Source organism: Sesamum indicum, linkage group LG13, assembly GCF_026168435.1.
Source record: "Sesamum indicum cultivar Baizhima isolate 11 linkage group LG13, ASM2616843v1, whole genome shotgun sequence".
Classification (NCBI taxonomy): domain Eukaryota; kingdom Viridiplantae; phylum Streptophyta; class Magnoliopsida; order Lamiales; family Pedaliaceae; genus Sesamum; species Sesamum indicum.
Genome location: NC_142669.1, coordinates 498,195 through 558,210, shown reverse-complemented (window position 1 = coordinate 558,210; position 60,016 = coordinate 498,195). Strand labels below are relative to the sequence as shown.

The 60,016-nt window shown below is 38.5% G+C and overlaps 6 protein-coding genes across 10 annotated transcripts; 4 read left to right on the top strand and 2 right to left on the bottom strand.

Moving 5' to 3' along the window:
* The first annotated feature begins 2,902 nt into the window (after window positions 1–2,902).
* Window positions 2,903–5,677, top strand: LOC105162624 (uncharacterized). The gene is made up of 3 exons (XM_011080702.3): window positions 2,903–3,209; window positions 4,372–4,395; window positions 5,052–5,677. The coding sequence occupies exons 1-3, from the start codon at window positions 3,029–3,031 to the stop codon at window positions 5,399–5,401; spliced, it is 555 nt and encodes a 184-aa protein (XP_011079004.1). The 5' UTR covers window positions 2,903–3,028; the 3' UTR covers window positions 5,402–5,677.
* Window positions 5,678–8,931: 3,254 nt separating this feature from the next.
* On the top strand, window positions 8,932–11,887 carry LOC105162623 (Ubiquitin fusion degradation UFD1 family protein). Its single transcript, XM_011080701.3, has 3 exons — window positions 8,932–9,337; window positions 9,583–10,878; window positions 11,458–11,887. The coding sequence occupies exons 1-3, from the start codon at window positions 9,155–9,157 to the stop codon at window positions 11,683–11,685; spliced, it is 1,707 nt and encodes a 568-aa protein (XP_011079003.1). The 5' UTR covers window positions 8,932–9,154; the 3' UTR covers window positions 11,686–11,887.
* A 1,342-nt stretch (window positions 11,888–13,229) lies between these two features.
* LOC105162743 (ribonuclease 3-like protein 3) lies at window positions 13,230–34,426 on the bottom strand. Its single transcript, XM_020693762.2, is given in 5 exon segments — window positions 13,230–13,505; window positions 13,507–13,659; window positions 32,965–33,097; window positions 33,408–33,421; window positions 34,036–34,426. Coding segments are annotated over 5 exon segments (744 nt in total). The 5' UTR covers window positions 34,378–34,426; the 3' UTR covers window positions 13,230–13,403.
* Window positions 22,684–24,081, top strand: LOC148784347 (uncharacterized). The gene has a single exon (XM_088877308.1). The coding sequence runs from the start codon at window positions 22,684–22,686 to the stop codon at window positions 24,061–24,063; it is 1,380 nt and encodes a 459-aa protein (XP_088733434.1). The 3' UTR covers window positions 24,064–24,081.
* A 3,145-nt stretch (window positions 34,427–37,571) lies between the features above and the next one.
* LOC105162622 (olee1-like protein) lies at window positions 37,572–38,484 on the bottom strand. Its single transcript, XM_011080700.3, has one exon. The coding sequence runs from the start codon at window positions 38,241–38,243 to the stop codon at window positions 37,746–37,748; it is 498 nt and encodes a 165-aa protein (XP_011079002.1). The 5' UTR covers window positions 38,244–38,484; the 3' UTR covers window positions 37,572–37,745.
* A 2,834-nt stretch (window positions 38,485–41,318) lies between these two features.
* LOC105162621 (phosphoribosylaminoimidazole carboxylase, putative / AIR carboxylase) lies at window positions 41,319–51,342 on the top strand. 5 transcript variants are annotated; one of them, XM_020693996.2, is made up of 18 exons: window positions 41,321–41,473; window positions 41,710–41,806; window positions 41,988–42,280; window positions 43,161–43,385; window positions 43,464–43,575; window positions 44,599–44,661; window positions 44,780–44,918; window positions 45,609–45,661; window positions 46,537–46,610; window positions 46,782–46,929; window positions 47,052–47,222; window positions 47,759–47,846; window positions 47,935–48,051; window positions 48,626–48,723; window positions 48,821–48,938; window positions 49,021–49,115; window positions 50,700–50,806; window positions 50,901–51,342. In XM_020693996.2, the coding sequence occupies exons 3-18, from the start codon at window positions 42,072–42,074 to the stop codon at window positions 50,992–50,994; spliced, it is 1,911 nt and encodes a 636-aa protein (XP_020549655.1). In that variant the 5' UTR covers window positions 41,321–41,473; window positions 41,710–41,806; window positions 41,988–42,071; the 3' UTR covers window positions 50,995–51,342. The 5 variants fall into 5 exon arrangements, with proteins under 5 accessions (XP_011078999.1, XP_088733273.1, XP_011079000.1 ...); XM_011080695.3 differs by having other exon boundaries at window positions 41,957–42,280; XM_011080697.3 differs by lacking the exon at window positions 41,710–41,806 and having other exon boundaries at window positions 41,319–41,473; window positions 41,957–42,280.
* The last annotated feature ends 8,674 nt before the right edge of the window (window positions 51,343–60,016 follow it).

Here is a 60,016-nt window from a genome sequence, read left to right as displayed (position 1 = left end):
CCAGGTCGTTATCCACCTTCCGTTCCTGATCACCGATAATCTGACAATGAAAAACAAACGTTATCTAGCCGGGGAAAGTCCCGGCGAAGATACTCCGACGCTCAAGTCAGTGTCAATAATAATGATGAAGATATCTCTCCTCTCCTCTCTGTAAAAAATCAATCTCCTAACCATAAGTACCTCTCTTTTTTATTCCAAGAAAAATTAACCCCCTCTTTGCAATTTTCTTCCACTTATACTGATCACATCCACAAGCTGACGTGTCTCCCCCATGATCTTCATACCTGCTCCCACGATTGCTCATAATGCCCTCATGGTCCGTTCTTTAAGGCATTAACCCTGCCCATAACTATCTAATAATTTAGACAAAGTTAATACTTGGTCAAACCCCTCTCTTTGCCTTAGGTTATTTCTGCCCCTCCTCCGGAGGGTATATCGGTCTTTTTCTGACTTCCCCTCATCACCGTCTCTACTTTTTTCGGCTGCTCCCATCTCCGCCGACCACTCGTCGGCCAGATCTGCGCTGCAACATCATGGGAGAGGATGCCTATTGCCAACCCAAGTCTAGGTAGTGAAGGGCATAGTTATGTAGACAGTAATGGCAGGTGGAAGTGGAGCGGGACCCTCCACTAGCACATATATATAGATTGAATAGGAATTTAGCCTGATATTGAAAATGAGCATGTTCTCCTCATATGAAAAAAATACAGCAATTTATCCCTTTATATTTTTAAAAATGAAGCAATTTACCTCCTTATACAGGAAGGTATATTGCTTCATTTTAAAAAATATAGGGAGGTAAATTGTTATATTATAAAAAATACAGAGAGATAAATCGCAATTTTTTCTCATAAGGTGGTAATTTGCTCATTTATGATATCACAAGGGGGTTGCTTGTATTTTTTTCTATATATATATATATATACGACATATATACAATATATATACTATGTATGTAAATATTATATTTCTTATGATAAATTTATATATATATATATAATATATTCTTAAATAAATAAAATTTGGATCATTCATTTTTAACTATTGAAGATCAATAGGTATTAAAATTTGATTAGATCTTACGGTTTTGATGCAATCATAGAAGATACGATGGTCATTATAATAATAATAATTTATATATATAAGGATATAACAAAAAATCACAAAAACGATTAACACAGTTAAGTCAAACAAACGACAAGAGAAGAGTGGGCAAAATTTCAAAAACTATAGGAATTTTTTTGTTTATATTTTTAACACAACAGATTTTAGTTAAATTTTCATAATACTGGGGTTTTTATGCAATTTTCCATAAACAAAAAATTACTGAATTATTAAATATAGTTCATTATAACACATTCAAATAAAAATTATTAGGGCTAAAATACATTTTGCTCCTCCAAATTATGTATATACTCGCATTTACACCTCCAAAATATGAAAAGTAACAAAAACACTCTTGACAAAATAGTTTGACATTATTAAAATAAAAATACCCTTCTCACTTACCCTATACTTTTTATTTTATTCTCTAAAATATATTTTATTAAAAAAATTTCCCAGAACTACTTATAGTGATTTAAAATTTTACTTTAAAAATAATATTTAAAGTTTATAACTTTTTATAAATTATGTGTTATAAAGAAACAAAAAAATATAACCTCAGTTTATGCAAATACATTATACAAAGTATATAATTTATGTTAAAAAGTACATGCAAATATGTATAAATACATAATGCACATAATATTTTAGAAAAAATATGTGATATAAATTATAAATTTTTATTCAGTTACATGTCCACATAATAAAAATATATCATATCATTACTCAAAAAAATAAAGAATATTATATAGTGATTATATTATAGATTTGCATTTTTTTTTTCAGTTTCTACATATATATTCGGTGTAATATTTTAAAATTATATTAATAACTTATTCTTTAAAAAATTCAATATATATAACAACATAAGCAAAAATTATATAAATATTTTACCAATTACGTAAAAAATATAAAGATTATAAATTTATAGAGTTTATACAGATCTATACTCTGTATAAAAATCATAAATTGTAGATAGTATTTATTTAAAAAAATTATAATAATTCAAATTATATTTAGAGAAATGATTGTAACAAACATATTTCAGGGACGTAAATAGTAATGGCATTTTTATCATAAAAAAAATTAGTACATATCATGAAGTGCCATTCTGTTATATTTTATAATTTAGGGGTGTAAATATACTTTATGTATAGTTAAAGATTGCAAAATATAATTAACCCAAATTAATCACATTATGTCAATCAATGAAGTAATGGGCCCTAAATGCAATATATTCACATTTGGAAGAAGTAGAGATATGTAAGTTTCTTATTTAATTTGTGTATTGTTTATAAAGTTGAATAATAATAAATCAAACTGCCTGATACTCGATGAAATCGATTAATGAAAGTTTCGTTTAAATTTAACAAATCAAATTTGAATAAAACTTTTTGTTCGATGAGCTATTAAACTCGGCTCGAACTCGATTCGATTAGTATAAAAATAATAAAATATACTTAAAAGTATCAAATTGCATGAGCTCGATTTATATTTGATGCAATTAAAGTTCGTCGGAGCGTAATTAGATTAATAATTCAAACGCAATTTTTCAAGTTAGATATAAATTCAAATAAATTTAAATAACAATGTGTTCTGTTGGACTTGAATAATTTACAGCCTAAATGTTGATGAGGCAAAGTGCAGTTTTTAAGGGCTGAAATGATGTTTATTTTATAAATTTGGGTGAATAGTAAAAATTTGAAATTTGAGGGGGTTGGAAGTGCAATTTATGAGAAAAGTGAATAGTGATTGTCTGATTGGTTCAATAAGCTGACGAAAATGCCGGCAGGATTTAGTTATGGAAGCTGAGAGAAAACAGAAAACTTTGATTCACACTTGTTTTTTTTCTGCCATCTAGCTCCAACCAACAAATCTCAGTCAGATTTCGACAAGCAGCCAGGAAGAGAGAGAGAGAGAGAGGATGACAGTGAGAACAGGGGTTTTGAATGCAGTGGTGGGGCTGATCGCAGTTTGCATTGCGGCGTACATAATTGGTCCACCGCTGTATTGGCATTTGATGGAAGGATTCGCCTCCGCCTCCGCCGCTTGTCCTCCATGTGACTGTGACTGTGATTCTCTGCCGCTTCTCTCCATTGCACAAGGTATCAACTTCATAATCAAAAAATGTTGTTGTTGTTAGATCTGTTATGATATTGCACTTTGGTGATTTCTATATCTGATTATCTGAGCTTGCATTTTTATTTTTTCACTTTTCCGTGTTAAAACTGAATTTTGGTTGGCGTTCGTGGTATTTGCTTCATGTAGGGGTGTTCACTGCGTAAAATCCAATTGAATCAAACAGAAAAAAAAATCGGTATGTTGAAATATTATACTTTTGTGTGCCAATATTGCGTCAATGCGTATAGGATTGATCAGTTTGATTTGGTTTTCCTCATTTGCTATGCAAACTTCTTCACAAAAATAGAAGTTGGTAAAAGGTATAAAAATTAGTAGTAAAACTGTACTTGTTCTTTTTATTATTATTATTTTTTATTGAAAGATAAAGCTCGAGGAGCAGTTATCGACTTGAATTGGTATTACTCAGAGTTGGTACAGAACTGTGCAATGCATAGTAGTTAGCAAGTGTTTTAATAATTTACTTTTTAATAAAAATGCCTTCCAAAGTCTCAGTTGCAGGGGAAGAAAATGATGGCTATAGTAAGGCAATAACGTTGACTCCATTGTTGAGGTTGCTTGATTTCTATAATGTCTGCATAGAGACTGATTCCCCCGATGGAAATATACAAATGCAGAAGCGAAGCCGTCTTGCTTTCCTCCAAAGACGAGATCCTTCCTAAATTTCGGGGACAATCGTGTACTCAGGGCCCTGTCACTACATGGAGACATTACATGCAGGAGACTAAGGGTTTGAGTAATTGGGGAGTAGGTTATGAAACTGAAGTTCAAAGGGTAGTCATAATAAGGCTTTATATTCTCACTGAGGATTATGCAATTGATGAGTATGCAAAAAATGCCATAACTACTATTCTGCCTGCTTGGATGGAGTAGCCATGAAACTGAAGCTTTCTGGTTGTCGAATGAGTTGGCTCATACTTGGCCTGCCACTTTCTTTAGATTTGTGTAGTTACAAGTAACTTTGATTCATCATTTTTTTTTTAAACTTTTTTGTATTATATGGAGCCATCTAGATCATCCTTTTTTTCTTTAATGATTTTCATTTTGTTAACTTCTTGATTTCCTTGTTTGATTTGGTTCTATGGCCAAAGCTTGTACATGCTAATTACTTGCTTGTATTTCTTACAGGACCGAATAATGCCTCCTTTACAGGTACGCAACATATGTTAATCAGTTTGCAGTTTTGCATGCTTTTACTTTAGTATCAGTGTAAATTTACAGTAAAAGCCAAATAGATTTGTTTATAAGCTTGTTCCTTCTAAATTTTTCCCCGGTTTCCTCTTCTCTATTCCTTTTCTTTTTCTTTTTCTGCTTCATATTCACTACCCCACGACCAATGCCTTCATATTCTTTTGGTGTCTTCATTGCCGAGGAGTCCAAGTTACATTGAAATTTGAATGATGTTAAATCATAAGCATCTTATGAAAATTATGGATAGTCAATATTTCATGATTTTTTTATGCATATCTACTCTGTAGTCCTATAGTACAAGACCGTTTGAGACTCCAGCCCCTCCGGTTACTCCTATCTTCTTTCTGGCCCTCAGACAGAGTTATGTACTTTCTGTTGATCACTGAGTTCATTATCAACAACTTAGCGAGTTGGAATTAATAATCTGTGCTGCTGCTGATGTGCATTAGACCGCTGCAACTTTTATTTTCCTTCCTTTTAATGATTAATTGAATAAGATGAAACTAGCCTAGATCTAATATGAATTAACTTGTCCTCAAGTTTCATTAGTTTTCAGTCATTTATATATCAAAGTCTTAGATCTTATGACTTACTGTCTTTCCATTTGTATCTCACAGATTGTGCAAAGCACAATCCAGATGTCAACGAGGACACACAGAAGAAATTTGCAGAGCTATTATCCGAGGAATTAAAGCAGCGATCAGCCAAAGCTTTGGAGAATCAGCACCGTGCTAACATGGCACTACTCGAGGCTAAAAAAATGACGTCCCAGTACCAGAAAGAGGCTGATAAATGCAATTCTGGAATGGAGACGTGTGAGGAGGCAAGGGAAAAGTCTGAAGCCAATTTATTAGCACAGAAACAGTTGACTGCAATGTGGGAGCTGAGGGCACGCCAAAGAGGTTGGAAAGATGAAAATGCTGGCCAAACCCAATCCCAATCTCAAGGTAATGTGCTGGCTATTTAAAAACATATTTATCATATATAAATTCATAGCGATTGGGTTCAACATGAGGATGCTACATTGAAGGCCGTCGCGAGTCTTGATTATCAAGTGTTACCCAGAAGGGATACTTGGTCTATGACTATCTACTATCAAAGTCTTGAGCAGATGATCCCATGTTAACTCAGAGTATCATATTTCTCTTTATACTTGCTCTTTTGGAAAGTCATTCACTCTGCTGATCAAAATTTTGTATTGGATTCATTCTTTAGTGGGAATATTTGGCAGAATTTGCACCTACTTTGCTTCCTGTTTGTAGCAACGCCTGCTCGGTTAACTTCTTGTTAGTTAGTCAACATGAAGGGACCTATATTTGCTGGTCATCTGCTCTATTTAAGACTTCATCAGAAAATCATTTATGTTTTGCAAATTCTTCAAACTTCTCAATATCCTCCATTACTGCACAAAGATCAATAATAGGAGTAGCGCGTAAACAATCTTGGGTGGATATAAGGGCCTCCACCATTTTTAAAGAAAGAGAACTCCTAAATGCATCAATAACACAACCACTTGTGCTAAAAGTAGACTGTGAAGCAATCGTAGAAACTGGATAGCTAACACATTTTTTACAGTACTTTGGAAAGAATGGGATATTTTTGGACTGCTTGATTTCCACCACTTTAACACATCAAAATCCTTACTTGATTTTTCACAACAAATGCAACGTATCTTCGTTGATGTCATGTGATAGTCTCCCTTATTTATAATAGTAGACAAATTCAGTTGTAAAGTTGCAAGTTCACCAAAAAATAGATTTGAAGTGATATAAGATGAACCATAGAACTTCAAAGTCACATTATAGAAGATTTTAAAAAAATTCACTTCTATATCATTTTCAACCTCGTCTGGTTTTGAATCCACTAGATCATTGTTTAAGAAACTATCATTATGTTTGGTTTTGTTTTTAACTTGTTTTTGGCTATTTTGTGGAGATAGAGAGAGAAAAACAAAGATAAATAAAAATAAGTTAGAGATAGTGTATATGTTTGGATTTATTTTTGGAGATAATATAAAATAAGTATGTTATGTTTGATGTTGGATAGTGGGGAGACAAAAAATACTGTTCATTGTTAAATCATGTCTCTTTTATACAATATTTATATATATATGTATAAAGATATATATAATTTATTTAGTTGTGAGTGGATTAAAATAAATATTATTTCCTAATTATACATGTATGGAAATGAAAAAAAATAATTTATGTAAATACACTTTTAAAAATAATTAAATGCACTCTAATAATGGATTAACAATATTTTTTGTTAGTTGTTCTATTTGAGGTGATAAATTTAAATACATTATTCAAATAATGTAATATATGAATTAGCCGCGTAGAATAATTATATTATTTTATATTTTTTAAAATTTTTAATTATTGCAATGATGTAGAAAATATTACATATAAAATATTAAGTGGTTAAAATAAAATATATTTGTATTTAAAAATCAAATACTTAAAAACAAGACAAAATACTTAGAAACAAGATAAAAACATGACAAAATAAGCAATGACAAACATTGCTTCTATTTTGGGCCATCTCTGAGATGGCCCAAAAACAAAGCCAAACATAAGGTATCTGTTTCTAGTTCAAAATACTGGCCATCTTGTTGGTGGAATGTAAATGGATCAGTATAATCTTCATTAATCCCAGCCATGAGAATGAAATTTTTTGTGGATGAAGAATAACAAATTTTTGCAGTATTTATACACGTTAAAATAACATAAAATTGGGTTTTGTAACACCAATTTTGCCAGAACCAACTATTACATGCATGTGTCACATTAGGGTCTCGATTTCAACAGGTCAAAGTTTTTCTTTTTTTTTTTTTTTTAAATTTTGTGTCAGAACTGGGATCTAAAATAGTCGGAACCAGGATTTCAGATCCCAATTTTAACGTGTATAGAATTTTTCTATTTTTTTTTCATAGCAGAACCGTTGTCTTAGACAAAAGTTCTACCTATATTTTTAAGACTTTTAAAAATAACACCTTTTAATATTTTTTTCACATTTAATAAATATTTTTTCCTAAATACAAACATCATATGCCAGTTTATTTATCTAAAGAGAGAAACTTCGGGTTTCAAAGATTTGGGAGTAGACCTATTGTAGGCATACAAAATTTATTGTGAATTATATATTGATATGTTCAACATATTTCTCATTAATTTTATATTTTTTTATGAAACAACATATTAATTGATGGATAAAATCAAATGCTGTTACGTGTGGAATTAAAGTGTTTTAAGGTAATTTAAATATTATCTTGCCAAAAAAAGGAAACAAATACCAACTATTTGATAATTCTAGATAATTTCTTGTGATTAAGGAACCAAATGCCAAGCAAATCATGAAGGGCCAATCTAATCGCATCACTTCATTAAGTAAATATGGCAAAGTCTTCCACCTTACAACTATAAATAAGGGTGTTTTTCCAATAATTGAGGGGGAAATTCTAGCTTGAACTAGGTTTGGCCGAACCAAACCAATTACAAAACAAGTGTGTGATTGGTTACTTTTCCTGAACTATACATCAATCACAGACCAAGTTTATTGTGTTTGCCCTATAATTAGTTCATGTTTAGCCGAGTCGGGTCCGGGATAGAATTTTTTCAATTGATAACACAACTCAAGGTACAAGACAAGAACACACAAGTAAAGAGAGAAGAAGACGTACCTAAGGACGCAAGCCAAGAGACAATGAGACACAATTAGAGATATAATTGAAGGCATAAATAGGAGAGCATTTACGACATTCCAAAAGCAGCTCTAGGCAGATAAAGAAAGATTCACGACGTTTAAGCCAAGAGTCAAGACATTTGTCGTAGAGACAATCTACATTCAATATCTAATTCATGATTGTAATGCGAAATCCATGAATTAACATTATCAAAGCTCAAATCTGTCTTGGCGGAAGATCAAAGCATTGGTTTCACTAAAACTATTCAAATCAAAATTATCAACTTTATATTTAATTCGAAAATAAATCGAAAAATTCTTGAATTAAAGTTATTGAATACCCAAGTAAACATTAGAGGAGATTAAAGCGTTAAATTTCACCAATAAAATTGCTAAAATAAAAGATTGTATTCTTGAAATGAAAAATCAGATGACTCATGCAAGAAATTTATACCTAAAATATCCAATAAAATTCAAAAAAATTATTTGTAATATGTTGTTGTTTTGTTAAATTTAAAAACACAAAATTCGAACCCACATGTGCGTTGTCGTTTGGTTGGGGTTGGGCATACGAACTCGATTCTGCTGGTGGGTTGGTGGAAGTATATATTTTCTTAGCGGAATTACTGTTCAAATATGGATACGTATAGGAGTAAAGAGGGAATTTTAATTTGTAGAGTTTAACTTGTGAATATCTTAAAATATTAAAATAAAATGGATTTTGAAACCACAATGGGCCTTGAATCAGTCCATACGGATCGGAATTTCTTCTTCAAAAGCCCAGATGCTTCTCGAAGTCTAAATATGAATCCCGCAGCAATCAGATCAATTGTTGGGTTGGGTAGAGAATTTCCTCTCGTATACTCTATATACAGGCATCAGCAAACCTTTCTCCCCAAGAAATCTGGAAATTCGATTTATATCGCACCAACCAAATAACATTCAATTGAAGGATTCCAATTTTAATTTGATCCGGAGAGAGAGAGAGAGAGAGAGAGAGAGAGAGAGAGAGAGAGAGGGTTTTGGAGTTTGAGGGATGGATTTCGAGTTCAGAAGGGCGAGGGAGAAGTTGGAGAAGGATCAGAGGGAGAGGAAAGAGAGAGCGAAATTGAAGTTGGAGAGAGAGCGGAAGGCTAAAGAAGAGGCCGTTCGCCAGCGCCAAGCTATAGAAGCGGCTCAGCGAGAGCGCCGTCTCGTCGCCGCTGAAGCCGAAGCGAAGGTTCGTTCTTTGATCTTTTGGCCCTTTGTTGCTTCAGTTTTTCGTGATGAATTTAATTATCCCATCATTTGAGACTTTGGAGCAATATTTCTTAGCTTAATTTATACTGCATAAGTTCTACATATGGGTATGATGGTGTATGTATTTGGAACTTATGAAGAGAACGGGATCATTTTAGAGTAAGAGATCTTGATTGTGGGTTTAAATCTGTATTTGTTCACTTCAGATTTATGTGTCTTTCTCAGGCAAATCAGCTAGCAGAAGAAAGTTTACTTGCTGGTCGTGGTGTCAACTTTGCTAGGATTTTAGAAGCTGTTCCTTATGAGGGTAGTGGGGATAAGATCAAATTACCACCTTCCTGTTTCACTGAATTGTCTGAACAAGGAGCTTTCGACAAGGGACCATTGCATTTCTCTTTATCTGTGATTCATCAGGAGGCTCATTTGGGTGCAGACAGTGCTCAAAAAGAATTGTTGAGAAAGACACATGCTGGTGTCCTGGAGTTCACTGCAGTAGAGGGTTTTGTAGCGCTTCCTGTGCACTGTTGGAGTAACTTATTCCCTGCAGCTGCTCTAAGTTCCGCTATGGTAGAAGTCCGTTATGTTTGGCTTCCGAAAGGAACCTATGCAAAACTTCAATCGGTTGAATTTGGATTTTCTGACATTCCCAATCACAAGGCTGTCCTGGAGACGGCCCTTCGCCAACATGCAACGCTTTCCCAAGGTGATATGCTGACCGTTAATCATGGTGTCCTGACATATCATTTGCGCGTTCTTGAGTTGAAACCTTCTTCCAGCATATCAGTTCTAGAAACAGATATTGAGGTTGACATTATGGGTCCGGAGTCTGCAGAAAGAGGAAACCAGCATGTGCTTAAACCTCTCATCCTTGGAAAGCCTGAGTCTGGAGTTGTTGATGAAGGAAACTACGTGTACTATAAGTTCTCTATAGATGACGATACTTGGAATAAAATTTCTTCCAAGGTTGCAAAATTTGTGGTTAATCTAGAGTCACATACACAAGATGGAGATATTGACCTGTATGTTTCCAAGCATCCTCTTCTGTTTCCTACACAGCACCAGCACATGTGGTCATCACACGACGTGGGTTCAAAGGCTTTGGTACTTGGTGTCGAGGATCAAAATTTTGGATCTGGCACTTACAGTGTTGCTGTATATGGCTTCAAAGGGACATCAAACTACCTGGTGTCAATAACTGTTCAAGATGTTTCCAGACAGAAGTTGGGCCAGCATGCTGCATCCTCATCATTTGCTGAGGTAGACACTGTAGAATGCCGGAACTGTAAACGTTATGTACCATCAAGGACCATTGGACTTCATGAAGCTTATTGTAGTAGACATAATATCATTTGCAAGCATACTGGTTGCGGGGTTGTTCTTAGGATTGAGGAGGCTGAGAGCCATGTCCACTGTGAAAAATGTGGTAAAGCTTTCCAACTGGGGGAAATCCAGAAGCACATGAAAGTGTTCCATGAGCCACTTTATTGCTCTTGCGGAATTGTTCTTGAGAAGGAGCAGATGGTTAGTATAAATCTTTCCACAGTTCTTCCCTTAATTCTGACCTTTTGGATTATATCTTTCTTAAATCATTTCTGGTGATGTGATGGTTTACTCGTATAATTTTCAGTTAATTTGCTTAATTCTCAGTCAAAGTCTTCTGGACATTTGCCTTTTCTTGATAGATAAATTATTTATTTAGTAATAGAACAAATGCTATGACATTTTTCAGGCCAGTTTGGCGCTTCATCACAATCAAAATTAAGAGGACTCTAAATAGGGATAGGACCTGTTTATCTACAGGGAAGCGCCTCATTATGCAATGTTATGGCCAAACTGGTACATAGGTTACAAAGTCAAGTCATGAAAACTTTTGCAACTTGTTAAGTTGAGAATGTGATATGATTGCCTACCGCATAAGTGTGAAGATGCTCCAGCTCTGATCTAGGTGGCGGTTGAATGGGGAATATCTCAAAATTTAGGACATCTATGAAGTTGCTGAACATCTATACCATATTATGATGCAGATTCTGGCAATTTTTCACTCCCTTTTTTTCCATTTATGTGTTGGTATTAATTTTTACGTTTGATAATTATTGACAGGTGCAACACCAGTCTTCAGATTGCCCCTTGCGGCTTATTACATGCCGATTCTGTGGAGATATGGTTCAAGCAGGAAATTCTGCTACCGATGCACGGGACCGAATTAGAGGATTATCAGAACATGAGAGCGTTTGTGGATCTAGAACTGCGCCATGCGATTCATGCGGGCGGTCGGTGATGTTGAAGGACATGGATATTCACCAGATTGCAGTACATCAAAAGAACTAGTCTTAATTTCTTATGTTGGTTGATTTGTGTTTGTGGGCCAAAATTCATGAGCTTTGAATATTTGACGGCCTTAGCTTTGTCGACATTGGCTTGACGGCGCTGTCAGGTATGATTTAAAACATGAAGGACTTCTTACCATCCTATGTAATTTGTATATTCTTGTGTACATTTTGTGATTCTAAGGCTTTCTTTTTGCTCAAAATCATGTCCACAGAGCTGTGCTGCAATAGAATCCACTTTCATGTCTTTTATAACTCAGAAATTATGATAACTATTGCTTTAGTAGTGCTTGACTCGAGGGCTTCTGATTGGATTTCTACTCCTTAAAAGATTGAATTTAATTCGAAAAACAACTTTTTGTTAAAGTAGAAAGTGTCTGAAATTGATATAAAAAGTAATTACAAACGAACCAAAGTGTTTCATGAACGAGTTTGAGTTTGATCGAGTATCCACTTCATTTGAGTTTACTATAGTTTATTTAATTGGTTTTTATCATAGCGATGGTATTGATTGAACTGATGTATTGTTTAATTTATTGAAATACTGATATTATTATGTAATTATCGTTTTTATCAAAATAATACTAATAATAAAGAAGAACTGAAATTAAATTAAGATTTCTACATAGAATATACCAGAAAACTACTGCAATGGAGTGTAGAACTGCAAACTGCAATGGTGTTAATTGGTCAATTGTACTGACCGTTAACTCATGAGGTAAGTGATAGTTTTTGAAATACCGGACAGTAAGTGTTGCAACAAGTAAATAAATTGTATTTTTACCCAAAACATTAAACACCCAATCTTCATGTATTAATATAAATTACCAAATCAATGTATAAGAAGTCTAAACAATTCAGATCTTTACAGGAACAACCTCTCTTTTGCAAATTTACAAGCACATGGTGGATGTAATTTACCTAAAAGGGTGTTTTTATAAATTTTTGTTCCCGAATGAGCGTTGATGTAACTTACAATTATAAATCGGGGGGTCGGTGTAATTTAAGTACTCATTATGTCATATATACAGGTTGTATGTATAAAGTATAGGAAGAATTATTTTAACACTCATTGACCTTTTTAGTCTATTTTCACAATCACTCTTACCTTTAAGGAAAATTATATATACACTCTTTAGAAATATCAATATCTTTTATACAAATTATTCATAATTTTTAAAAGATTACACATACATTACTCTAAAAACGTTAATATAATTACATAAAAATATTTATTTTTTTTATTGTGAGGAGTAGTTTCTGTAATTAGGCAAAAAAAAAAAAAAAAAGAATAGTAATGTATGGGTAAATATGATTATCCCTGGAATTTACTTTACAGGCCACTGTTCAGAGACGAATACTATGTTTGTCTTTATTTTCAAACTATTTTCGAGACAAGGTAAAACATACCCAATATTTGTCATCATTCAAACATACCTTATTTAGGTATTTTTAACTATTTTAGCATAAATACATATATATACACACACATATACATAAATATATATATATAAAAAATATGATTTCACAATGATTTGACAATAAATAGTAGTTTTTGTCTTCCAAAACACAACATTAAACATATAATACTTATTTTAAATTATCTCCGACAACAAATTCAAACATATATACTATCTCTAACACACACTTATTTATCTTTGTTTTTTTCTCTCTATCTCTACAAAACACAACAAAACACTCAAAAAACGAATTCAAAGATTATAGATGCTTTTCAACAAGCTTGTGGTATGAAATGAGTGTTGCTCTAAATTTGGCCACAACTCTCTTGGCACTGTATTTGGCTCTCCCAAGGAACTCTCCAGTCTACCGTGAATTCAATTTCTCCGGTTTCCCTCCACAAGTCTCTCATTTTCACTGTGAATTCGTGGCGCTGGCTCAGTTCTTGTAGCTGTGTCACCGGGTGTATCGGTAGAGTTGTTGGAGTTATTATTGGTTCAAGCAAATTCTTCACCACCTGTTGTCATCAATTTACAAATTAAGGTTGGTGTAATAATATCATGGTATTATGAAAAATCTGCAATTTTTTCGTTCGAGTTAATTGCATTTTACCCCCTATAAAGATAGTAATAGCCAAAAACTCTCATAAACAAAAAGAACGACACCTTTGGTCCCTTAAACTTTTTAAAAAGAAGCTTACTGCCTCCTTGCGCAGGAGGCCGCATTGCTCTTCTTTAAGAAAATTATTTAGGTGGGCATATTGCATCTTTTTTAGTTTAGGGTATTATTTGCGTATTACTATTTTCACAGTGAGGACTTCTGACTGAACTCTTTTTAGTCCTACGTATATTAATTTTGGGACTGGCGTTGTCAGGATATCGAGATACTCAAGGTGGTAATTTATCCCTAGTTTGCGTAATTTCAATACATTGCTAAAATGAGATTAAATCATGTAAATTTGACAAATTTGCAATTTTAGTCCTTACGTGCAAAATTTATGCAAAATTTTCATCAGAAATAGCAAAATTCGTAATTTTCAGTCATGTGAGCCTTATTTGATCAAGTCTCTGAAATTTTTTTTTTTTTTTTTCAGTGAACAATCTAAAAATTGCACAAAATCGAAGACATAATAGGGTAAATTGATCAGGTCAATATTTGAATGTTATGAAAAAGTCAATTCCTCAAAACCCTAAAATTATAGAATCAAAAATATAATTTTGCACGGCCATGCACCACCACCCATAGAATCAAGAAAGAGCTCTCAGCATCAAGAAAGAGCTCTCAGTGTGAGGTCATGAGTGTTTCTCTATCTAGAAAGTTTTCTCTCTAGAGTGCCTCAACATTGTCTTGCTCTATCACGATTTTCCTTCAATCTTCTGCAAATTCTGGTTCGATTATTCACTTCTCCTTGTGTTGCTCATCAATTTCACCGAACAATTCTGAGTTTCGAAGAATTTCAGCCGCCTGTAAAGCCTCTACAGTCGGCTGTTTCTACCAGCAAAATCTGTTCCTACTGTAAATTCGCTGTTGCTGCTGCAGATTCTCCATTGCTGCTGGTGGACTTCCTGCAGATTTCAGCACTAATGCGCAGTTTCCAATCCCTCTCAGGCCACATTCAGACGGAGATTCCACTTTTGTTTGGTCAGAAATTTAAATTTTGAATTTTTGAAATTCGAATTTCAACCACATTGGTTGTGCCTGCTGCTGTTTTTTTCAAAATTCTGTTACCTGCGCACCTTCCACCATCTTCACAGACTGTAATCGGTGGTAGAAAGGCCTGAATTTCTGAATTCTCTGGTGAACGGAGTATTCAAATTTTGAAATTTGATTGTGCTGCGAAACTGCCTACTGCTGCCATTATTCTCCATCATTTCTGCAGCTGTTTGTGCATTAGTTTCTGCAGCCGTTTCTGCTGCCGTTTCTGCTGCCGTCCCTCTGCCTGTTATGGCCAAGACTAACAAGGTACGAAAACCAGCTGCCGGCCTGCCCTCCGACCACCCGTCGGCCAAAACTGCAACAGTCAAAGCAGGTGCTACTGCCCGTCTGACGGGTGAGCACCAACCTGACAACAAGAAGCATAAGAAAGTCGACACTGTTACTACCGGCCAACCGTCCGGCCAGTCATTGACGGCATCCGCCAAAACGGCTGAAACACTTAGCAAATCGGCCGTCCAACAACCTGATTCCACAAATACCGGTAAGGCCACATTTGGTGACTTCATATCTTCCTTGGATGGTACCCCCTCCTTCTCTAAGATTGATGCTCCAACGCCCACTGCCTCCCGGCCGGAAGGGAAGCAACCGAATACCGATAATGCAACTGAGAAGTCGGGCAAGGAACATACCTCATTTGCGGGGCTATTTAGCACCAACCGTAGACTCACCGACGAAAACAAACTCAGCAAGTTTGAGCTTGACGATGACCCTCTCACCTTGGAGCCCAATGACATGCTTGATGTTCGAAGCAAGCTGGGGTTTTGCCTCGTCGGCTATATTGCCGGCAAATTCCCAGGACTAAAAGCGATTCGTGCACTGTCCAAATCTTGGGGATCAAGCTTCCAACAACACGAGAGCGGTTGGTTAATCTTTCGCTTTGCCCGTGAAGAGGATAGGCAGCGGATTTTGTCCGAGGGACCTTATTTCATATATGGACGTCCCTCCTTCTTAAACACATGCCGGATTGTTTTGAGTTTAAAGAAGATGATATTAGCCTAACACCGGTTTGGGCCACCCTCCCATCACTCCCCCTTGAGTGCTGGCACCCAAATGCGCTTGGCAAGATAGGCTCTAAAATTGGCAACCCCATTGCCATGGATTCTCTTACGCTGAAGATGGAAAGGGTGTCGTATGCCAGAATACTGGTAGAAGTTGATGCCTCAAAAAAGCTTATTGACCAGGTGGAGTTCGTCATGCCAAACGGCATAACACGGAAACAACCGGTTGCCTATGAGTTCACCCCCAAATTTTGCACCGAATGCAACAGATTTGGCCACCTTAAAGAGACATGTCAGGGCACACTCCCACCGGCCGCGACTGCTGCAGCTGCCCCTACTACTGCACCGGCCGTGACTGCTGCAGCTGCCCTTGCCAATGCACCGGCCGTGACTGCTGCGACTGCCCCCGCTACTGAATGGACTATGGTCCAAAGGAGGAAAAATGGCAAATCAACTGATGTAACAACCAAGCCGGCAGTGGAGGACCACCAACCAAATCCACTGGCCATCACGACGGACAAGGAACGGACTATCAAAAATGAAACACATTCATCCAAACTTCAGGATAATGAGGCTACCACACTGACAGAGTCTGATAACTCATCGACCAATTCCCCGACGGCCAATTTCATGCCGGGAATCAATTCCAATGAGCCTGTACGGGTGTTCAGTAAACCGGTAAAGCAAACAGGAGGGGAGTCTCCCCTTCGATCCCCATGAAGATTGGCTTTTGGAACATGAGGGGATTCAATCGACCCCTCAAACACAATGGGGTTGCCCACCTCATTAAGCATAACCAACTCTGTCTCTTGGGCATTTTGGAGACAAAGCTTGCAGCATCTAAGATTCAGGCTTTTCTTAGCCGATCATTTCCGGAATGGTGCCAAGCCAACAACTTTGACACCATTGCCGGTGGACGCATCTTGGTGATTTGGAACCCGGCAGTTATCGACCTTCAACCGGAGGATATCTCACCGCAAGTTATCCATTGCCGTGCCACGAATAAGTCCTCTCAACTCTCCTTCTATATATCGTTTTGTTATGGGCTATATTCTGTTGTCAATAGAAGGAGTATGTGGGAAAAGCTTACAGTATTGGGACAGATGATAAGCATTCCGTGGCTCATTATGGGAGACTTCAACTGTGTGAAATCTCCTGAGGAAAAGCAACATGGAGTGACGCCAACTTGGTACGAACTCAAGGATTTCGTGGACTGCTGTGCAGCACTTGGACTGCTTGACGTCCCCACAACGGGTTGCTATTACACATGGTATTCCAACTTCAACCCATCCGGATGCCTATCCGACCACTCCCCGGGTATTGTCACTATCTTTGATCATACTCCCACTAAACCAAAACTGTTCCGGTTTTTCAATATGTGGGCAGAACACCCGGACTTCTTATCCACTGTGGAGCAACGATGGAACTTGCATGTGGAGGGAACGCAACAATTCATTCTTTGCAAGAGGCTGAAAGCACTTCAAGCTGAACTGAAAACTTTCAACATGCAGCACTACAGCCACATTTCCACTAGGGCCAAAGAGGCTGACCTTGCACTGCAAGATGCTCAGAACCAGCTTGAAAACAACCCAGGAAATGTAAGGCTTCGGGAATCTTTGGGAGATCTTAGGAGGAAGGCCGTTTTCCTTGCCGAGGCTGAACGAAACTTCTTCTACCAAAAAGCCAAGATTCACTACCTCAAAGAGGGGGACCGAAACACGAAATTCTTCCACGACATGGTGAAAAGGAATGCTGCTAGAAAATCCATCACGGCAGTTACTAGAGCTGACGGGACGATCATTACGTCTGCCGATGCAATTGCCCAAGAGTTCGTCGATTACTATACAACACTCTTGGGCACCGAGTCTCACACCATCCCAGTTGATGATGGAGTGTTCGATTTTGGCCCCAAACTTTCCTCCGAGATTACTGATGAACTTTGCAGGGAAGTCACAGCAATGGAGGTCAAGGACGCAATATTCAACATAAACGACAACAAGGCACCCGGTCCCGATGGATATTCCTCATGCTTTTTCAAGAAAGCATGGAATGTGGTGGGTGACCAAGTATGCAGGGCCGTTCTGGATTTCTTTAGGAATGGCCGGATGCTACGGCAACTGAACCACACCGTCATTGCTCTTGTGCCCAAATCAGAGCATTCCTCTTCTGTTGCTGACTACCGACCGATTTCGTGCTGCAATGTCATATACAAAGCCATCACGAAAATTATATCGGACAGACTTGCACCTGCATTGGGGCACCTTATCGACCATTGCCAATCTGCGTTTATTGGAGGTCGCAACATCACCGACAATATCTTCTTGGCGCAAGAAATGGTGCGGCAGTACTCGAGGAAACGGATTTCACCTCGATGTACTATCAACATCGATCTTCGCAAGGCATATGACTCGGTCTCGTGGACATTTCTCTCCCGAGTACTTCACGGGTATGGTTTTCCCCCTATGTTTATTGACTGGATAATGGAGTGCGTCTGCACCTCATCATTTTCTGTATCTTTGAATGGTTCCCTACACGGATTCTTCCTGGGGAAGAAAGGCCTACGGCAAGGGGACCCGATGTCGCCGGCCCTCTTCCTACTTAGCATGGAATACCTGTCCCGCATGATCAAGAGGAAGACTTCCAACTCAGACTTCAACTATCACCCGAAATGTGAAAAGTTGAAAATCACTCACCTCCTCTTTGCTGACGACTTGATGCTTTTCTCTCGAGGAGACCTTCCATCTATCCACATCTTGATGGAATGTCTGAAAGTTTTTAGGGACGCATCCGGCCTTTCCGTTAACACCTCCAAATCGTGCATTTTTACGGCAGGCATTCGGAATGAAGAACTTGATGAAATCCTTGCTAGGACAGCGTTTGTGAGAGGTGAGATGCCAATCCGATACCTTGGCATTCCATTAGCGGCACAACGACTTTCAGTCAACAACTACTCACCGCTTGTGGACCAAATTGCCAATTGCATTTCGAAGTGGAAGTCGAAATCATTATCTTACGCAGGCCGACTGGAACTCGTCTGTTCGGTTATTCAGGGCGTGGAGTGTTTCTGGCTCCAAGTTTTTCCTCTTCCGGCGGTGGTCATCGAGAAAATTCACCATCTTTGTAGGAATTTCCTATGGAATTCTAGGAGGGCGCCGGTCGCTTGGGAGGAAATCTGCCATCCCAAGGAAGAAGGGGGACTCGGTATTCGGCACATATAATCTTGGAACGTGGCTCTACTTGCCCGTGTACTATGGAACATTCACCGCAAGGCAAACACGTTGTGGGTACAGTGGGTCAACGGTGTCTACCTCAGAGATGCATCAATCTGGGACTGGCAACCGAAGAAGGGGGATTCTCCACTCCTTCAACGGCTTGCCGAAATCCGCAACAGGATGATCATCGAATTTGGAACTTCAGAGGCAGCGATTGAGCAATTGACGAGATGGTCCACCCTAAAGGGACTCCAGACGTCGAAAGCCTATGAGTACTTCAGGCCAAAACTTGCGAGGCAGCCTTGGAAAGCAGCTATTTGGAATGCTTTCATCCCGCCGAAGTACTCGTTCATCATGTGGCTTGGTCTACGCAACAGATTGGCTACACGGGACAGACTCGAGTTCCTCCATGAGGAGGACTTATGTTCACTTTGCATCAACACCAAAGAATCGACCAAACACCTTTTCTTTGGTGCCCGTTTAGCAACTACGTTTGGTCACATATCCGAGTATGGCTTGGGATCAACCGACGTATGTCCACCTTGCACAGTGCGGTGAAATGGCTCAAGAAGGAGAAAACCGGATCCTCAGTTCATAACAAAGCACGACACCTAGCTTTGTCATGCACAGTCTACACCCTTTGGCGGCATCGTAACGAACTCATATTTGAGGGTGCAGTACCCAAACCCGAGGGCCTTATTATTTCCGTGAAGATCACTGTCTATAGGCTCCTCTTGTCACTTTTCCCGCACGGTTTAATTGCTCTTTAAACTTTAGTGTGGGTCCTTTTGTAACTCTCCGGGTATGCCCGGAGTACCTTGTAAATATTACTGGATGAATGAAAACTTACAATTCACCCAAAAAAAGAAAGAGCTCTCAGTCCGTCTTGGATTTCTTTAGGAGTGGGCGAATGCTACGACAGCTCAACCACACTATCATTGCCCTTGTGCCGAAATCAGATCATTCCACCTCTGTTGTGGATTACTGGCCGATTTCGTGCTGCAATGTCGTCTACAAAGCCATCACGAAAATTATCTCGGACCGGCTCGCGCCTGTTTTGGAGCACTTGATTGACCGATGCCAAGCAACGTTCGTGGGAGGCCGCAATATCACAGACAATATTTTCTTGGCCCAAGAAATGGTGCGACAGTACTCGAGGAAACGGATTTCAGCTCGATGTACTATCAACGTCGATCTTCGCAAGGCGTTTGATTCGGTCTCATGGACATTTCTCGCTCGAGTGCTTCACGGGTATGGTTTTGCCCCACTGTTTATATCTTGGATTATGGAATGCGTTTGCAATTCTTCCTTTTCAGTGGCTTTGAACGGCTCCCTTCACGGGTTTTTTCTGGGGAAGAAAGGCCTAAGGCAAGGAGACCCGATGTCGCCGGCCCTCTTCCTTCTTATCATGGAATATTTCTCCCGACTGGTCAAGAGGAACACATCCACTTCCGACTTCAACTTTCACCCCAAGTGCGAGAAGTTGAAAATCACGCACCTCCTCTTCGCCGAAGACCTCATGCTTTTCTCCCGTGGCGACCTTCCATCTATCCACATCTTGATGGAATGTCTCCGAGAGTTCAGGGACGCATCCAGCCTCACCGTCAATACCTCGAAGTCAAGCATTTTCACAGCGGGCATCCAAAATGAGGAGCTTGATGGGATTCTCGCTCGGATGGAATTTGCGAGAGGTGAGATGCCGGTCAGATACCTTGGCATTCCACTTGCGGCACAGCGGCTTTCGGTCACCTACTACTCACCGCTTGTGGATCAAATTGCCAACTGTATTTCGAAGTGGACGGGCAAATCCCTATCTTATGCAGGCCGACTTGAACTTATTCGCTCAATTATTTAGGGGGTGGAGTGCTATTGGCTCCAAGTTTTCCCACTTCCAGCGGCGGTCATCGAGAAAATTCACCGTTTGTGCAGGAATTTTCTGTGGAACTCTAGGAGGGGACTGATCGCTTGGAAGGAAATCTGCCATCCCAAGGAAGAAGGTGGACTTGGCATCCGGCACATACAGTCTTGGAACGTGGCCCTACTTGCTCGTGTACTATGGAACATCCACCGCAAGGCAGACACGTTGTAGGTGCAGTGGGTCAACGATGTGTACCTTAGAGATGCATCAATATGGGACTGGCAACCGAAGAAGGGAGATTCACCACTCCTTCAACGGCTTGCCGAAATCCGCAATAGGGTGGTCACTGAATTCGGGACTTCGGAGGCAGTGATTGAGCAGATGACGAGATGGTCCACCCCAAAGGGTCTCCAGACATCGAAAGCTTATGAGTACTTCAGGCCAAAACTTGCGAGGCAGCCTTGGAAAGCAGCTATCTGGAAGGCTTTTATCCCGCCGAAGTACTCATTTATCTTGTGGCTTGGCTTGCGCGGTAGACTAGCTACGAGGGACAGACTTGGATTCCTCCAAGAGGAGGATTTGTGCTCGCTTTGCATCAACACCAAGGAATTGGCCAAGCACTTTTTCTTTGAGTGCCCATTCAGCAACTACGTTTGGTCACGCATCCGACACTGGCTTGGAATTAACCGGACTATGTCAACCCTTCAAAGTGCGGTCAAGTGGCTCAAGAAGGAGAAAACAGGTTCCTCCGTGCAGAACAAAGCGCGACACCTCGCTTTGGAATGCACGGTGTACACACTTTGGAGGCAGCGCAACGAAGTCATCTTCGAGGGCTCAACAGCCTGTCCCGAGAGGCTTATTAATTTAGTCAAGGTTACATTGTATAGGGTCCTTTGGACACTCTTCCCACACGGTTTTGATTGTTCTTAATCTTTAGCGTGAGCTTTTGTATCTCTCCGGGTATGCCCGGAGTACATTGTAAATGTTATTCTTGGTTGAATGAAACTTACATTTCACCCAAAAAAAAAAAGAAAGAGCTCTCAATGGAGTGAGGTCAAGAGGTTTCTCTCTCTAGAAAGTTTTCTCTCTAGAGTGCCTCATCTTTGGTTTGCTCTTCCATGCCTCTTCTTCAAGTTTCGGCAAATTCCGGACCGATTAAACGTTTCCCCTTCGGCTGCTCATTGTTTCTACCGAACGATTTTGGATTTTGAAGTCATCTTGCCGGCGGGAAAGCCTCCATCAAAGCTGTAAAACAGTTTCTGTTTTTCTGCTGTTTCTACTGCTGTTTTGGGCGTATTTCTGCTACAATTTGCAGCCACTTGCACGGGCTGCATTTTTCTGCTATTGCTGTGTGTTTTTGGCACCATTTTGTTGCTGCAGTGTGCAATTTTTCCACCATTTTCTCTGCAGAAATTCTGCTATTTCTGCTGCTATTTTTGGCGAAAATCTGCTGCATTTTGTAGCCATTTGCATGGGCTGAAGCTCGCTGCTATTGCTGTCCGTTTTGCTACTGTTTTACTGTTGCTACTGTGAGTTTTTCAGCCATTTTTTACGGCCAAATCAAGCTCTGCCGGAGGTAGGTGGGACTTTCCTTTTCTGGCAGCAACAAAAACTGCCTGCTGCCTGCAAACTCTGCACTTTCCCTGCCTGCCTGCTGTTTCCTGCAATTTCTGCAGCTGTTTTCCTATTTTGGAGCTGCATTTTTCTGCAGCAACTCCTCCACTGCTGCACACCTGTTTTTGCTTCAAAAACCAGCCATGGCTAAGAACAAGAAGGTAATGAAACCTGCTGCAAAAACTGCTTCTGGCCAGCCCTCCGGCCGGTCTTCGGCAGCGGCTGAAACTACCAAAAATGCTGCTGCAACAGTCCATCCACCGCCCACAAAACCGGCCAGCGCCGCCACCACCGCCGGCAAGGTTAGTCCATCGAATTTTACAGATTTATTTTCTGACTTGGAGGCTACCCCCTCCTTTCTCAAGAAAGATGTTGCAGCGAACACAACCGACATTCGGTCGAAGGATAAATTGCCGGCGACGGAAAATGCCGAAAAGAAAACGGTCTCTTTTGCGGGACTATTTAGCACCAACCGCCGACTTACCGAGGAAAACAAGCTCACCAAATACGCGGTTGATGATGGCCCATTCACTTTGGGTTCCGACGACTTGCTTGACGTCCGAACAAAATTGGGTTTCTGTCTCGTCGGCTACATTGCCGGCAAATTTCTGGGACTAAAGGCAATCCGTGCACTGTCCCAATCTTGGGGAGCCAGCTTCCAACAACACGAGAGTGGCTGGTTAATTTTCCGATTCGCTCGTGAGGAGGACAGTCAGCGTGTCTTGGCGGGTGGACCATACTTTGTCTACGGACGTCCTCTCCTTTTGAAGCATATGTCGGAATGCTTCGAGTTCAAAGAAGATGATATTAGTCTCACGCCGGTCTGGGCCATGCTCCCATCGCTACCCCTTGAGTGTTGGCACCCAACCGCCCTCGGGAAAATTGGTCCGAGACTTGGCACTCCGATTGCCATGGACACGTTGACCATGAAGATGGAACGGGTTTCATATGCCCGAATCCTGGTGGAGGTCGATGCATCACAGAAACTGAAAGACGAAGTGGAGTTTGTTATTCCAAATGGCATAATGCGTAAGCAACATGTGGTCTATGAATTCACTCCGAAATTCTGCACAGATTGCAGCAGATTTGAGCACTTGCAAGAGACATGCAAAGGTTTAACGGCCGTTCCCCCCATCGTCGTCCCTGCCGCTGCCGCCCCTGTTGCTGCACCAGCTAAGCCGGTAGAGGCAGCAAAGAATAAGCCGGCAGAATGGACAGTCGAGCACAGAAGGAATAAGGGCAAAACTATAGCTACTGCAGCAAAGCCAACAGTAGAGGTGCAGCAACCGCCTTCTCCACCGGCCGGCAAAGTGGAACAGGGGAAGCAGAACATGAGGGCACCGCAACCGCGAAAGCCTGAGGATGCAGTGGTTCTTTCACCGGCTGATTCTGTAAGCTCATCAACTGATTCGTCGACGGCCATACAAAATAAAATGCCTGGGAGAAAGACCGAGGAGAATGCAGCGTTGGGCGGCACATCGAAAAAGAGGGCCGAAGGGGAGTACCCCCCTCAATCCCCATGAAGATAGGATTCTGGAACGTGAGGGGCTTTAATCGGCCTCTCAAACACAATGGGATCGCCCACCTCATTAAGAATAATCGGCTTTGCCTCTTGGGCATCTTGGAGACAAAGCTTGCAGCATCATCTATTCCGAAGATTCTAAGTCGCTCATTTCCGGGATGGTGCCAAACCAACAACTTTGACACCATCGCTGGCGGACGCATCCTTGTGGTTTGGGACCCCGCAGTCATTGACCTACATCCGGTTGACTGCCGTGCCACGAATAAGTCTTCTCAACTCTCCTTCTAGATTTCATTTACATATGGTTTTTATTCTGTTGTCAATCGAAGGAGCATGTGGGATAAACTTACTGATTTGGGACAAGCACTTAGCATGCCATGGCTTATAATGGGCGATTTCAACTGTGTGAAATCTCCCGAGGAGAAGCAGCTTGGAGTGGCACCGACTTGGTATGAGCTTAAAGATTTTGTGGACTGTTGTGTAGCACTTGGATTACTCGACGTTCCCACTACGGGCTGCTACTACACATGGTATTCCAACAACGAAAGCAACCCCGTATGCTGCAAGCTCGACCGGGTCTTATACAACAATGAATGGCTTGAAGCCGGCTTGTATTGCAGCGCCCATTTCAATCCACCGGGATGCCTATCCGACCACTCTCCGGGTATTGTTTCTATCTTTGATCATGCACCCACCAAGCCAAAATCGTTCTATTTTTTCAATATGTGGACAGATCATCCGGATTTCTTAGCTACTGTTGAAGCAAGATGGAATTTGAGCGTGGATGGAACGCCGCAATTCAAGATGCCCAGAACCAACTTGAATCCAATCCGGGAGATGTGGCGCTACGGAACTCTTTAGGAGATCTTAGGAAGAAGGCTGTTTTTCTCGCCGAAGCCGAACGACACTTCTTCTACCAGAAAGCCAAAATCCACCATCTTAAAGAGGGGGACCGCAACACCAAGTTCTTCCACGACATGGTGAAGAGGAATGTTGCTAGGAATTCCTTCGGGGCAATCACTAGGGCGGACGGGACTGTTATCACTGTTGCCGAGGATATTGCACACGAGTTTGTTGATTACTACACATCACTTCTGGGCACCGAGGCTCACACCCTCCCTATCGACGATGGTGTGTTTGAATGGGGGCCCTTACTTTCCCCTGAGCATACTGTGGAGCTTTGCCGGGCAGTCACGCCGTTGAAAGTCAAGGATGCCATCTTCCATATTAGCGACAACAAGGCTCCCAGGCCAGATGGATATTCCTCGTGCTTTTTCAAAAAAACATGGAACATTATCGGTGATCAAGTTTGCAGGGCCGTCTTGGATTTCTTTAGGTGTGGGCGGATGCTACGGCAACTCAACCACACTATCATTGCCCTTGTGCCGAAGTCAGATCATTCCACCTACGTTGCGGATTACCGGTCGATTTCATGCTGCAATGTTATTTACAAGGCCATCACGAAAATTATCTCGGACCGGCTCGCGCCCGCTTTGGAGCACTTGATTGACCGATGCCAAGCTGCGTTTGTTGGAGGCCGCAATATCACAGATAATATTTTCTTGGCCCAAGAAATGGTGCGGCAATACTCGAGGAAACGGATTTCACCTCGATGTACTATCAACATCGGCCTACGCTCGGTCTCATGGACTTTTCTCTCCCGAGTTCTTCACGAGTATGGATTTCCTCCACTATTTATATCATGGATTATGGAATGCGTTTGCAACTCTTCCTTTTTAGTGGCTATGAATGGCTCTCTTTATGGGTTTTTTCTGGGGAAGAAAGGCCTTCGGCAAGGAGACCCGATGTCGCCGGCACTCTTTCTTCTTAGTATGGAATATTTCTCCCGATTGGTCAAGAGGAAAAGATCTACTTCGGACTTCAACTTTCACCCAAAATGTGAGAAGTTGAAAATCACACATCTCCTCTTTACCGACGACCTCATGCTTTTCTCCCGTGGCGACCTACCATCTATCCATGTCTTGATGGAATACCTCCAGGAGTTTAGGGACGTATCCGGCCTCACCATCAACACCTCTAAGTCAAGCATTTTCACAGTGGGTATTCAAAATGAGGAGCTTGATGGGATTCTCGCTTGGATGGAGTTTGCGAGAGGTGAGATGCCGGTCAGATACTTGGCATTCCACTAGCGGCACAACGGCTTTCTGTCACCAACTACTCACCACTTGTGGATCAAATCGCCAACTGCATTTCGAAGTGGACGAGCAAATCATTATCTTATGCAGGCCGACTGGAACTTATCCGTTCAGTTATTCTGGGGGTGGAGTACTTTTGGCTCCAAGTTTTTCCACTTCCAGCGGCGGTCATTGAGAAAATTCACCGGCTTTGCAGGAATTTTATATGGAACTCTAGGAGGGCACCGATCGCTTGGGAGGAAATCTGCCATCCCAAGGAAGAAGGTGGACTCGGTATTCGACATATTCAGTCTTGGAACGTGGCTCTCCTTGCTCGTGTATTATGGAACATCCACCGCAAGGCAGACACGTTGTGGGTGCAGTGGGTCAACGGTGTCTACCTCAGAGGTGCATCAATTTGGGACTGGCAACCAAAGAAGGGGGATTCTCCACTCCTTCAACGGCTTGCCGAAATTCGCAATAGGGTGGTCACCGATTTTGGGTCTCCAGAAGCAGCAATCGAACAATTGACAAGATGGTCTACCCCGAGAGTGTCTCCAAACATCGAAAGCTTATGAGTACTTCAGGCCGAAACTTGCGAGGCAGCCTTGGAAAGCGGCTATATGGAAGGCTTTTATCCTGCCGAAGTACTCATTTATCTTGTAGCTTGGCTTGCGCGGTAGACTAGCCACAATGGATAGACTTGGGTTCCTCCAAGAGGAGGATTGTGCTCACTGTGCATCAATACCAAGGAATCGGCCAGGCACCTTTTCTCTGAGTGTCCGTTCAGCAACTTCGTTTGGTCACGCATTTGACATTGGATTGGGCATCAACAGGACTATGTCAACCCTTCAAAGTGCGGTTAAGTGGCTCAAGAAGGAGAAAACAGGTTCCTCCGTGCAGAACAAAGCGTGACACCTCGCTTTAGCATGCACGGTCTACACACTTTGGAGGCAACACAATAAAGTCATCTTTGAGGGCTCAACGCCCTGTCCCGAGGGGCTCATTAGTTCAGTCAAGCTTACATTGTATAGGGTTCTTTGGACGCTTTTCCCACACAGTTTGATTGTATCTTAATCTTTAGCGTGGGGTTTTTTGTATCTCTCCGGGTATGCCCGGAGTACACTGTAAATATTCTTGGATGAATGAAACTTACATTTCACCTAGAAAAAAAGAAAGAGCTCTCAGTGAGGTCAAGAGGTTTCTCTCTCTAGAAAGTTTTCTCTCTAGAGTGCCTCATCTTTGTTTTGCTCTTCCATGTCTCTTCTTCAAGATTCTGCAAATTTCGAACCGATTAAATGTTTTCCCTTCGGCTGCTCATCGTTTCTACCGAACAGTTTTGGGTTTTGAGGTCGTTTTACCGGCTGAAATGCCCCCACCAAAGTTATAGAACTGTTTTTGCTGTTTCTGCTGCTGGTTTGGGCGAATTTCTGCTGCAACTTGCAGCCATTTGCAAGGGCTGCAGCTCGCTATCATTTTGCTGCTGTTGCTGTGCATTTTTGCCATTGTTTTGCTGCTGCAGCTGGGCATTTCTCCTCCATTTTCACAGGCCAAAATCAGCTGCAAACGGGTTTAAATTCTGCTGCAATTTGCAGCCATTTGCATGGGTTGCAGCTTGCCACTGTGTTGCTGTTGTTGCTGTTCGTTTTGCCATCATTTTGCTGCTGCTTCTGTGCATTTTTACACCATTTTTGCCGGCCAATCCAAGCTGCCCGGAGGTAGGTGGGTCTTTTCCATTTCTGACAGCAACTAAAACTGCTTACTGCACTGCAAAGCCTGCACTTTCCCTGCCTGCCTGCTGTTTCCTGCAATTTCTGCAACACTTTCCTGTTTTGGTGCTGCATTTTTCTGCAGCAACTTTTGCCACTGCTGCACACCCCCATTCTGTCTCAAATATCAGCCATCGCAAAGAACAAGAAGCCTTTGAAAACTATTGCAAATGCTGCTTCACGCCAGCCCTCCGGCCGGTTTTCGGCAACAGCTGAAACTGACAAAATTGCTGATGCAACTGTCCATCATCCGCCTCTCAAACCAGCCGGCCAGCATGCTAATGCCACCACCACCACCACCAAGGTCAGTCCTTCGGATTTCAGTGGTTTCATTTCTGACTTGGAGGCTTCTCCCTCCTTTATTGCAAAGAATAATGTAGAGAAAGAACCGGTCCCCGGCCGGAGGCAAAACAGCCGGCGAAAGAGGCCACTATTGAAAATACCCGCTCGGATAAAGTCTCTTTTGCAGGATTATTTAGCAACAACCGCAAATTAACCGATGAACATAAGCTCACAAAATTTGCGGTGGATGATGGCCCCCTCATGTTGGGGTCCGATGACCTACTTGATGTCCGGGCCAAATTGGGATTCTGCCTCGTTGGCTACGTGGCCGGCAAATTCCCTATACTGAAAGTAATACGAACACTTTCCCACTCTTGGGGAGCAAGCTTCCAGCAACACGAAAGTGGTTGGTTAATCTTTCGTTTTGCCCGAGAGGACGATAGGCAGCGAGTACTAGCCGGTGGTCCCTATTTCGTGTGTGGACGGCCCTACTATTGAAGCACATGTCGGACTGCTTCGAATTTAAAGAAGATGATATCAGGCTCACGCCGGTTTGGGCCACACTTCCATCTCTGCCCCTTGAGTGTTGGCATCCGAACGCTCTAGGGAAGATTGACTCCAGGATTGGCACTCCGATTGCCATGGATTCCCTCACGATGAAAATGGAACGAGTCTCGTACGCCAGAATCCTGGTTGAAGTGGATGCATCAAAGAAGCTAATCAAGCAAGTGGAGTTTGTTATGCCAAATGGCATAACTCGAAAACAGCCGGTGGCTTATGAATTCACCCCCAAGTCTTGTACAGCTTGCAACAAATTTGGGCACTTGCAAGAGACCTGCCAAGGTCTACCGGCCATTCCCCCCACAGCCGTCCCGGCCGCTACCACTCCCGTTGCTGCACCTGTCAAGCCGGCAGAGGCAACAAAGTCAAAGCCTGGTGAATGGACGGTCGTGAATAGGAGGAACAAGGGTAAAGCCACAGCTACTGCAACTAAGCCGATAGTGGAGGCGCAGCGACCGACTTCTCCACCGGCCGGCAAGGTGGAACAGGGTCGGCTGAGCATGAAGGCACCACAACCACTCAAGCTTAAGGATAAAGAGGTTCCTTCACCAGCAGCTTATTCAGGAAGCTCATCAACTGACTCCCCGACGACCACTCAACATGAAATGCCGGGGATTAAAACCGATGGGATTGCAGGGACGTATAGCCATCCGGAGAAGTAGGCAGGAGGGGAATCTCCCCCTCTATCATTATGAAGATCGGTTTTTAGAACGTGAGGGGCTTTAACCGGCCTCTCAAACATAATGGGGTTGCCTACCTCATTAAGAATAACCGGGTTTATCTCTTGGGCATTTTGGAGACAAAGCTTGCAGCATTATCTATCCAGAAGATTCTCAGCCACTCATTTCCGGGGTGGTGCCAAACCAACAACTTTGACACCATCGCTGGCGGACGCATCCTTGTGGTTTGGGACCCGGCAGTCATTGACATACATCCGGTGGATATATCACCCCAAGTGATTCACTGCCGTGTCACGAATAAGTCCTCTCAACTATCCTTCTATATTTCATTTACATATGGTCTTTATTTTGTTGTTAATAGAAGGAGCATGTGGGAGAAACTATCTGATTTGGTCAATCACTGAGCATGCCATGGCTTATTATGGGCGATTTCAACTGTATGAAATCTCCCGAGGAGAAGCAGCTTGGAGTAGCTCCGACTTGGTATGAGCTTAAGGATTTTGTGGACTGCTGTACATAGCTTGGATTACTCGACGTTACCACTATGGGCTGCTACTACACATGGTATTCCAACAATGAAAGCAACCCCGTATGGTGCAAGCTCGATCAGATCCTTTACAACAATGAATGGCTTGAGGCCGATTTGCATTGCAGTGCCCATTTCAATCCACCGGGATGCCTTTCCGACCACTCTCCGGGTATTGTTTCTATTTTTGATCCTGCACCAACTAAGCCAAAACCGTTTCGCTTTTTCAATATGTGGGCAGATCATCCGGATTTCTTAGCTACTGTTGAAGCTAGATGGAATTTGAGCGTAGATGGAATGCCGCAATTCAGCCTTTGTAGGAGACTGAAAGCACTTAAAGGCGCGCTTAAGGCATTCAACACGCAGCACTACAGCCACATCTCCGCCAGGACTAAAGAAGCTGAGCTTGCCCTGCAAGTTGCCCAGAACCAACTTGAATCCAATCCGGGAGATGTGGCACTAGCCGTTTTCATTGCCGAGGCCGAATGACACTTCTTCTACCCGAAAGCCAAGATCCACCATCTTAAAGAGGGGGACCGCAACACCAAGTTCTTCCACGACATGGTGAAGAGGAATGTTGCTAGGAATTCCATCGAGGCAGTCACTAGGGCGGATGGGACTGTTATCACTGCTGCCGAGGATATTGCCCAAGAGTTCGTTGATTACTACACATCACTCTTGGGCACCGAGGCTCACACCCTCCCTGTCGATGATGGTGTGTTTGAATGCGGCCCCATACTCTCCCCCGAGCATACCGCGGACCTTTGCCAGGCAGTCACACCAGTGGAGGTCAAGGATGCCATATTCCATATTAGCGACAACAAGGCTCCCGGCCCAGATGGATATTCCTCGTGCTTTTTCAAGAAAGCATGGAACATTGTGGGTGATCAAGTTTGCAGGGCCGTCTTGGATTTCTTTAGGAGTGGGTGGATGCTACGGCAGCTCAACCACACTATCATTGCCCTTGTGCCGAAGTCAGATCATTCCACCTCTGTTGCGGACTACCGGCCGATTTCGTGCTGCAATGTTATCTACAAGGCAATCACGAAAATCATCTCGGACCGGCTCGCACCTGCTTTGGAGCACTTGATTGACCGATGCCAAGCTGCGTTTGTAGGAGGCCGCAATATCACGAATAATATTTTTTTGGCCCAAGAAATGGTGCGGCAGTACTCGAGGAAACAGATTTTACCTCGATGTACTATCAACGTCGACCTACGCAAGGCGTTTGACTCAGTTTCATGGACATTTCTCGCCCGAGTTCTTCACGGGTATGGTTTTCCCCCACTGATTATATCTTAGATTATGGAATGCGTTTGCAATTTATCTTTTTTTCAGTGGCTTTGAACGGCTCCCTTCATGGATTTTTTCCGGGGAAGAAAGGCCTAAGACAAGGAGACCCGATGTCGCCGACCCTCTTCCTTCTTAGTATGGAATATTTCTTCCGACTGGTCAAGAGGAAAACATCTACTTCGGGCTTCAACTTTCACCCCAAGTGCGAGAAGTTGAAAATCACACATCTCCTCTTTGCCGACGACCTCATGCTCTTCTCACGTGGCGACCTTCCATCTATCCATGTTTTGATGGAATGCCCCCAAGAGTTTAGGGACGCATCCGGCCTCACTGTCAATACCTCTAAATCAAGCATATTCACAGCGGGCATTCAAAATGAGGAGCTTGACGGGATTCTCGCTCGGACGAAGTTTGCGAGAGGTGAGATGCCGGTGAGATACCTTGGCATTCCACTAGCGGCACAGCGGCTTTGGGTCACCAATTACTCACCGCTTGTAGATCAAATTGCCAACTGCATTTCAAAGTGGACGGGCAAATCCTTATCTTATGCAGGCCGACTGGAACTTATTCGTTCAGTTATTCAGGGGGTGGAGTGCTTTTGGCTCCAAGTTTTTTCACTTCCAGTGGCGGTCATCGAGAAAATCCACCGGCTTTGCAGGAATTTTCTATAAAACTCTAGGAGGGCACCGGTCGCTTGGGAGGAAATCTGCCATCCCAAGGAAGAAGGTGGACTCGGTATTCGGCACATATAGTCTTGAAACGTGGCTCTCCTTGCCCGTGTATTATGGAACATCCACCACAAGGCAGACACGTTGTGGGTGCAATGGGTCAACGGTGTCTACCTTAGAGGTGCATCAATCTGGGACTGGCAACCGAAGAAGGGGGACTCTCCACTCCTTCAACGGCTTGCCGAAATCCGCAACAGGGTGGTCACTGATTTTGGGTCTTCGGAGGCAGCGATCGAACAGATGACGAGATGGTCTACCCCAAAGGGTTTCCAAACGTCGGTAGCTTATGAGTACTTCAGGCCGAAATTTGCGAGGCAGCCTTGGAAAGCGGCTATATGGAAGGCTTTTATCCCGCCGAAATACTTATTTATCTTGTGGCTTGGTTTTCGCAGTAGACTAGCTACAAGGGACAGACTTGGGTTCCTCCATGAGGAGGATTTGTGCTCACTATGCATCAACACCAAAGAATCGGCCAAGCACCTTTTCTTTGAGTGCCCGTTCAACAACTTCGTTTGGTCACGCATCCTACACTCGCTTGGCATTAACCGGGACTATGTCAACCCTTCAAAGCGCGGTCAAGTGGCTCAAGAAGGAGAAAACAGGTTCCTCCGTGCAGAACAAAGCGCGACACCTCGCTTTGGCATGCACGGTTTGGAGGCACCACAACGAAGTCATCTTTGAGGGCTCAACGGCCTGCCCCGAGCGGCTTATTAGTTTAGTCAAGGTTACATTGTATAGGGTCCTTTGGACGCTTTTCCCACACGGTTTCATTGTTTCTTAATCTTTAGCGTGGGCTTTTGTATTTCACCGGATATGCCCAGAGTACATTGTAAATATTCTTGAGTGAATGAAACTTACATTTCACCCAAAAAAAAAAATATAATTTTGCAGATCGACAATCATGAAAATGGAGGAGAAATTTATATACCTTCCATGTTGTTTGGATGGAGGATTTGGAGTCAATGTATATGGCTCCAATCAAGGATTCAACAACGTCAGCAAGCACCTTTGGAGCATCAATCAACCCTGATGAATGCAAAGGATAATCCACCATTGCTTCCCTAACTCATTCGTCTGCATGCAGACAACATATGCAATAACCAAAAATTATTTACTATGCTTATTTTCATTTTCAAGTGATCTCTTAAACGAATCAAAATATATATACTTAATATTTGTCATAATACACAAACATTTTATTTAGGTGTTTTTAATTGTTTTAGTATAAATACATACATATACATAAATATATAAAAATACATAACTTAACAATGAATCGTAATTTTTATCTCCCAAAACACAATATTAAATAATAATACTTATTTTAGATTATCTCCAAAAATAAATCCAAACATACATACTATCTCTAACACATACTTATTTATCTTTGTGTTTTTCTCTCTCTCTCTCTTTATCTTCACAAACCACAACAAAACACTTAGAAAATGAATTCAAACACTATGATTAATTGTATTATATCTCATATATTTTAGACAGATCCAAACATTATCTCTCAACTACAACTCACAGGCAATGAAATTCTCTATACTTAATGCTATGCAAACTCGAGTTGATCGGTTTTTGTTAGTCTTTCTTTCTTCCTTTCTTTCTTTCTCTCTTTTTTTTTTTTTATGTGTTGATTGGGTAAAAAGTTGGTGGTTCGGACAAATTAAAACTTTTATTTCTATCAAAAGAATTATTACATACTAGCATTAATCGACCCACACTCGATGGATGTATATATATAATACTTAATTATTTTTATTATATTATTTAATTAAATAAAATAAATTAATGGAGCCGTGTTAGTGGTCCCACATATATTTTTCATCAATTATTGGATGAAAAATGCACGTTAGGATTAAAATTAAAAAAAATTCAAATTATGTAACGCAATGTCGGAAAACAGTAATAAATTAGACTAAATTAAAAAACACTCTAAAAAGCAATTTTCCAAAAAAAAAAAAAAAGAAAAAAAAAGAGTAGAAGTATGATATACTTGTATTGCAAGCAAAGGTATATTATGTCGTAGATATTCATGCAGCCGGTGTCTCAGAGCCGCACGTGCAAGCTTCTCAGTGTCAGCGTTGGCAGCCCGAAGTCTGGTGAGCCTAGCCGGGTCCAAATCCGGGTACAGAAAGTAGTGCTCTTTGGTAATGAAGAAATGCAGAGCTGCATCCCCAACATGCGCGAGCCACTCAAAGGAGGAGCAACCCTCCTCGTAGGAGTGATGGGTGAACGCTTGTTGTAAGAGAATCGGGTCGTGGAACCCGTACCCGGTTATCAACTGGATCTCCTTGACAAGATTAGGGTTTTCTTCTTGTTCTTCTCCCATGATCATATGATTTCTTTTTTCTTGGTGGAATAGATGGAGAAGAGGAATGATGATATTTGAATGACTACTGCTTTTTTTTTTTTTTCTTTTGGGATAAATTACAACCACATATTCTAAAATTTGACATAATTAAAAATATCCTCCTCAAAAGAAAATAATTATGTAGTCCTCTAGACTATAAGGTATAAATTACTATTTTATTCTTACTAATTTTTTTTTAAAAAACATTTGAAAAAATATATAAAAAAATGAGGTAGGGTAAAGTAAATAATCTATAAGGTATGTATAAATCCATAATTAAAAAAAATTAAAAAATTCTAAAAAAATATATCAAATTATGACTTATAATTCAATAGGGCATTTTGGCTACTTCACTATAAAAATTGAATAAAAACTTAATAGATCCCGATAACATAATGGGCTTGTCCGACGGATATTAAAATTAGAGAGTATTTATAATTTATTATACAATAAGAATATATTTGTAATTATTTTAAATTTTAGGAAAAATTGTTGCAATTTTTGGTTTCTTTTTCCACTATTTTGTAATTGTTGACAAGACACAGAGCATGAATAATGACATCCCATATGTAGAGTAGGTTGGCTTTTGAGTTATATATGGGGGCGATGGATTCAAATTATAGATTTTTTCTTGCCTTTATTTGAAAAATAAAATAAATAAATGAACTCTAGCAATTGGGTTTTTATTTATTTATGCTTTATTTGAATTTATTTTCGATAATATCTTTGTTTATTTGGCTGCAAGATGAAGGAATGTCTGAGTAGGCTTACCTACTTAGATTCTTGCAAACTTCAATTTTGCCTCTTCTGTTTGTGGAGAAAAGTTCCAAATGAATGAGTTGACATTTCAACAATTTGATTTTATCAAGATGTGGGGTTGGTTTGTTTCAAGGAAGAGGATAGAGAAAGCGAAAGGGGGATGAAAAATGAAAAAATACGAGAGAGAGAAAGAATAATAGTTTTTTTTCAAATTGTTTGGTATAATTAAAATGGAAGAAAGTGTTAAATATTTTTTCTTATTTGATACGAGAAAAATAAAATTAAGAAGAAAAAATTAATTTTTGTAATTTTACTGATTAACTATTATAATTTTATTTATTTTATATTAGAAAATAAACAAGTCAATATTATATTGAAGTAATTTTTAGTTCATAGAAAATTTAAAATTCTTAAGTAAAAATATTTGTCAAACAATAACAAGAATATTTTTTTTTATTAATGAAATTATTTGTCAAAATGAGTTTTGTTTGTTAAAAAATATTACTACCAATGTCCTCAAATAAAGAAATTAAATTCAAACATCAACACTTTTTTTTGGTGATTTAGTTATTTTCTTTACAAAGATCATGTACCGATATTATCAATGGGAATGATAAAAGAATTAAAAATAATTATATATGAGTAATAGAGTAAATAACAACAAAAGATGTACTTCTTTGTCTTTTTGGCTTTATTCGTTCATTTTTTCGTCCAAAATAAAATAAGACTCCAAATGGACTTCTCTTGTACATCTATTTTTTACCCAACGAAAATAAACCCTTAAACCCATGTTGATGGCCCCCGAGGAATTTAGATTAATTAAGTTCAGATGAATTTGATAGGAAAATTGCATTTTTTGTCCCATATATTAGGGTGTTCTGTAATATAGTCCCATTGGTCACAACTTTCTAATAATGCATCCCGTAAACTAATGAATTGATTCTAAATTTTAGCCATTACATGCATTTTTCGTCCAGTAATTAAAGGATCCATTAGCATTTTTCGTATATTTTTCTTTAATTATGCACGTGAACACTAACACTGAGAAAAAATTCAACTTATAAAAAGTAATGTAAAAAAATAGTACGTATCAAATGAGACTAAATCGAAAAAGATTTTAACATATGGGACCGAAATAAAATTTTCCTGAATTTATGTCCTAAACATGTAGAAATAAGAATTGCTTATAGACTCTATGCTACCCTCGCATTCGCAAGAACAATCAAACATACAACCATAATCATATATATATATATATATATATATATATTATATGATCATTAATTGTTAGGACTTAGGTAATGGAGCGTAAGGAGCAAAACAGCTGCAGACTCAAAGGGTCTTTGTCCCTTTGGTATTTTTTCATGAATTTAGTTATGAATATTCCCTCATTATTCTAAAAATATATTGTAGATAAATATTTAAACAAAACTTGGCTATACATATATTACCTTTTATTAGACTCGCTTTGTTTTGGAAAAAATATATTGATATTTGACATAATTTTCATAAAAAAAGATATAAAAAATTACAATGTGCTCTCCTGAGATTTAACATAATTATTACGAATATCCCCTTATTATTTAAAATTCGTCGTAGATAAACACTTAAACAATAAAAGAATAATCGTAATTATGTCAGATTTCAAGAAAGTTTATTGTAAATTGTCCTATTTTTTTGTCTTAATGAAAACTAAGTCAAATATCAATGTATTTTTTTAAAATCAAAATGAGTTTAATAAAAGGTAAAATATACATACATAAATTTGTAAAGAATTGAACACGTGGTCTTACTATAATGAATAATTAATTTCATACCCAAGTCAATTAAAAATGAGTGTCATCTCACTCTCTTACACTATGTGCATTAGTAGAGTTTTTGAACTTTAAATTCATGAACTGATAGGAATAATTAAAATTTATTTTTCATTTTTCTAGGAAAATCAAGAGAAACATGCATATATGAACAACTTTCAAAATAATTTATTTTAAACATGTTTACCAAGGTATAGAGGTCACTATAAATGCAACATAAAATTAAGAATTTTAAACTTTTTTAGAATATTTTATATAAATATTGAAGTTTGTAAATGCAATATTTAGATAAATATAAAAGTTAGAGAGAAGTTTTAAGAAAAATTAATAAATAAGTTTAGAAAATTTCATAGAATTTAAAAATGCTTTTTGAAAGAGTTTCTGATATGATTAATCTTCGTCGTCCATTTTAAAGAGTCAAATGTATAAATATTGAGTTGGAATTCATTTTTAATAATGAAGTTTGAATATTAATATTTTCATAAAAAAGTTCTCATTAATGTCTTTTTACTTATTTATGAATTATAAGAAAGGAAAAAAAAATCAATATTGAAAAATAAAAAATTATGCATCAAATTTCCCCATCTCTTCCACTTTTCTTAACCCTAGAAGGCCAGGAAGTAATGAAGATGGTCTATCTGTTTGGCAAATGTGAAACAACGTACATTTTCATGTGTAATATATGTCTATTTAATTATTTTATTAGGGTTGTTGATGTTTTTTTTGCAATTGACAATGTAAAGAATTATTAGCTCATACATAATTGCATCAAACTAAGATCTATTCATCTTTCTTGGCCTCTTCGAGTTCTTTGAAGAGCTCAGCGCACTCAGGCAAGGCTTCCTTCCTGGTGAAGGTAAGAGGGTTGGCGTGGCGGAACTCATCATGAAAACCATTGTTGAGGGTGAGGGTGACTTCAGCTGCAGGCTTCTCATCTGGAACCTCAGCGCAATCAGCCATGCTGCTCTTCAGTAATGTCACCGCACACAAGTCCTCCCCATGATCACCTTCTGCCGTCAACGTGTACACTCCTTTCTCGTTGGTCTCACCCTCCAAGGTGTATGTCACGCTCTCGGTCACCTCGTTCTTGCATTCCAACTTCACTTTTGCTCCTGCCATAGGCTCGCTGTATCTATTAGTGAAATTGGCACGACAGACTTCACAATAGACCTTTCCATCAACGATGAATTTAGGGGCGTGGGAGTCGGCAACGTCGACAAGAGAGAGGAAGCAGAATGCTGCAGCCAAGATGATTGCAACTTGTGTGAGTCTTGCCATTGCTGTTGACCTCTCTTGTGTTTTTTTCTCTCTTCTCTTGTTTTCTTTTCTTGACTCTTTATTTGGAATGAGAAGGCACACAAAAGAGGATTTGATTGTGAGCTATTGGTGATTATGGAGAGGTGATGAGGGGTGTATTTATATACTGGTTCATGGTGATTGATTGTACTTCTCTAAGGTTGAAAACTCATCTCAGTCCGGCTTTTGTGCAGCACCAGAACAATTTTGTAAACCGCCTGCTCTTGTAGATGATTTGTGGTTATTGTCTTAAAAAGGGTGTTGGTTAATTTGGCTTCTTTTAGAGAAAATTGCATTCTTTGTCTCATATATTATGACTTTTTTTTAAAATTTAGTCTTATTTCTTATGATTTTTTCTAATTACATCCCATATTTTTTTTTTTTTATCTAATAATTAACGAAATGTAAAGTGATCAAGGATGATGGCCTGCAAACTCGAAGGATTTGCATTGCAGCTAAATACTCAAACTGGAACCAATTGGACCTTGGACCACCTACGACAGTGTTAATATGTTTTGCTCCATTACAGCCCCGTTGCGATGTTTCCACAGCGCTCAATAAACCGTCAGAAACTAGTCACCCTTATGTTTTCCAATTGAATAAATCTACCACACCCATTCACATGCCAACTCCATGTCGCGAGATATTAGGTTCCATGACAGATTCAATAGGGCCCATACTTGCCTAAAAAATGAGCGCCACAGCGACACATGAAGCGTTGATTATTCCTCAAACCCGCATATAGCACAACTCACTGTGATTGCATCCATTCAATCCACAAGTTGTTCCGTCATGGGCAAGCATCCTCACAAGTTCTCACATGAATGTTCATACCTTTGGTGGCAAGCAACTGTTCCAGATGGTTGTCCAATGTTTCACACCATCTGCTAGAGTACGCCAAGGCCAACTCGTGGAGGAAGACTCCTTATATTGCTCCCGTCAATCGACCTCTAGCAAATAACCATTCTTGACAGCAAACAAGCCACTAGATTGATAATTCCATACCCACACATTTGAGTTGTTCCGTTAGTAAGTGGTGTGGATAGAATGGCTTGTGCCTCATCAACCCAAAACATCTAAAGCACTAGATCTCACCTCCAACATCCAAACGACTCAATGGACTCTATTACCTTAGCCTTAGTCCTTAGTATGCATGGTTGTGAAACAGGCCTGAAATTAGGAGCATATGGTAGGCAGGTATCACGCCAAATGCATATTGATTGGCCCGTACCCACCTTCCATCTTTCTCCTTAAAGGAATCGCCCTACTTATTGCAACTACCTGTAGCTCATCTTGTCATTTAGCTTCATACAATAGACAACTACGAACCTCCGACACAAATAAGAATAGGTACGGCGATAGTAGGTCACCCTGTTTAATCCTCACTGTGGCATAAAATATTCAAAATGTGAGTCGTTAAGCATTAACGAGTATGAAATAGGGGTAACCAATGTCATAATGAGTTTAGCAAAATGCTCATGTACACCAATTCAACTAAGCACTTGTCTTATAATATCCTACTCTACCCTATAGTAAGCCTTACTCATATCAAGTTTAAGAGCAAAATATCCATCTTTGCTCATGTTTTACTTTTAACAAAATGGTTCAATTAAAAGGCAATCAAAATATTGTCTGTAATTAAACAGCTTGGGATAAACGTCGATTTGGAAGATGAGCTAGTGTCATCTAAGATGGGCTTTGAACGCTTGGTTAAACACTTAGATGCAATCCTCATAGTGACATTACATAAGCTTATAGGACAGAATTGTTTAGGAGTCTCCAGGTCTTCACATTTGGGGATCAATACAAAATGTGTCAAATCATCTTATACAATAAGGATCCCTCATTCAACATAGACATGACGCAATGAATAATGTTTGATCCCACAACAGGCCAAAATTTCTTAGAAAGAGAGGGGGCATACAATCGGCACTAGGGGATACGAAAAACATATCAAAAGTTGTAGCTTTTACCTCCTCCTTAGTGAATGGCTGGATAAGATAGTCTTTATCTCTGTCATAACGGTGGGATGGACAGTGTTCACAACCATCTCGATCAGATCCTCCCGTGGATGCTCACTGGTACGTATACCCTGAAGAAAAATCTAATAAAATTGACCAAACAAATTCCTTATCGCTACACCACTCCCCCTGACTATTTCGTAGCTTCTGAATCTCATTCTTATGTTGTCGATAAGTGGTTGAAACATGAAAAAGTCATGTATTTTATCCCTTTTGGTTCTCGAGTGTGCTTTACACCTCTGTTGCCATAAAATCTCCTCTTTCATTCTCAGTTCCTCAACGCATTGCTACAATCTTTGGGGTTTGCCTTGATCATCCTCATGCGCACCACCGATCTAAAACTCAGCTATGCGGTCCAATTTCTGTTATCAATAGTCATTATCGATTGATCCATTTGAATGATAACTGGACAATGGTCGGGATGGATTAGTGGGAGGTGAAGAACTCGAACATTTGGGTACTGTAACCTCCATTGCAAATTGGCACATGCTTGATCAAGTCGAGGTCTAACTGTATATAGATGATGGTGCCTACTCCACCACGTATATTTGCCCCCTTCTGCCATGCTAATACTGCATTCTCTTTCTTTGTTCTTTGTTCTTTTTCATATTTCAAAGGCTACTATTTCACCTATTATATTTTGAATAATGCAGTTGTTGATAATATGGAATTATATAAAACTCAAATATATAATGGTTAAAGTTGTAACATATAAGGTTGATGCAATGGTGTAGTGGCTCTTTATCAGAAATATTGTGTCTGTTTTTATCATATCTAACGGTCTGATCTGAATTTTGATATCCCGATTAAGCCACGTTGTTCAATAATATAAGATGATAGTTATATCAATGTTATACTAATATTTATAAATATATAAATTTTGCAGATTGTGAACATATATTAATTTAAACTATATCTATGTAAAAATTTTATGAGTCGAGCTCATAATTTTAAATAATAATAATAATAATAATAATAATAATAATAATAATACCAAAATTCAAAAACCCCTCTTTCTCTTTCTTTTCGTTGTTTCTTCTTCCTTTTCTTTCTTTCTTTCTCTCTCTCTCTTTCTCTTTCTACCTCCATTCTTTCCCCTCTCTTATTTCTTCCCCAAACATCTTAGAACCCTAGACCCCAAATTAACGGCAACAAGAAAAGCTCGTCGGCGGAGACGAGTGCGGCGACGAGGTAATCCTTCTTTCTCTGTTGACACACGGTTGCTTCTGCAATTGACTGGTGCAAAATATCCTAAAAATCTTATCTTACAAACTAAAGTTATAGAAGTTTTACAAACTAAAAATATTTGGAATTGCTTTTGCCAATGATCACCAACGAAAAGTCTGTTTTTGCTGTTCTGTTGTTGCTTGTTGCTGTTCTGTTGTTGGTTGTTGCTGCTGTTTGTCGCTCGCGTTCGAGCTCGGCAGCTCGAGCTCGACTCGTTGCCAGGCCTAGGCAGCGTTTCTGTCTCTGCAATACTTGTACAGAGGCAGCCAGGCTACCGCTGTTATCAGTTGTATAAAGGCAAGCTGCTGTCTCTGTTGTTTCTTATGAGTATGGAGTGGGTTTTTAAGTATGTGCTTTATAATATATAACAGTTTAAGATGTCTTATAAGTTTTGTTTGATGTTTTGCTAGCTAAATGAGTCAATGTCATTATATTAATCATTGATAGGTAATAGGAAGAACGGGTTTTAATTGGCCAGGACACCAACCTGACAAGTTGAAGTTTGTCTGCACTAGTTCTCTGCGAAACAACTGTAATTGCAGATTGAGTTTTGAGGGAGAGAATGCAGTGCCTGAAGGGTTTTTCTCAAAATCCACCGTCGATCATTTCTGCTACAACTTCCTTTCCTTTCAACAATCTTAGCAGAAGCATAGTTTTTGGACATTCTTCCATACCAATGAACCAAAATGTGAAATTCTCAAATGGTACTCTGCTCAAGGTTCCACAAACTCATTGCAGAGCTTCAATGGAAGTTCAAGAGGCCTCTCCCAGGTATTTATGATTCTATCCTTCTTTTAATCTGACTCTCTTTGTCCTTATTGTTCTCTGAAGTATGTAGTTTGACTGCTCACGACATGTGTGTTACATGTGCTTCTAGGTTGCCTAGTTTGTTGAAGCCGGATGGACTTTTACCTAATAGTTTCTTTTTAAAACAAAAAGATATTATAGGATAATGGATATTTTTTGGATGTGGTTGGAATTCAACTTTTTAGTTTGGTTAATTTGTTATTACTTATTTTTAGAGTTATAGATTAAGATTTAAGACACTCTTTTCATATAATGTTTGGTTTATTTTACAAGTGGAAGTTTGCACTAGGATAAATCCATCAAGTGCCTAGAGTATTGGTTTAGTATCACCTTCATTCCTATAGTTCAAATAGCAATGCTACAATCCCTAGAGTTTATCTTTTAGATATCCATTTATTCGGAAAACTAAAACAATAGAACCTTATATATATGTACGTCGATGTATATATGAGTCAAAGTTAAAATATATTCGAGCTCGACTTGTTGCCAGCCCTAAAGGACTATTTATGACATGACTTGGTTATTTTTGAGACTGATACTCATGTAAGGAGGTTTTGTAATTTGCTGAGATGTAATTGGTGGTCTTAATATTTTGGTTTTAGGACTTAGCCAATCTTGCAAACTTTCTCGAAGTTGTTTAAGTTTTATGGTGCATTTGCAATTTGGATTATGATAATCTTGGTTACTTTTTTTGAAGTTGTTTAAGTTTTATGCTGCATTCTTAATTTGGATTATGCTATATTTTATTTATTATGCAGTATATACTACAACTTAATTTGAGAGACTACTGGGGTTTTACTTTTGAAAGTGTCTCTAATTCTTTTTGCTCGATATATGATCGCAGAAGTGCCAATAGTACCAACTTACAGGTCCATGGGCTTTCGGAAACAATTGTGGGTGTTCTTGGTGGAGGGCAACTTGGTCGTATGTTGTGTGAAGCAGCTTCTCAGATGGCAATAAAGGTGATAATTCTAGATCCAATGGAGAATTGTCCAGCAAGTAACTTATGCCATTATCATATGGTGGGAAGTTATCATGATAGTGCTACAGTTGAAGAATTTGCCAAAAGGTGATAAAACTTGTGCACTTGCTCTGTTTTTGGATTAAAAAGGAAAATCAGAGGTTCTAATTTGGATTGAGATTATAGATGTGGAGTATTGACTGTCGAAATTGAGCATGTTGATACCGCAACTCTCGAGAAACTTGAACAACAAGGGGTGGATTGTCAACCTAAAGCTTCGACGATCCGGATCATCCAGGTTTTGATTTCTAGCTATTAATGCAGTTTCTTGAGAGCCATACAGACCCTTGTAGCTGGATATATAACATGCATAATTAGATATCTTCTAGATCTTCTGGTTCAACAGTATTGTGATTACTTCGTGATCAATTTCTTGTTTGCCCAAGTACGTGAGAAGGCTTTATTTCATTCTTCGCAATGAGCATATGAGAAATTAAGATGTTTTTGTTTTTCCTATTCCTTATAGCTATTCAAAGATAACTCTTTGGCATCTTAGGAGTAAATTTTTTTTCTTTCATTTTCTATTGCTATAGTTAATATATATTGATGGAGTTGTATATTCATGAATTCCCAAAAAGGAAGAACTACTTAGCATTTTTGCGCAATTTCTGTTATTAACATATAATCTTTGTGTCTGTCCTCAGCATCATTTTATGCTTATGATGGGTTTATTAGTGCAAGTGATTTTTTCTTGACTCCTAATCTTTTTAAATAACAAACTTTCTAATAAATTCAGCCTGTTAGTGGGACTTGGATCTCTATTACTTCGTCAGGATATTGCTATGCGTGCAGGTGAAGAGCTACAGAAAAGTTTACTGCTTCATGAACATTAAAAATTCCTGATATGTACATATTCTTGTGTAGCTGAAGAAAGTATTGAGTGACTTCAGATATGTGCGTCCTGATACAAGAACCACATTGTATAGTGGGAAAAAAATTATTAGGGATAAAAGATAACTTATTACCTGCAGTTACATGCAAAGAATTGTCTCATACTATTGCTAGGATGTTCCATATTGGTAAATTGAAGTGAATGCATGATGCTGTTGCCTTATTTACTTTAAACATTTATTATGCGGATGCTATTATTTGATTGTGTGAGCTATGAAAAAACAATAAAAGAGCTCTAGTTTGACATCTTAATGAAACGCATGAGATCAAATTTTTCAATATGACATGCTATATGTATGAGTCAATTCATTCTACACGCATATATGGGATTCTAATACTGTATGCTAACTGAGAAAATGTTTGTGAACAGGATAAGTACCTTCAGAAGGTCCATTTTTCTAGGCATGCTATTCCAATGCCTGAGTTTATGCAGGTAATTACATATTGGCCAAGATTTTGAACCTAAACTGATGAATTTGAATATGAACTTAAAAATTAATATGTTCATATCTGACCAAAAAAATCTGTCCCATGGAAAATGTCTGGGGCAGATAGATGACCTAGAAGGTGCTAAAAGAGCTGGAGACCTATTTGGTTATCCTCTTATGGTGAAGAGCAAAAGGCTGGCATATGATGGACGAGGCAATGCTGTCGCTAAAAATGAAGATGAGATTCCTATGGCAGTAAATGGTAAGTTTCAGGGTGAAGAACATGCAGATGTATAAAACTTTGCTGTCTATTTATATTATAGTTCTCTGGTTTAAGATTGCATGGACTAAACTATGTGCTCGGCTTCAAGGTGAGTTAGAATGTCTCAATATAATGGCCTTGATGATGTTGAATTTTGAGCTTGTGCCAAGACGTGAAAGGATCTTTTGAAAATAAATATATAACTCTGATAAATGAAAAATAAACCTCAAAAAATTATTCTGCTTATTTGAGTTAAAAATTGAGTAATTTTAACTGTATTTTCTAAGCAAAATTGGAATTATTTGGATAAAAAAGATGCATGATTAGATTACTAAATTCAATTATAAATTGGTATCTATAAGTTTGCCAATGCAATATTTTTTAATAAAAAATTATAGGTTAACTATGGAGATGATTTAGCTGGAGAGCCAGTTTATTAGAATGTAACACACAGGACAGTAAGGATGTCTATTTTACCCTGCCATCTTTTATAATAAAAATAATAAATTAAGTCTTAAGAGGATTCAACTTGAGAACCAATTTAGTAGAGTATCACATACAACTTATTCTTGTAATATTGATTTTGAAATGCCAAACTATATGAATATGTAAGCATGAATACTTTAACTTATAATATTGCCAATTTCACTGATAACAGTTATTTTAACTGAAAGTTTAACTATTTTGCAGCCCTGGGAGGATACACTGGTTTATATGTTGAGAAATGGGCACCATTTGTGAAGGTTAGTGCCTGTTGGTCAATGTACCTGTCATGATGACTTATGCATAAGTTCACCTTTCACTGTCCATGTGATGCTTTTCAATTTGCAAAAGATAGCACTCTATTATAATCAGGAATGGACTATATTATATACAATATTGTCTAATCCTGTTTGCTTCCTAAGTTCTTATCAACTTAAAGCTAGAATACTTTCTGTTCCATTTTAGGCCACAGGATATCAATTATTTCATGATTGTTGAATTCATGGTGAGAGTGGCAAGCTTAATAAATAAGACAAACTTCAGTGGAAGAGAAAGAAATCGTTGTAAGGTTCCCGATTATGCAAGTGCAGCATAAAGAGAAGTTCTATCCTCATCCTGCTCCCTGTTGAATTGAAATTGAGGGGAGTGAAAATTTTTACGAGTTGAGTGTCCTTCAGTATGGGAATGTTTTGACTCTTGGCCTTCTATTGGGTTGTTTTTGTCTTGTTGGCCCGCTTTCACTTGGTGTAACACTTGCTTGATAATATTAATCATCTCATTTCTTGTTTCCAGTGCATGTAATGAGAAGAAGACAGGACTTTTTTTATTTTCTTGTTTTAACTGTGTAATGCTTGTTGTAGTTACAGATTTTGTAAATAAGAAAACAACAGATGGAGTTACCTGGAAGTAAACTGTAGTTTAGTGTTGATGAATGTTAAAATTGAACTAGCATCCCTAAGATGGAAATTTGACCATAGGCATTTATTTGTAAGATTTAAGTTTATCGAGAAAAACAAGTTTGTTCGGTGCACAAATGCATTGATAACATTTTATATGGATATATTAATTTATTTGTATGCACATTCGAGGTTGTACAAGGTTTAGACTTTACTGGGAAAATGACTTGAATTTTCAGGAGCTTTCTGTAATTGTGGCAAGAGGAAGAGATAATAGTATGCTGTGTTATCCTGTTGTAGAAACTATCCACAGGCAAGATGATACCTTTGTTGGGGATTTTATTTTTCTATATTAGTTGTTCCGCGTTTTAGATTTTCATCTAGTATTTCTCTTACCGTTCTTTTGTTTTTTTGGTAATTCTCTCTCGTACCATTCTTTGTGAAAATTTATCGTAATAATTTTGTTAGTCTTTTTTATCTGCAGGGAGAACATTTGTCACATTGTTAAATCACCTGCGAATGTGTCGTGGAAGGTTCTGAAACTTGCTACAGATGTTGCATATAAGGCTGTGAGTTCATTGGAAGGTGCTGGTGTATTTGCGGTTGAGTTGTTTTTGACAGCTGATGGTCAGGTTGTTCATTGATGTTTCATCTTTATTACATCATGTTGGTACTAACATCTTCATGGGTCTAGATAAATAGCTTTTGCATTTTTACAGTCTCTGTTGTGTGCTTATGCATCCATTCTCCTCAGGTCTTGCTGAATGAAGTGGCCCCTAGACCTCATAATAGTGGACATCACACAATTGAGTCTTGTTTTACTTCACAATTTGAGCAACATCTGAGGGCTGTTGTTGGACTTCCACTTGGTGATCCATCAATAAAAAGTCCAGCTATCATGTATAATATACTTGGTGAAGATGAGGTAATGTGTTTGAATTGTCTTCTATAAACAGTATGATTTAATTAGTTTTTCCACACGCCACTATATATGAAACATCCGGTGGATAAAAGAGTACTTTGATTCTTCTTAAAGTGAAATATTTATTTAAACCTAGAAAAAAGCCAAAAAATTATTCTTCCAATTTATCATCTTTAGTCTTCAGTATAAAGTAACAAATGTTAGTTTGTTCTTTAAGATAATGTGCTTGGCTTATACTATTACCATACTATTGATGGTAGTACTTGTACGCTCTGTGGTTGGCCTTGCCTCATTTTGAAGGATGGTTCAAGATGGATAATAAAACCTCGAAGAATTAGTTAACAGAGTTCATTCAGTACATGTGGACATGGTGAAGAGTAAGACATTGTTGGCCTGTCAGCAAAAGCTGAGGTGCTTACTCTTCTTAGCCGCCTTGTAGGGAGAGCACAAGATTGTCCCAGCTTGTCAAATCAATGTCGTTAAATCCATAATATGCCTTTATTGGTCTTTACATATTGTGCTTCATGATTTTGGAACAGGGAGAACCAGGTTTCCTTCTGGCTAACCAACTTATGGGGAGGGCATTGAGGATACCAGGGGCATCAGTTCATTGGTATGACAAACCAGGTTGGTTAGTGCTGAACTATTTCTTGAATATAGTATATGTATTTACCCGTATGCTTATCTTAGTGAAGTGATCATCTACATTTTGCAGAGATGAGGAAGCAGAGGAAGATGGGTCACATCACCTTAGTTGGTCCTTCCATGGGCATTATTGAAGCTCGTTTGAAATCCATGCTCAGCGAAGAAACAGAGGATGATCAGCCTCCAGGTCATTTATCTTATTTGACTTTATAACGTCTATTCTCTGAGTCACAATATGTGGATTGTTGCAGTCCTACTTTTGAATCTATGACGTGGATGGAGAAGACTGAGTAGATTCCATTGGTTTATTGTCTGTCTTTTTGCAGTTAAAGATCATTTATGGCACCATTTTTATTGAGGGAAACATTTTAATGGTTACCTTTAACTTTAGTCATGTACATCCCATAGCATTTTCCCTTGTGTCTGTCCAAGATGCTTGCCTGTTTGAGATTTATATATTTTCCTTTTCGTCTCTTATTTTGGTATGCAACTGCTTGTGGAAAATATGGACATCTGTGTAAAGTTATGTTGGAAATGGTAGATGCGGCAAACAGGGGCTAACATTTTGGAGGTGATGCCTGTTACTGAGATGCTAAAGTTTCTGTAGCGAATTCTATCGGTTCTCCCCCTCCCGGGGGGGGGGGGGGGGAGTTAGGGATTTATACCACTCTGGAGGTCCTCAATGAAATTGTGGCTGTGGCTTTTTTCTGCAGTTTTTCTTCTGACCACCTTTCCTATAACTGTTAATTCTCCTACTGCAGCTGCACCACGTGTTGGGATCATAATGGGCTCTGATTCTGACCTTCCTGTTATGAAGGATGCTGCCACAATTCTGAGAGAGTTCAATGTGCCTGCAGAGGTTACATAAACTGCACTTAGTGATTTTGTTGACAGCACACAGATGGTTGTTTGTAATATCAACACTTATTGGCCTTAAATTCAATGTTGTTTTACAGGTAAGAATAGTTTCCGCTCACCGCACCCCTGAAATGATGTTTTCTTACGCTTCATCTGCTCGGGAGCGTGGTATCCAGGTTATCATTGCTGGTGCTGGAGGTGCCGCACACTTGCCAGGTCTCTTATATTAATACATGATATGTCTACTTTGTCGGATTTAATGCAGCAAACATTTGGTGACCTTGTACACTTGAATTAGGCATGGTAGCTGCATTGACCCCCCTGCCTGTCATTGGTGTCCCTGTTCGTGCATCTACATTAGATGGACTTGACTCCCTCTTGTCTATTGTACAGGTACTTGTTCCTTTATCTTTTTTCTGGTTACCTACTGCTGCGTTTCTTACTTCAGAGTCTGATAAGATTGTTTGGGAAGGGAAAAGCTGAATGCTATAAAAGAACATAACTATGTAAGAAAGCATAATTTCGTAACTATCAAATCAATGTGTCAAGACATAGGAGAACAGTCAGGATATGGTTTGCCATAGAGATTACCTCGAATTGCTGCTTTTACTTGGTAACTTGGTAAACATAAAAAAACACAAGGCTTTAAGACGACATTGTACTGAAATATAAATGGACGAATTGCCCTTAACGACCAATATTAAGTTGTACTGTTATTGGACTTGGGAAAGAACGGAATGTAAGAAGACAGAACAAGCTGAGGAAATTATTGGTAAACTAGGTGAGCATAGTGGATCCATTGTTAACCTTGATCTGTGTTCAACTGGTTGTTGCAACATTTCTGGCCTTTTGAATTGTCGTTGGGGCTGAACCTGCATTTGCATCTTGTACCTTCTGCTGTCTTGTCTCACTTAAACTAGTTAATTGACATAAGAGGTACTGTACAGTCTCCAGGTTTCAATCAAGCTGTATGGATGCAGTAGCAATTGCGCATACAAATGCATAAATGTACCAAGAAGCCCTTCGAGATAAGCATAATTAAATTTACTCCCTCAAACTTTGAAATTTTACACTTAGATCCACACAGAAAGTGATCTGTTTACATAGCCCTCCTACCATTTTAAAAAGAGAATACTGACATCAATACAAATGGTTACTGACCAAAATACCTGTGGCGATTGTGAAAGTTTAGCAGTGTGATGTGATAACAATTAGTCATTGGAGATGGAAAAAATTAATATTACTTGGTGGTCTTTATATCTTTATATCTATATGGAGTGAGGAGGTTATGACCGTTTTTACTCCTAGCACATAATAATGTCTTATTTAAGCATTTCTTCCAGTATTATAGGATTAAATATGGAAAAGAAAAATGTTTACAAAAGTATCCTGCAGAAAAAGCCAGCTACAATGATTTCTAGGAGTACTACAAATCTCGAAAGGTTGTTTTACTGCTGTTCTACAAGTTATTGATGATAAACTTGATGATACCAAAGATTTCCATGATATGTGAACTTGTAAGATTATTTTGAAGTAATGTACTTGTTTGTTATAGTAGTCAAAGTAGGAACCCATTCATTGATGCCTTAATTCATCTCTACATAAGATACATACATATATATATGATGTTGTTTTACCTTACAAGACACGATTTAAAAATTGAAAATATTACATATGCATTGATCATTTTTCCAAACATTACATCAAACTCCTATTGGTGATAAACTTACCAGCACAACCCAGAGTATTTACGTTTCGCTTATCCGTGTTAACAGCTGTAGAGATTCTCTTAATCAAACATTTCAAGTATTGTTTTAAAACATTGAACAAAGAACAACTTAAAAACTAGAGTCAATATAAAAAATTCAACCGGAGACTTTTTCACGAAATATGCTCTTTTATATTTTTATTCCTAAATGTTATAGCCATTCGGGCATGATTATGAATATTCAACTCCTATTTGTCTATACTTTTTAGATGCCCAGGGGAGTTCCAGTTGCGACCGTAGCAATAAATAATGCTACAAATGCTGGTCTGCTTGCAGTAAGGTTATTAGGAATTAGTGACATCAACTTGCAGGCTAGGTGAGTCTCGCTCTCTATTTAAAGCAGAGTCTTTCTTTTTTCTTTCTTTAAGTTCAAACTAATGACGTGACCTGTTACATCCTTTCTCGTGTAGGATGGCCCAATATCAAGAAGATAGGAGGGATGAAGTTTTGGTAAAGGATGATAAGCTCGGAAAACATGGCTGGGAATACTACTTGAATTCATGAGGATTCTGATGCCCTGTTCCCTAAGCAGCGTTTTTGCCACAAGGACAAATTTCACAAGGCCTTGAGATGAGAAAGGACATACAACCCCAAAGAAAGATAGTGCTCAAACTGATAAGTCGAGGCAAAGCAAGAGCAAAGGTGACAGTGATTTTGATTTTCAATTGTCATCTAGCCTATTTTAATACATCAAGTGATCTAACTAATTCTAATTTATATCCATGGTAGAAAATTTCTCATAAGAAAGATTCACTTTACATGATAAGTGATTTAATTAATTCTCTTTTTTTTTTCTTATAACCTATGTCACGCTTTAAAATATTTATCTTATATGACAATTTATTTAATTAATTTTTATTTGGTATTTTAATATGTCAAGTGATCCAGCTAATTCTAATTTATATCTATGCAAGAAAATTTCTCAACATTAAATCCTTTCAATTTTCATGATTTTTTTTGTCATCTGGTGTTATATCATAGGAGTAGTTTTTATCAAGTACTATTATATTGTGAATATAATAAATAAAAAATGATATGAGTAAATAATTATAATGGGAAAATCAATAAATACGAATAAATGTGATAATGTGAAAAGTAATTAATAAGAGTAAATATGTGTATGTGAAAAATAGTTAATATTATTTTATAAGTTTATCCTTAAAAAAAAATGACATTACAAAGTTGACTTAGTCCAATCAAAAAAAGAAAGAAACCTTTTAGGTGATTCACACTTTTATATAAAAAATATAGATAGATATAGATATAGATAATTTAATTATATTTTTTTTAAAAAAATCAAATGTTTAGATTAATACTTAATAGGGCAAAGATTCTAAATTGTCATCTATAAAAATAATGAAAAAAATATTATCAACAAAATATAATTATTTACAAAATTTATTTCCATACACTTTAATTATTAAAAATAAAAAGCTACAACCGTATTTATCATTTATATATATATATATATTAATAATATAAACTATGAATGAATTTTATATGATTTCTATATCTGTATTATATTTTATTCATTAAATACATAAATAAACATTATATACGTAACAACATAACAAATAAAGAATTCCAAGCTACATTGGATCATAAATCCCATTTTCTGTTGTTTTCTCACAGTATCAATTGCAATTTACATTTGTGAATGGCCCAATTCACAAATTATATTTTTTTTGATAAATTAATTATATTTAATTAATTTTTAAAATTGTATTAATTTTAATAATACAATGAAACATGAAACGCCCAATTCACAAATTATATTTTTTTTGATAAATTAATTATATTTAATTAATTTTTAAAATTGTATTAATTTTAATAATACAATGAAACATGAAAATGTAATAGTGTATATTTTTTTATATAATTCTAAAATAATACAATGAACTATACTGATAAGTTTGTGACAGCATTGGAACCCTTTGATTGAAACCCGAGGCCAAAGTCAGAATTTAGAAAAAAATATAAGTAATTCTTGTGATACTATAAATGTATAAATTATTATTTTATATAAAAAAATTAGCAATTAATTTTTTAAAATATAATAATAAATAAATTAATTTATTTTATATTTAAAAAATAAATTATTTTATATACAAAGAGATAAATTACTATTTTAAATATAATAAAGTAATTTATTTTATATTTAAATAATAATTTATGTTAAATGTAAAATAAATTGCTTCATTAATTGTTGTATTTTAAAAAATAAATGAAAGTAAATTGCTAACTTTTTTTATAAGATAACAATTTATACATTTATAGTATCACAAGAATTACTTGCATTTTTTTGTAAATTTTGAATCTGGCCTCGGGTTTCAATCGAAGGGTTCCAACACTGTCGCAAACTTATTAGTATGGTTCATTGTATTTTTTTAAAATTGTACAGAAAAATATACACTATTACATTTGTATGTTTTATTTATTTTTAAAATTAATATAATTTTAAAAATTAATCAGATATGATTTATTAAAAAATAAAAAAATAATTTGTGAATTGGGTTAAATTGGCTCAATTCACAAATGTTAATTACAATTGCAATTTGCAATTGCAATTGACACCAAGTTACAATATGAATTCACAGTGCTTTTATTCATTGGATATTAATTTTTTTTTTAAATAAGCGGTGGCTTAAAAAAATCTTTTTTTTTTTATAAACTTTGTCACTACGGTTAGTGACCGCGATGACATATAATTTTTTTGTTTATAGGAAAATTGAGGCACCGCATTTTAAAAACGTGGTGCCACTCAATTCCTTAAACATCCCAAATCCACTGCAATTCCTTAATTTTTCTTTTTTTTTTTCACAGTTTTTAAATAATTACCCCTCTTATTTACTCACCCATATTTTTTATTGCCTCATTTATTCATCATTATCATCACCATCGAAATTATTGTGCAACCGATTTAATGATGCTGCAAAATTAGACTCCACATAATCACGATATACACTAAGTTATGGAAACGAAATTGGTGAAATGTTATACCCTAGTGGATATAGTTGATTAATGCTAAGGCCAAGGTCAAAATCTACATGTAAAGAATAAACTTCTGCATGGCTTGGCATATATAGAGCAGATGGAAATCAATCATCTTGTGGCGGTCGAGATACATAGTAATATTAAGGCGTATACACTGTAAAGGACCAGCTCTATCCACTCCAATATCATCATGTTCAATTGAACCAATAGACATTCGGCTAAAACTTTTCTTGCCTATGGGATGTAATGGGAGTATTATGGGATGACGTTGCAATTTGTTGTGGTTGATGTGTTAGGGCTCCCTTGATAATTTGTATTATGTGTGCGAACCATTACGTAAGGGCATTTACCCTCAATATCTGGTGGTGTAGATTGACAAATTCATCTAAGGGCATTTACCTCTTCTGTTTGAAAAATGTAGAAAATAATCATTTTTAATGTCAAAAGAGAGTTGTTTAAAATAAAGTATATGATATTATATAGCATACCACAATTTGCAACATAGGTGCATCTCTAGGTTGGTATCCGCTTTTTTCACACCTGTCAGTAGATGATGACATGAAATGACGTATTATGTTGTTGTATCATTTTCAATACCCTCATTTTGTATCTCTTCTGTTGGAAATGAGTGGCCTCTGTACAACCATGTCATATTATCCGTATCATCTAGTGATGTATTGTATGTGTTGTAGGTTCCAATCTATGCCCCGTACGATTTTTACAAAAGATCTTGTGCAAGCTCATGCCTCGAGAATCTGTCGCTTCTGGAACATTTTGCCTCATCCCTAATTGGCGAAGGACCCCTTCGAGATGATGAATTTTCACTATTGCATAGAATATTAAAGGACATGTTGGTCTTCACAGTTAGGGGTTAAAATCAACTGCGTAGACCATAATGACATTTGAGTCCATATCATACAGCTGCCAAATAAACTATAAGAAATGAAACGATGCAAATTAATGTGCATTTAATATTCATATAGATGTACGTAATGTCTTGAATATTAGAGACCTTTTCAGACTGCATCCCATCCAATATATCTCTTATGATCTGGATGGTTGTTCGTACTGTTCGGGTGAAGTTGTGCTCACAGTTCAATATCGCACCATATGGTGCTGCTGGAAGTAAACGATTATTATTTATTTGGATTTGACCCATATATACACGTTTAGCATCAAGTCCAAGGCAAAGTGATACGTGACCAGACCCAAATCTGCAAAAATAATATAAACTTGTATTATCACTTTAATATTTTCTAAAAAATATCTGTCTACAAATTTAATAATGCAATGTTACCTATAACAACTGCAATGCACTACCAATTGCAGCTTTGCCTTTGGTGTTGATATTGCATAATTTACGGTATAAAAATGCAAGGGCAACACTACCCCAATCGTAATTCCTGGCTTCTACTATATCCTCTAATTTGTAAGATATAGTAAAAGTTTCAGGTTTCCTGATGAATAAGGACACATCACTCCACCCAGTAGGAGCAACGCAATTGCATGTGCATACTGTACGATAATTTCGTGCGATGTGTTGGGGGTAACTTCAACCTATGCTATGTGAGATATAATTGCATTAGTTTGCAATCATTAACCCTTTAACAGTATTGCATCTGTCCGGAAACCTAAATACGTTAGGAGTAGTCACGCCATTCAATAGTATTTTAGTCGAGATCAACTCCTATCACGGGGTCGCCATCTATTGGAAGTGCCTAAATTATACTAGGACATCTTGTAGGGTAATTGTGGGTTCCATACACGAAGGTGAAAAGTGTGTATTTCGGATTGCCACCTCTCCACCAATGCAGTGATAAGATGACAATCATATATGAGTCTTCTTCACCTATAAACATCATAAAATTCTATCAGGTTTAATATTTGTTGCACACGAATACGAAGATTATGTTGTTGGGAGTGGTTCCGAAAGGCATCACCTGCATGTTTTGCCTTCAGTACATCATTAAAGTCACCATCAAGAATATCATCAGATTTGTATTGCGCTTGTTGGGACAACATAATTCCATCACGTGGACCGTATATTGCTCTTCTATCCATTCATAAAAATATATTTTTTTAAAAACAATGCAATACTTGTGAAACTGAAAGATCCAAAATGACTCTTTCAAAGTTCGATATACTATACCAAAGGCATGGTATAGTTTAAAAATGGCCCATGAAATTATTTATGGTATATGAGAGAGCTCAGTTCGAAAGCTACCTAAATTCATGGGAACCCTTCAAATATTTAATGAAGGAACTATTATTGAATAGGAGCACAAAATCTTCCAACAATCAACTAGTGTATATCTGTGAGTTCAAACCATATATCGGAGGGTTCATATTCTGTCCCAAAGTCATCAGTGTAGATGGAACTCATTTATACATAAAGTACATTCACAATATGTTGATTGCAACTATCATGAATGGGAATCAACAAGTACTCCCTCTTGCATTTGCAATTGTCGATGAAGAATCCTATTCATCTTGGAAGTGGTTTCTTCAACAGTTGAAAAAATATACTATAAAAGGGCGGCTTGGGATGTGTCTTATTTTGTACTGTTACCCCGGTATCATTAGAGAAGTACACTAAAGTTCAGAATTTGTGCCTCCTCATGAAGTGCATCAGTATTGCTTGAGGCACGTGTCTTCTAATTTCAACAATCGTAATAAGAATGTGCAATTTCTAGAATCTTGTTGGAGAGTTGGCTCTGAATAACAAATCAGAAAGTTAAATCGAATTATGAAGAAGATAAGAGCCACAAACTAAAAGTGTTTGCATTCTTAGACCAGATTGACAAGAAAAAATGGGCAACTTCTCATGATGGTGGATGGCGATGCAGTATTCTAACGACCAACATGTCAGAGTGCATCAATGGAGTTTTGAAAGGGACTCGCCTCCTGTCGGTGACAACAATAGTCAAAATAACACTTACTCGTTCTGTCTATTATTTTTGTGAGAGGTCAGCGAAGAGTGGTGTAATGTTGAGCAACAACCAACTACGGAAGATTTTTGCATACAAGATGTTCATACATTAGCACGAAAAATCTATTGAGCATGCGATCATGAGATATTATCAGTTTCAATAGTCCGCTTCGGTCATTACAAAATGCCAATATGGACATGAAGTCAGTAATCATGTTGTCAAAATTGCCAACCGAGTATGTTCACGTGGCAAGTGGACTCATTTGGCATCCCTTGCTCTCATGCTCAAAAAGTATGCATTGCATGCATGATTAATATTGCATCAATGGTTAAGGATTATTATGATCTAATGACTTATAGAAAAATAAGTAAGCCTTATTTTTTTTGTTCTGAAAGTTGAGGGACCTTTTCAGAAAATTGAAAAGTTGAGGTAGTAAAGTGAGAAATGCTCCATTCCATCTTGTGGATAAACCTCTTCGCACTCTCTGTTAAGGGTTTAAGACTCTACCAACATCCATTTCAACGACAACCCCAACCCCAGAATAGGGTAAGTGATTTTCTGCTCTCTCTCTCTCTCTCAAGTAACAGGATTGTCAATTTTTTTTTTGGTTGCAAATTCTGCTTCTTCTGCTTTGCGAATGGCTTTCTTGTTTTTTGTTTTGTGATTGAATTGATGGATATTGTTCACCACACTCAATGATGGGAAAGGAAGAAATTTCAAGAGAAGGGTTTTCTATTGCAGAAAGTCAAAGAAATGTCTGTTGTTGAATGATAAATAAACTTGTCCCACACCCAATTTTTACGAGATTTGGTTTCTTGTGATATGCAAAATGTGGATTTTGTTCTATTAGTTCTGTGTGGTTCTACATATTTGAGCTAAATATGAACTGGTGTTCTTTCTGGATTGTTTGTTTTTGTTAGTCATTTTCAGTTCATAGTTCTTCAACAATGAGAAAGGCATTCTGCTAATGAAGAAACCTATACTAAAACTAAGTTGAGCTCATCGGCTCGAGTTTGAGCTCGAGCTCGATAATGCAGTGTCGAGCTCGATTCGTTCACAGGCCTATCTGCATCTGGCATTGCTTTCATCAACAAGACGAGAAATGAGGCAATCTCCAAATTCCAGGCTTCTAATGAGTTCGAGACTATTGTGGCTGATAGGACTACTCCTATCTATGAGGATGCGATTCAATCATGTCGTTGTACCTTCCATCGAGCCTTCCGCGAGAAAGGACAAGTCACTAAGGAGGATATTAGTCTTTTTGACCTGAATCTGTCAGAAGAAGAGGAGGAAGCGGCTCGCGATGGAGCCCCCAAGACCATGGGGACGGGCGATGCGTAGTTGTTTTTCATAGTATGTAGGTGTTTCATAAATTACGTTTCTGCCCATTACTTAGATTATTTTGTGTAGCGTCTAGACTTTTTATGAATGACCATGGCTTATGTAGTATTTCAGTCAGCTTTTCCCAACATGTGATCTGCTATGTATTTTAATATTTTTCCATGTAGTTGGTTATGCATTTGGATGTTTTGTTATGTAATCAACATTATTTAGATCTTATGTAGTTGGTCGTACTGGGTTTAGTTTTGACACCCGTTGCCTCAAGGAGTGGTTTTGCTTAGGTCCTAAAGTTGGTCTTTTACCAACCTCAAGGGGCGCAAAGTTTTCCGGACCAATATTGTTGAGGATCTCGGGGCAGGGGGGGGTTCCTTTATGGGGTCCCAGGGCAACTAAAGATTGCCTCTAAGGACCTCGTGTAACCTCAGAGACCTTGATGTCAAATAAATTTGAAACTACAATGGAGAAATTAACTTCATTACTTGAGAGTTGTTACAAACTTACAAAGTTCCTAAGGGATGTAAAAACGAAAAAATTCAAAGTAAAAGGTAAGGGAACGGAAAGTTAACCTCCTATTCTATCCCTCCCATCGCAAGTGTAACAGACAAAAAGGGGGAAATTTCTTCTACTATATGAACTTAAGAATAAGACTTCTTGAGATTTGCAACGTTCCATGTGTAGGGGGAATATTCCTATCGTCCAATTGTTGCAGCTTGTAGGCTCCCTCATTAATGATCTCCACAACTTTGTAAGGGCTTTCCTCAACACCAAATTCCTCACTTGAAAAGTTTCCTGGCTTGACTTTTGCCTCGTCCATGAAATCCAAGCCAATCATCAAGCCTTGTACACTGGAGGTTGGGTCATAGTGTTTTACTCGCCAGCTGAGCTCTCAGATTTTTTCCGCTGCCATGGCTTCCATCCTATATGAGAGAGTAAAAGGAGATTACCCAGTGGCAGTCCTTAGCTTCGTTCGGTATGCCCACAAAACGTTGGGAAGCTCGTCCACCCAAGCTCCCTTGGCCGAACCCAACCTAGTCTTCAGGTGTTGGAGGATCATCTAGTTGGTGACTTCGATTTGACCATTTGCTTGCAGGTTACTAACTGAAGAGAAGAGTTGTTTGATCCCTAATCTCTTGCACCATTCCTTGAGTTTCTTTCCTGAGAATTGGGCCCCATTATGGGATACTAAAGCGCGAGGGATGCCAAAAAGGCACACAATATTCTTCCAAAGAAACTTAATCACTTATTTTTGTATTATTTTGGCCAGGGGTTCAACTTCTACCCACTTTGTGAAGTAGTCGATGGCGAAAATCAAGAACTTCCTTTGTCCTGCGACTTGCTGGAATGGCCCAACTAAGTCCATACCCCATTGATCGAATAGACAAGGGCTCTCGAGGGGTTGCATTAGTGCAATTGGTTGGAGATTGATGTTTGCATGCTCTTGACATGCGCGACAACATTTTACCATCTCATGGACATCTTGGAGCATTGTTGGCCAAAAGAAGCCTTGTATCACAACTTTTCCTACTAAGGCTTCTTCCTCGAGGCGGTTTCCACAAATTCCTTCATGTGTTTCCCGCAAGACGTAGTTTCACTCCCGGGAGTTACGTATTTCAAGAAAAGTTGTGAGAAGCCACGATTGTATAGTTCCCAATCGGTCATTACGAAGCGAGCTACTTTCACTCGTAAAGCTTTTGCCTCTCTTGGTTTTTCGAGTGTGACCCCTTTAATGATGAATTTCACAATATCTTTTTCCAGCTCGGAGGCAGCAAGTTCGTGTCAAAATTTCCACTTGTTGCTCCACTACGATCCTATCTGATGAGAGAAAGGTGATTCTCCTACTCCGGGTCGCCACCATTGAACTTGCTAATTTAGCCAGTTGATCGGCAATGGCGTTGTCTGCTCTTGACACTTGTATTAAAGATGACTTTTCAAATTTATCGAGTAGGTCTTTCACTTTCAGGAGATACCTGGCCATTTTTCCCCTCATGCCTCATAGGAGCTTTAGATTTGATTGACTACAAGTTGTGAGTCATTGTAAATGACAATTTTTTTTGCTCCGATGGCCAGAGTTAAGTCCTGCTAAGAGCGCCTCATTATTTAACGTGGGGTACTCCAACTTACCTCCTTGAGAGCTCTCTGAAACTATTCTTACCTCACTGCCCACCACTGCAGACGATCCATCAACATACAAGTTCCGAGCATGTGCGGAGATGCTCGCCTCATTGTGTGCCAACTCGACAATGAAATCAACTAGCATTTGT

What these genes read in the sequence shown, in the direction of transcription:
- LOC105162624 (XM_011080702.3), top strand. Translation starts at nt 3,029, where the DNA reads ATGACAGTGAGAACAGGGGTTTTGAATGCAGTGGTGGGGCTGATCGCA. An exon ending in GCTTCTCTCCATTGCACAAG is followed by an intron (nt 3,210 to 4,371) that starts GTATCAACTTCA and finishes TATTTCTTACAG; the next exon opens with GACCGAATAATGCCTCCTTT. An exon ending in GAATAATGCCTCCTTTACAG is followed by an intron (nt 4,396 to 5,051) that starts GTACGCAACATA and finishes TGTATCTCACAG; the next exon opens with ATTGTGCAAAGCACAATCCA.
- LOC105162623 (XM_011080701.3), top strand. Translation starts at nt 9,155, where the DNA reads ATGGATTTCGAGTTCAGAAGGGCGAGGGAGAAGTTGGAGAAGGATCAG. An exon ending in CCGCTGAAGCCGAAGCGAAG is followed by an intron (nt 9,338 to 9,582) that starts GTTCGTTCTTTG and finishes TGTCTTTCTCAG; the next exon opens with GCAAATCAGCTAGCAGAAGA. An exon ending in TTCTTGAGAAGGAGCAGATG is followed by an intron (nt 10,879 to 11,457) that starts GTTAGTATAAAT and finishes AATTATTGACAG; the next exon opens with GTGCAACACCAGTCTTCAGA.
- LOC148784347 (XM_088877308.1), top strand. Translation starts at nt 22,684, where the DNA reads ATGGCTAAGAACAAGAAGGTAATGAAACCTGCTGCAAAAACTGCTTCT.
- LOC105162622 (XM_011080700.3), bottom strand. Translation starts at nt 38,243, where the DNA reads ATGGCAAGACTCACACAAGTTGCAATCATCTTGGCTGCAGCATTCTGC.
- LOC105162621 (XM_011080697.3), top strand. Translation starts at nt 42,072, where the DNA reads ATGCAGTGCCTGAAGGGTTTTTCTCAAAATCCACCGTCGATCATTTCT. An exon ending in TTTTGACAGCTGATGGTCAG is followed by an intron (nt 46,930 to 47,051) that starts GTTGTTCATTGA and finishes CATTCTCCTCAG; the next exon opens with GTCTTGCTGAATGAAGTGGC. An exon ending in ATATACTTGGTGAAGATGAG is followed by an intron (nt 47,223 to 47,758) that starts GTAATGTGTTTG and finishes ATTTTGGAACAG; the next exon opens with GGAGAACCAGGTTTCCTTCT.